This window comes from Sesamum indicum, unplaced genomic scaffold (genome assembly GCF_000512975.1).
Source record: "Sesamum indicum cultivar Zhongzhi No. 13 unplaced genomic scaffold, S_indicum_v1.0 scaffold00231, whole genome shotgun sequence".
NCBI classification, from domain to species: Eukaryota; Viridiplantae; Streptophyta; class Magnoliopsida; order Lamiales; family Pedaliaceae; genus Sesamum; species Sesamum indicum.
Genome location: NW_011628125.1, coordinates 10,569 through 82,657, shown reverse-complemented (window position 1 = coordinate 82,657; position 72,089 = coordinate 10,569). Strand labels below are relative to the sequence as shown.

The 72,089-nt window shown below is 42.0% G+C and overlaps 2 protein-coding genes across 2 annotated transcripts; one reads left to right on the top strand and one right to left on the bottom strand.

The window, feature by feature from the left end:
- Positions 1-22,105: 22,105 nt before the first annotated feature.
- LOC105179888 lies at positions 22,106-25,849 on the top strand. The gene is made up of 7 exons (XM_011103542.1): positions 22,106-22,271; positions 22,529-22,611; positions 22,671-22,868; positions 22,959-23,155; positions 23,445-24,310; positions 24,893-25,231; positions 25,707-25,849. Exons 1-7 carry the CDS (start codon positions 22,106-22,108, stop codon positions 25,847-25,849), a joined length of 1,992 nt encoding a protein of 663 aa, XP_011101844.1.
- A 10,083-nt stretch (positions 25,850-35,932) lies between these two features.
- Positions 35,933-37,030, bottom strand: LOC105179887. Its single transcript, XM_011103540.1, has one exon. It carries the CDS (start codon positions 37,028-37,030, stop codon positions 35,933-35,935), a length of 1,098 nt encoding a protein of 365 aa, XP_011101842.1.
- Positions 37,031-72,089: the final 35,059 nt, after the last annotated feature.

The window sequence follows — 72,089 nt, the reverse complement described above, 5'->3', positions numbered from 1 at the left end:
TTTCGCAATAATTTTGTATAACACATTACAGCATGAAATTGGCCTAAAATCACCAACAGTCATAGGAGTGTGTACCTTTGGGATTAGTGCCAAAAGTGTGGAGTTGACTTGTTTGAGTAGTTTACCGGTACTAAAGAATTCCAGTACCGCCTTTGTCACTTCCTGTCCCACCACTGGCCAGGCTGCATTAAAGAATCCTGATGAATAACCATCAGGTCCCGAGGCCTTGTCCTCTTCAATGTCAAATACTGCTTGCTTCACATCATCCGGTGTAAATGCCAATATCAGATGGGCAGCCTCCTCATTAGAAAGAATGTGTCTTGCCCACGGTCTGAGAAAACCAATATATAACGTTATCTATCCTCTTTTACCGCCCAAGAGATTTTGATAGTAGCAGACAAATTCGTTGATAATCTCTTCTGGTTCAGTGTGGATGGTCTCGTTGTCATCATTTATCTGTAGTATCCTCCTTGCCACCCTTCTTTGGGCAATTTTACGAAAAAAAATTCGGGAGCATTGGTCACCCCCCTTCATCCACTGCATCTTGGCTCGCTGTTGCAGCATGATTTGTTCCAGTTTTGTCGCTTTTGCATAAACCAGGTGGCAGCAGTGTTCTAGTAGTAGAAAGGCCTCATTTTGTCTATCTGAGCTCACTAGCTGTTGTGCCTCATCTAGAAATCCTTTAGCTAATTGAACGTTTAGAGTCAAATCCCCCTTCTTCCTCCTTTGCTCCCTGAAGACCGGCTTCAATGCTTTAAGTTTACGTGTTACCGCAAACATAGGGACCCCAACGATTGTATTCTACCAGATATTCTGCACACTGGGGATAAATTCAGGTGAGTGTGTTAGGTAGTTGTCAAATCGAAACATAACTCCTGTTTGACTTTGCCTGTCCCCATGCAGTACAAGCGCCAAGTGGTCAGAAGTCCGCGGTATAAGGCAATGATAACATGAGGAAGGGAACCTCGCAAGCCATCTATCATTAATAAGCATTCGATCCAATCTCTTCCATAGACTCCAGCGCAGAAATTCTTTACGGGATATAACCAGACTCGTGTACCTCCTAGATGTGCTCTGAAAGTTGACATCCGGAAGGCATATCACACAGTGGATTGGGATTTCTTAATAGCAGCTAGATGTTTGGGTTCCCTAGTACTTTTGTGAAGTGGATTGAGGAGTGTGTGTCAATACCTTCATTCTCTGTTGGACTAAATGGGAAGGCCCATGGATTCTTTCGAGGAGCCACAGGACTTCGGCAGGGTGACCCTTTATCACCCTACCTATTTGTGCTTGTGATGGAAGTCCTACACTTGGGTTTCCTGCAGTTGATTGATCAGGAGGAGATATTTTCCTATCGTTGGAAATGCGAGGCAGCCAGGATCTTTCAGTTGGGGTTTGCTGATGATGTGATATTATTTTGCCGTGCTGATATGGACTCTCTAAGAATCTTTAAAGCAGGTCTGGTCGGGTCTTAGACTGAACGTACAGAAAAGCCACTTGATTATATCACGCTCAGCGCAAGCATTGCGTGAGGAGATGTTCGCACTACTCGGATTTCAGGAAGGGGTTCTTCCAATGAGGTATTTGGGGTTACCACTTATATCGTCTCGACTAACTATTGCAGATTGCCATCCACTATTACTGAAGATTGACAAACGGATCGCTGGATGGGAAGGTACCACTATGTCTTATGCTGGTAGAGTACAAATTATTAAATCTGTACTTATATCACTGAGTCTTTACTGCGCATCGGCATTTATATTACCAAAGAAAGTTATTAATGAAATTGAGAAAAGGTTGCGAGCTTTCTTGTGGAACAAAGAAAGTTATTAATGAAATTGAGAAAAGGTTGCGAGCTTTCTTGTGGAAGGGAACGACGAATAGTGGACGATTACGGACCATGGCGGCTCATGGGGATGGAAGAAAATCCTTCGATTATGGATGTTTCTCCGAACCATGGTAGACTACCGGATTGGAGATGGAAGGAATTTCTTCTTGTGGCAGAATCCATGGCACCACCATGGCCCTCTTTGCGACACCTTCCCACGAGGACTGAGGATTCTTGGACTAGATGAGTCATCCAGACTAAGCACGGTGATTCATGAAGGAGTATGGCAGTGGCCCCTTATCACGGATATTGAGTGTTTGGAGATCACACATGTACTACCCACTATTTTTGGAGGGGAAGACCGTATAATTTGGAGATTTGAGAATGATCGACCAACAAGACAGGCTATCTATAAGTTATTTGACCCACCAGGACCGAAAGTAGACTGGTCTTCACTACTTTCGGGATCACTCAAAATCCCACGTCACATATTTATTCTATGGCTTGCCATCCAAGAAAAGTTGGCTACGACAGACAAACCATGACTTGCTCACCTTGGCCCATGTATCCTATGCAATGAAGGACTGACAGAGACACATGCACATTTATTCTTCCAATTCAGATTTAGTCGAAGATGTCTCACGGAAATTCAAAGGACGACACGATTCTTATGGCCTAATAGAGAGTGGAAAGATGACATTACATGGGCTTCACAGAGATGGAGGGGTAAACACATAATCAACATGTCTTATAGAGCACTACTTGCAGTATGTGTATACCACATTTGGAAGGAAAGAAACCTGAGACGATTCGATCACACCGAGAGGACGCCTACTACCATAGCATTACTGATCATTCAGGACATTAGACAGCGAATCCATAGCATCTCACTTGCTAGATCAGTCAGTACACGTGCTTTATTTCGATATGGCGAATCCCTTGGCCTGTCGAGGGATAAACTATTTGGGGACCATATTGTTGTACTGTACCATTTTTACTCAATGAAACTTACTTTTACCAAAAAAAAAAAAAGTTATTATTAGGTTTAGCAAATTTACCACACAAAAGAATTGGTCTAGACCAACGTTTGGGTCAAGTTTCGTGGAATTTTGAGAACGTTCAAAATTTAGCTGTTTGGCACGGTTCTATATAAGCATGTTTGTTTCCCATTTCTACTAATTTATAGTTAGTATTATACTTAGCAAATTTTTGACACATATGCATGGGTCTAGACCAACCTCTATATGGATGATTACGGACCAAAGCGGCTAATGGGGATGGAGGAAAATCCTCGGTGGACTACCGGATTTGAGATGGGAGGCATTTCTTCCTGTGGTAGGATCCATGGAACCACCTAGGCCCTCTTTGTGACCTTTCCCACGAGGACCGAGGCTACTTGGACTGCATGAGTGATCTAGACTCAGCACGGTGATTCATGAAGGAGTATGGCAGTTGCCCCTTATCACAGATCTTGAGTGTTTGGAGATCACACATGTGCTCCCCACTATTTTTGGAGGGGAAGACCGTATAATTTCGAGATTTGAGAATGATCGACCAACAACACAGGCTATTTATGAGTTATTTGACCCACCAGGACTGAAAGTAGGCTGGTCTTCACTACTTTTGGGATCACTTAAAATTCCACATCACAACTTTATTCTATAGCTTGCCATCCAAAGCAAGTTGGCTACGACAGATAAACCATGGCTTGCTCACCTTGGCCCACGTATCCTATGCAATGAAGGAATGACAGAGACACATGCACATTTATTCTTCCAATGCAGATTTAGTCAAAGATGCCTCACGAAAATTTGAAGAACGATACGATTCTTGTGGCCCAATAGAGAGTGGAAATATGACATTAGATGGGCTTCACGGAGATGGAGGGGTAAACACATCATCAACATGTCTTATAGAGCACTACTTGCATCATGTCTTTACCACGTTTGGAAGGAAAGAAACCTGAGACGATTCGATCACACCGAGAGGACGCCTACTACCATATCATTACTGATCATTGAGGACATTAGACAGCGAATCCATAGCATCACACTATCTACATCAGTCAGTACACATTCTTTATTTCGATTATGGCGAATACCTTGGCCTATCGAGGGAAAAACCATTTGGGGACCATATAGTTGTACTGTACCAATTTTACTTAATGAAACTTACTTTTACCGAAAAAAAAAAGTTTCGTAGAATTCTGAGAATGTTCAAAGTTTAGCTGTTTTGCACGGTTTTATTAAAACAAGTTTGTTTCCCTTTTATACTAATTTGTAGTTATTATTACATTTAACAAATTTACTACACAAATCCAAGGGTCAAACCAATGTTTGGGTCAAGTTTCATGGAATTCTCATAACGTAAAAAATTTAGCTGTTTTGCACGATTTTATTAAAATAAGTTTGTTTCCCTTTTCTACTAACTTGTAGTTATTATTAGATTTAGCAAATTCACCACACAAAAGAATTGGTCAGGACCAACATTCGGGTCAAGTTTCGTGGAATTTTGACAACGTTCAAAATTTTGCTGTTTGGCACGATTTTATATAAGCAAGTTTGTTTTCCATTTCTACTAATTTGTAGTTATTATTACACTTAGCAAATTTACCACATAAATGCATGGGTCTAGACCAACGTTTGGGTCAAGTTTCGTAGAATTCTGAGAACGTTCAAAATTTAGCTGTTTTGCACGGTTTAATTAAAACATGTTTGTTTCCCTTTTGTACTAATTTATAGTTATTATTACATTTAACAAATTTACTACACAAATCCAAGGGTCAAACCAACGTTTGGGTCAAGTTTCATGAAATTCTCAGAACGTAAAAAAATTAGCTGTTTTGCACGATTTTATTAAAACAAGTTTGTTTCCCTTTTCTACTAACTTGTAGTTATTATTAGGTTTAGCAAATTAACCACACAAAAAATTGGTCTAGACCAACGTTTGGGTCATGTTTCGTGGAATTTTGACAACGTTCAAAATTTAGGTGTTTGGCACGGTTTTATATAAGCAAGTTTGTTTCCCTTTTATAGTAATTTGTAGTTATTATTACGCTTACCAAATTTACCACACAAATGCATGTGTCTAAACCACCATTTGGGTCATGTTTCATGAAATTCTGAGAACGTTCCAAATTTAACTGTTTTGCCCGATTTGATTAAGGCAAGTTTGTTTCCCTTTTTTACTATTTTCTAGTTATTATTATGTTTAACAAATTTACTACACAAATGCAAGGGTCTAAACCAACGTTTGGGTCAAGTTTCATGGAATTCTCAGAACGTACAAAACTTAGCTGTTTTGCACGGTTTTATTAAAACCAGTTTGTTTCCCTTTTCTACTAATTTCTAGTAATTATTATGCTTAGCAAATTTACCACACAAAAGAATGGGTCTAGACCTACGTTTGGGTCATATTTTGTGGAATTCTGAGAACGATCAAAATTTAGAAGTTTGTCACGGTTATTTTAGCGCAAGTTTGTTTCCCTTTTCTACTAATTTGTAGTTATTATTACGCTTAGCAAATTTACCACACAAAAGAATGGTTCTAGACCTACGTTTGGGTCAAGTTTCGTGGAATTCTGAGAACGTTCAAAATTTAGCTGTTTGTCACGGTTTTATTAAAAACAAGTTTGTTTCCCTTTTCTACTAACTTGTAGTTATTATTAGGTTCCGTAAATTTACCACACAAAAGAATTGGTCTAGACCAACGTTTCAGTCAAGTTTCGTGGAATTTTGAGAACGTTCAAAATTTAGCTGTTTGGTACGGTTTTATATAAGCAAGTTTGTCTCCCATTTCTACTAATTTATAGTTAGGATTACACTTAGCAAATTTATGACAAATATGCATGGGTCTAGACCAACGTTTGGGTCAAGTTTCGGAGAATTCTGAGAACGTTCAAAGTTTAGCTGTTTTGCACGGTTTTATTAAAACAAGTTTATTTCCCTTTTATACTAATTTTTAGTTATTATTTCATTTAAAAAATTTACTACACAAATCCATGGGTCAAGCCAACGTTTGACTCAAGTTTCATGGAATTCTCAGAACGTAAAAAATTTTGTTTCGCATGGTTTTATTAAAACAAGTTTGTTTCCCTTTTCTACTAACTTGTAGCAATTATTAGGTTGAGCAAATTTACCACACAAAAGAATTGGTCTAGACCAACGTTTGGTCAAGTTTCGTGGAATTTTGAGAACGTTCAAAATTTAGCTATTTGGCACGGTTTTATATAAGTATGTTTGTTTCCCATTTCTACTAATTTGTAGTTGTTATTACACTTAGCAAATTTACCACACAAATGCATGGGCCTAGACCAGCGTTTGGGTCAAGTTTTGTAGAACCATACAAAAGAATGGGTCTAGACCTACATTCAGATCAAGTTTTGTGAAAATCTGAGAACGATCAAAATTTAGCAGTTTGTCACGGTTATTTTAAAGCAGGTTTGTTTCCCTTTTCTACTAATTGGTAGTTATTATTACGCTTAGCAAATTTCCCACACAAAATAATGGGTCTAGACCTACGTTTGGGTCAAGTTTCGTGGAATTATGAAAACGTTCAAAATTTAGCTGTTTGTCACATTCTTATGGCGAATACCTTGGCCTATCGAGGGAAAACCATTTGGGGACCATATAGTTGTACTGTACCAATTTTACTTAATGAAACTTACTTTTACCGAAAAAAAAAAGTTTCGTAGAATTCTGAGAATGTTCAAAGTTTAGCTGTTTTGCACGGTTTTATTAAAACTAGTTTGTTTCCCTTTTATACTAATTTGTAGTTATTATTACATTTAACAAATTTACTACACAAATCCAAGGGTCAAACCAATGTTTGGGTCAAGTTTCATGGAATTCTCATAACGTAAAAAATTTAGCTGTTTTGCACGATTTTATTAAAACAAGTTTGTTTCCCTTTTCTACTAACTTGTAGTTATAATTAGGTTTAGCAAATTTACCACACAAAAGAATTGGTCTAGACCAATGTTTGGGTCAAGTTTCGTGGAATTTTGAGAAGGTTCAAAATTTAGCTGTTTGGCACGATTTTATTTATACAAGCAAGTTTGTTTCCCATTTCTACTAATTTATAATTAATATTACACTTAGCAAATTTACGACACATATGCATGGGTCTAGACCAAAGTTTGGGTTAAGTTTCGTAGAATTCTGAAAACGTTCAAAGTTTAGCTATTTTGCACGATTTTATTATTACATTTTGTAGTTATTATTACATTTAAAAAATTTTGTAGTTATTATTACATTTTGTAGTTATTATTACATTTTATTATTACATTTAAAAGTTTGTTTCCCTTTTATACAAATTTGTAGTTATTATTACATTTAAAAAATTTATTACACAAATCCATGGGTCAAACCAACATTTGGGTCAAGTTTCCTGGAATTCTCAGAATGTAAAAAATTTAGCTGTTTTGCACGGTTTTATTAATGCCAGTTTGTTTTCCTTTTCTACTAATTTTTAGTTATTATTATGCTTAGCAAATTTACCTCACAAAAGAATGGGTCTAGACCTACGTTTGGGTCATGTTTTGATGAATTCTGAGAACGATCAAAATTTAGCAGTTTGTCACGGTTAGTTTAAAGCACGTTTGTTTCCCTTTTCTACTAATTTGTAATTATTATTATGCTTAGCAAATTTACCACACAAAAGAATGGGTCTAGACCTACGTTTGGGTCAAGTTTCGTGGAATTTTGAGAACGTTCAAAATTTAGCTGTTTGTCACGGTTTTATTAAAACAAGTTTGTTTCCCTTTTTTACTATTTTGTAGTTATTATTACGTTTAACAAACTTACTACACAAATGCATGGGTCTAAACCAACGTTTGGGTCAAGTTTCATGGAATTCTCAGAACGTACAAAATTTAGCTGTTTCACACGGTTTTATTAAAGCCAGTTTGTTTCCCTTTTCTACTAATATCTAGTTATTATTACGCTTAGCAAATGTACCACACAAAAGAATGGGTCCAGACCTACATTTGGGTCAAGTTTTGTGGAATTATGAGAACTATCAAAATTTAGCAGTTTGTCACGGTTACTTTAACGCAAGTTTGTTTCCCTTTTCTACTAATTTGTAGTTATTATTACGCTTAGCAAATTTCCCACACAAAAGAATGGGTCGACCTACGTTTGGGTCAAGTTTCGTGGAATTATGAGAACGTTCAAAATTTAGTTGTTTCGCACGGTTTTATGTAAGCAAGTTTTGTTTCCCATTTCTTCTAAATTGTAGTTATTATTACACTTTGCAAATTTACAATACAAATGCATGGGTCTAGACCAACGTTTGGGTCAAGTTTCGTAGAATTCTCAGAACGTACAAAATTTAGCTATTTCGCACGGTTTTTATTAAAGCCAGTTTGTTTCCCTTTTCTACTAATTTTAGTTATTATTATGCTTAGAAAATTTACCTCACAGAAGAATGGGTCTAGAGCTACATTTGGGTCTTGTTTTGTGGAATTTTGAGAACGATCAAAATTTAGCAGTTTGTCACGGTTATTTTAAAGCAAGTCTGTTTCCCTTTTCTACTAATTCGTAGTTAGCAAATTTACCACACAAAAGAATGGGTCTAGACCTACGTTTGGGTCAAGTTTCATGGAATTCTGCGAACGTTCAAAATTTAGCTGTTTGTCATTGTTTTATTAAAACAAGTTTGTTTCCCTTTTCTACTAATTTTAGTTATTATTATGCTTAGAAAATTTACCTCACAGAAGAATGGGTCTAGAGCTACATTTGGGTCTTGTTTTGTGGAATTCTGAGAACGATCAAAATTTAGCAGTTTGTCACGGTTATTTTAAAGCAAGTCTGTTTCCCTTTTCTACTAATTTGGAATTCTGCGAACGTTCAAAATTTAGCTGTTTGTCATTGTTTTATTAAAACAAGTTTGTTTCCCTTTTCAACTAACTTGTAGTTATTATTACACTTAGCAAATTTGACCCAAACATTGGTTTAGATCCATGCATTTGTGTGGTGAATTTGCTAAGTGTAATAATAACTACAAGTTAGTAGAAAAGGAAACAAACTTGTTTTAATAAAACCGTGTCAAACAGCTAAATTTTGAACTTTCTCAAAATTCAACGAAACTTGACCTATACGATGGTCAGGACCATGCATTTGTGTGCTAAATTTGCTAACCGTAATAATAACTACAAATTAGTATAAAAGGCAAAAAAACTTGCTTTAATAAAATAATGTCAAACAGCTAAATTTTGAATATTCTCATAATTTCACGAAACTTGACCCAAACGTTGGTTTGGACCCATGTGTTTGTTTGGTAAATTTGCTAAGCATAATAATAACTACAAGTTAGTAGAAAAGAGAAGCAAACTTGTTTTAATAAAATCGTGCCAAACAGCTAAATTTTGAACGTTCTCAAAATTCCACGATACTTGACCCACACGTTCGTCTGGACCCATGCATTTTTGTGAAAATTTGCTAAAGGTAATAATTACTACAAGTTACTATAAAAGGAAAACAAACTTGCTTTAGAAAAAGCATACAAAACAGCTAAATTTAGAACGTTCTCAGAATTCAAAATTACAAACGTCTGATTTATGAATGATTCGGCCGGTTGTTCATTATCAAGAAGGTTTGCTTAGCTAGTTGAACTTTATAAATCCGTGTAATTGTTTATTTAGTTCAATACTTAGTGGCAACGTAGCATGATTAGTTATGTCACAGTATTTAATTATGTTATGGGGAATGCATGATCTAGTTTAAACGAATTGTCCTCGTAGGAGTTTGTTGATTAGAATCAGGCCTTTCTAATTCTTAATACTGTTAATAGATTAAATCTTGTGGACGTTCCCAAGGTTGTCTGTTAATTAGAGATCTAGCCAACGGTCGTACCTTGGCTAACGAAAAGGTAAGGAAAGGTGAGGTTGTTAGGTCGTACCAACGACAATAACTGGTTTATTTGTCCATACATGTGTTATTCTTGCATCAATGATCAACTCACAAGAATCAAGCTTGATCCCAGCCTTAACCGGAAAATCTCTCTCTCATACTTTTACCAGATATTTTTAATTATTTAATTTTCGATCACCTCTTTTTTATCAACAACCTTCCCCATTATTTTCTATTTTTCCAAAAGAAATTAACTTAAAACCAATCCCTGTGGACCGACCCTACTCCCACTTTCACAAGTGTAGTAGGAATTATTTTTGCCATGAGTACAGATTTAATAATTTGTACTCTACCAGCATATGACAATGCAATACCCTCCCAACCAGCAATACGTTTATCAATTTTCATCAATAATGGGCGACAATCAGCAATTGTTAAGCGAGAGGATAAGAGAGGTAGTCCCAAGTACCTCATCGGGAGGACACCCTCCTGAAACCCGAGTGCTGTCAGCATCTCATCGCGAAGTCCTTGGGCTGACCGTGAGATAATAAGATGGCTTTTCTGCACGTTTAGCCTTAGCCTCGACCATACAGCAAATCTATCCAATCCTGTTTTAAAGACTCCAATAGAGTCCATATCAGCATGACAGAATAACAACAAATCATCAGCAAAACCCAACTGAAAAACTCTGGATGAATCACATTTCCAGTGGAAGGAAAATAATTCATCCTGATCAATCAACTGTAGGAAACTCAAGTGTAGTACTTCCATTACAAGCACGAACAAGTATGGCGAAAGAGGATCTCCCTGTCGAAGCCCTCTGGCCCCCTTAAAGAAACCATGAGGTTTCCCATTCAGCCCAACAGAAAATGAAGTTGTAGTGACACACATCTCAATCCACTTCACGAAATTAGGGGGGAACCCAAATAACTCCATTACCGCGATCATAAAATCCCACTCCACCGTGTCATATGCCTTTCGAATGTCCACTTTCAAAGCACACCGGGGTGGTAGACGGGCCTGGTTGTAGCCTGTAAATAGCTCCTGTGCCAACATAATATTGTCTCCAATGCTTCGTCCGGGCACAAATGCCGCTTGGCATGGACTAATTAGTTTGTCTAATATCACACTCAGCCGTTGAACAAGGAGTTTGGCAATGATTTTATATAACACATTACAGCAAGATATAGGACGAAAATCACCAACTGTCATAGGTGTATGTACCTTGGGAATAAGCGCCAGAAGTGTAGTATTTATCTGCTTCAGAAGTCGTCCCGTATTAAAGAAATCCAGAACTGCCGAAGTCACTTCCTGCCCCACTATAGGCCATGCAGCTTTGAAAAAGCCCGATGAATATCCGTCCGGCCCCGGTGCCTTATCCTCAGCAATGTCAAAAACTGCTTGTTTAACATCCGCTGGTGTGAATGGCAAGAGTAAAGAGTTAACATCCTCTTCACTCAAAAGGTGTCTGACCCACGGTTGAAGGAATCGTAGATCAATCACGTCTCTCCTTTGTTCCTCACCAAGCAAGTTTTGATAGTACATGACAAATTCATTGACTACCTCTTCACGCCGACCTCCGTTGAGCGATCTTACGAAAGAATACCCGGGAGCACTGGTCACCCCCCTTCATCCACTGCATTTTTGCTCGTTGTTGGAGCATACTTTGTTCAAGTTTGGCTGCTTTAGCCAGTATGAATCGGCAGCAATGTTCCAACTGTAACAATAATTCATCCTGCCTGTTCGAACTGACAAGTAATTGCGCCATCTCAAGAAACCCTTTTGCCAGCTGCACATTATGTGATAAGTCTCCTTTATTCCTCCTCTGCTCTCTAAACACTGGTTTAAGTGCTTTGAGTTTCCTCGTTACCGCATACATAGGCGCCCTAATAATGTTATGTTGCCAAATCTGCTGCACACTGGGAATAAACTCTGGTGATAGGGTGAGATAATTGTCGAATCGAAACATACCTCCTTAGTTGGCTATCCTGTCCCCGTATAGCACCAGCGGTGAGTGATCTGAAGTACGTGGAGTGAGGCTAGTGTAAAAAGATGTTGGGAATTGAGCCATCCATCTATCATTAATCATCATTCGATCCAACCTTTTCCAAAGATTCCGTGGACTTGCACTGCAGTTATGCCACGTGTACCATTCCCCCTGCATGGGTAGTGGTAGTAGACCTGCATTCTGAATGCAGTCATTAAACTCTTCCATTGCCATCCGAACATCTCCTGATGCTCCACATATTTCACTAATGTCTCGTACTGCATTGAAATCCCCTCCAATAAGCCAAGGGATATCACCAGTCTGCATGGCAATAGTCTCTAGGGAAGCCCATAACTCCCTCCTATCTGCCACCTCCGTAGCTCCATAAATCATAGTGATGGCAATTGACTCACGTATTGACCATATATAAACAAGGCAGTGGATGAATTGTGTACCACATTCAACGACATCAACATCAATAAAATTATCATCGCACGCAATCCAAATCCGATTACCAACCATTCCATAATCCACAAACCATTTCCAATTAGGTAATAAGAACGATTGAATAATTGCTATATTATTAATACGAACACGGGTTTCAAGAAGACCAAGAAGTTGTAACCTGAACTCAGCAACGATGTCCTGCACTGCTAGCTGATGGTCTCTTTTATTCAGGCCACGAACATTCCATATAGCTGTGTTCAACATGGATCACCAAGTATGGGGCTGCTTTGGTTAGGACCCCGTGCTATATCATCTGCATCGTCAATTAAGTGTAGAGCAGCAAATGTATTATATACTACAATCTCCTTACCATTCTCTGCTCGATTTGTCCTCATTCCCCCTCGACGAGGAGATTCACGACCATCTCTCTGCTTTTCCACCCCTCGAGGTGGTGGTGTTATCTCCTGATCATGCACCATAGTCGGCTCTGCAGGTCCCTTTTTTGGAACGTAAATGGCTACCGGTGGTTTAATTGATTTGGATGGTTTATTGAGCACACAATCCTTAGCCGAGTGGCCTAATGTCATACAACTGGTACATTTGGAAGGTAACCATTCATATTCCACGTCAATTTTGCACGGTGTCTCTCCTCCTTCCTCGTCAGGAGTCATAATGATAATATGTTTAGGTAAGTTGGAGCTCACATCCAACATGACGCATACACGAGCGAAGTCCAGTCTCGTGCATGCCCTCGTAATAGCATCCGGATATAGGGGTTTGCCTATACCGCTGGCCACCGTGCTGAGGCCCTCTTCAGTCCACAATTCAACCGGTAAGTGTCTCATTTTTATCCAAACTGGGACCTGTGTATGTTTTAATTTCCTCATCGCCATCCCTGGTTCCCACTTCTGCAGTACAATTGGTTGTCCTTGGAACAACCACGGTCCGCCTTCAATTGCTTCTTCCATGTATGCAACTGTCTTAAACTGGAAAAAGAAAAAACCGTTTGACGTGGCCTTAACCTCCTGTAATCCAGGCCAAACTGAGAAGGCAAAGTCTTTAACGTGATAAAAGTACGGTCGTTTTCCAAGTAAATAACCGATCGCGGTGGTCTTCCACTTAGTTGATCCATTGCGAATAGTTTCCATTGTAGGTCTCACAACCACTTCTCCATTTTGTATTGTAGGGGGTATGTATGTAAGAGTCCTCCGAGATGAATTATTAAAAGCGTCGGCAATTTTATCATCCACGTTCACATTCAAATTTGCATTTAGCGGAATATTACCCACAAACAAACCCGTAGGAAATGAACGCACTTGTGTAGGGAGAGGACTAATTTTTTCCATTGTATTGCTAATGTCATGTAATACATCAGCAGCTGCATCAGCGCCTGTGTCATCACCTACATCATCATATAGGTCAGCGCCTGCATCAGCTTCCACATCATCTGTTGCGTCATCACACATGTCAGCGGTTACATCATCGAACATGTCATCACCTCCTTCATGGTGCTGCTGTTTTTTCGCCGGAAAAGCTGTAGCAGCCGTCCCTGCTGTTCGTCGCCGATCAGTCGCCGTCGCCTGAATCTGGGCAGCATCCAAAGTCGCCGGAGTTTGCTGCATAACCGGAGTAGCAACAAGACATGTTGTCTTCTTCCCCAAAACCGTTTCAGATTTCTTGTACGGCACCGGTGGCGCTATTCCGTGCGCCAACGCCCTTTCAACCATTGTACCCCGGCGAGCCCGAAGAGGAAGACGTCCAAACGTCAGTGTGTTTCCAGTCCCCGTTTGTTGTCTCAGATTTTCGCCATGGCCGAATTTGGCCTCCCAACGAGCTTTAAGTTTCGCTAAAGCTTCTATTGAATCTGTATCACCAACATCCACAATTCTGTTCGCAAGATTCAAGAATTCAGTAATATTAAAATCGCGGGGAGAAGGAATAGCAGTCCGTCCGCCATTGATGGATGGAGCCGAAGCTTCACTAAACCCTAGTTTTTGCGGCGCATTGAAACTCATATTATCCGTAGCCGATTTCTCATCTTGATCGTTCGAAATCCTTCCTCTCATCGTCATGGTGTCCAATCCACTCCTATTTACCAGAAAAGTATCAGTATCTATCGTCTCCAATGAACCCGACGTTTCGTCTTCCATGGCAGAAAACCCTAGATCCGGCGGCGCTTGGTTGATCGTCGATTTCCCAGCCAAGATCCCACCTTTCAGAGTCTGGAGTGGAGATCTTCCCCCCATTGATGTCTGTTCAACCTCCGTTTCCAGATTGGCGCTATTTGCCGGCGATTTCTCGAAACCCGACTCTTCACATTCTCGTCGGTTTTATATTTTTCCGGCTTCCAAGCGGTTGCCGGTAGTCAGACCACCCCCAGTTGGTTCCCCATCGTCAGCCGTCCCCCCTGCTCCGGCCTGTGAGGCAGCTCCGTCATTTCCGCCTCCATCCATGCTAGTGTGTGTTTTTGAGTGTGTGCGAGTGTGTGAGAGAGAAGAGAGGGTAGTTGGGAGAGAGTTTTTTAGTGAGAGAATTTTTTAGTGAGAGAGAAGAGAGAATTTACACCACATTGGCAGTGAACGTGGAGTGTAACATGGCGAAGGAAAAATCATTTGTTGCTCCAGTCCAAACAGGATTTACGTGGGTAATATTCCGTTGAATGCATACCCCGAATCAATTATTAACGATAAAATTGCGCATGCATTTAAACATTCATCGCGAAAGACCCTCAAGTTCATTGCTCCAACACTACAAAATGGAGAGGTGATTGTGAGACCGACATTAGACACTATCCAAAACGGGTCTAAGCACTGGAAAACTACCGCAGTTGGATATTTTTTGGGAAACCCCGTACTTTCACCATTTGAAAGAATACGCATTATCAGTTTGGCCGGGGTTAAGAGAGATAACTGGTACTACTAACGGATTCTTTTTCTTCCAGTTTAAGTCAGTTGGAGATATGGAAGATATTATTGAAGGAGGGCCATGGCTGTTTCAGGAACAGTCTATTGTTCTTCAAAAATGGGAGCCGGGAATGGTTCTGAGGAAACTCAAACATACTCAGGTTCCTGTCTGGATCAAATTGCGCCACCTTCCGGTGGAGTTGTGGACGGAGGAGGGACTCAGCATAGTGGCCAGTGGAGTGGGTAAACCTTTATACCCGGATGCGATAACGAGAGCATGCACGAGACTGGATTTCGCTCGTGTATGTGTTATACTGGATGTGAATTCTAAAATACCAAAGCACATTATTGTTTTTGGGTAAATGTAAGTTTCATTAATAACACTGTAGTAAAGTACAACATGGAAGTTCATCAGTTGGTGTCTCCCTCGACAGGCCAAGGGATACGCCAAAGTCTAAATAAAGATCGTGTACTGACTGAACTAGGTAATGTAATGCTATGTATTCGCTGCTTGATATCCTCGATAATAACTACTGCCATGGTGCTGGGAGTCCTTTCAGTTTGCTCAAATCGTCTCAAATTTCTCTCCTTCCAAATGTGGTAAACACATGATGCTAATAGTGCTCGGTAAGACATGTTAATAATGTGCTTACCTCTCCATCTCCGGGACGCCCATATAATATCCGTCATCCAGTCTCTAATGGGCCACGAGAATCGTACTATTTTCTGAATTTCTGTTATACACTGACGACTAAATCTGCATTGGAAAAATAAGTGGCCGTGTGTCTCCATCGCTCCCTCGTTGCATAAAATGCACGGGCCAAGGTGGGCTAGCCATGGTTTATCCGTCGTAGCCAACTTTCTAAGAATAGCAAGCCAGAGGATGAATAAGTGACGTGGAATTTTGAGTGATCCAGAAAGTAGCGAGGACCAGTCTACTTTCGGTCCAGTCGGATCAAAAAGCCTATAAAGAGTCTGAGTAGTGGGAATCCCATGGTCGAACCTCCAAATAATGTGGTCCTCTCCTCCATAGATTGTGGGTAGTGCATGTGTGATTTCCAAACACTCAAAATCTGTGATAGGGGGCCACTGCCACTCTCCTCCACTAATTACCGTACAGAGTTTTGTTGACTCCTCCAATCTAAGTAACCTCGGTCCACGTGGGAATGTATCACGAAGAGGTCCTAGATGATGCCATGGGTCCTGCCATAGGTAGAATCTTCTCCCATCTCCTATTTTATAATCCACCATAGATCGGAGGAAGATCTGTAAACGGAGGAGTTTCCGCCATCCCCATGATCCTCCATGCTCTCTAATCGTCCAGATGGAAGTATCTCGTAATCGACCTTGGTAGAGCCATGTAACCCATATCGAGGTCCTATCGCACCTCGAGATATCACATAGTTTCTTAGCCATTAATGCACGATTCAAGAGAGTGATGTCCTTGAATCCTAAGCCTCCCTCCTCCTTCGGCCGGCACAGGTCTTTCCAGGTAACCTTGGCATATCCACTGGTTGATGTCCCTTTCCACAAGAAAGTTCTCAGCCTCTTCTCAATTTCATTGTTAACTTGCTTTGGCAGTATGAACGCTGAAGCCCAGTATAAACTCAACGCCATGAGTACAGATTTAATAATTTGTACTCTACCAGCATATGACAATGCAATACCCTCCCAACCAGCAATACGTTTATCAATTTTCATCAATAATGGGAGACAATCAGCAATTGTTAAGCGAGAGGATAAGAGAGGTAGTCCCAAGTACCTCATCGGGAAGACACCCTCCTGAAACCCGAGTACTGTCAGCATCAGTCCTTGGGCTGAACGTGAGATAATAAGATGGCTTTTCTGCAAGTTTAGCCTGAGCCCCGACCATAGAGCAAATCGATCCAATCTTGTTTTAAAGACTCCAATAGAGTCCATATCAGCATGACAGAATAACAACAAATCATCAGCAAAACCCAACTGAAAAACTCTGGATGAATCACATTTCTAGTGGAAGGAAAATATTTCATCCTGATCAATCAACTATAGAAAACTCAAGTGTAGTACTTCCATTACAAGCACGAACAAGTATGGCGAAAGAGGATCTCCCTGTCGAAGCCATCTGGCCCCCTTAAAGAAACCATGAGGTTTCCCATTCAGCCCAACAGAAAATGAAGTTGTATAGGTTAATCGATCCCCCAGGACCGAAAGTAGGCTGGTCTTCACTACTTTCGGGATCACTGAAGATCCCACGTCACTTATTCATCCTATGGCTTGCTTGCCCACGATCCATGGAGGGGAAGACCGTATCATCTGGAGATTTGAGCAGGGGTATCCCACATCTCAGGCTCTGTATAGGTTAATTGATCCCCCAGGATCGAAAGTAGGCTGGTCTTTACTACTTTCGGGATCACTGAAGATCCCACGTCACTTATTCATCCTATGGCTTGCTATTCTTGGCAAGTTGGCCACGATGGACAAACCGTGGTTAGCCCACCTTGGCCCTTATATTCTATGTACCGAGGGAGCGATGGAGACACATGGACACCTATTTTTCAGTGCAGATTCAGTCGACAGTGTCTTGCAGCAATACGAAGAATGGTACGATTTTCCTGGCCCAATAGAGACTAGCAAACGGATGTTGACTGGGCTTCCCAGAAATGGAGAGGTAAACACATTGTTAACATGTCTTATCGAGCACTATTAGCAGCATGTGTTTACCACATTTGGAGGGAGAGAAACTTGAGACGATTTGAGCACACCGAGAGGATAACGAGCACCATGGCATTATTGATAGTTGAGGATATTAGACAGCAAATCCTTAGCATTAGCTTACCTACATCAGTCAGTACATGAGCTTTATATAGACTATGGCGTATCCCTTGGCTTGACGAGGGAGAAACCAACTGATGATCACATTGTTGTACTGTACTACTTTTTTTACTTAATGAAACTTACATTTACCAAAAAAAAAAATGAAGTTGTAGTGACACACATCTCAATCCACTTCACGAAATTAGGGGGGAACCCAAATAACTCCATTACCGCGATCATAAAATCCCACTCCACTGTGTCATATGCCTTTCCAATGTCCACTTAGCACACCGGGGTGGTAGACGGGCCTGGTTGTAGCCTGTAAATAGCTCCTGTGCCAACATAATATTGTCTCCAATGCTTCGTCCGGGCACAAATGCCGCTTGGCATGGACTAATTAGTTTGTCTAATATCACACTCAACCGTTGGACGAGTTTGGCAATAATCTTATATAACACAGCAAGATAAGATATAGGACGAAAATCACCAACGGTCATAGGTGTATGTACCTTGGGAATAAGCGCCAGAAGTGTAGTATTTATCTGCTTCAGAAGTCGTCCCGTATTAAAGAAATCCAGAACTGCCGAAGTCACTTCCTGCCCCACTATTGGCCATGCAGCTTTGAAAAAGCCCGATGAATACCCGTCCGGCCCCGGTGCCTTATCCTCAGCAATGTCAAAAACTGCTTGCTTAACATCTGCTGGTGTGAATGGCAAGAGTAAAGAGTTAACATCCTTTTCACTCAATAGGTGTCTGACCCACGGTCGAAGGAATCGTAGATCAATCACATCTCTCCTTTGTTCCCTACCAAGCAAGTTTTGATAGTACATGACAAACTCATTGACTACCTCTTATGGTTCTGTGTGAGTGGCTCCATGATCATGATTAATTCGTAAGATTCTTCGCGCCGACCTCCGTTGAGCGATCTTACGAAAGAATACCCAGGAGCACTGGTCACCCCCCTTCATCCACTGCATTTTTGCTCATTGTTGGAGCATACTTTGTTCAAGTTTGGCTACTTTAGCCAGTATGAATCGACAACAATGTTCCAACTGTAATAATAATTCATCCTGCCTGTTCGAACTAACAAGTAATTGCGCCATCTCAAGAAACCCTTTTGCCAGCTGGACATTATGTGATAAGTCACCTTTATTCCTCCTTTGCTCTCTAAACACCGGTTTAAGTGCTTTGGGTTTCCTCGTTACCACATACATAGGTACCCCAATAATGTTATGTTGCCAAACCTGCTGCACACTGGGAATAAACTCTGGTGATAGGGTGTGATAATTGTCGAATCGAAACATACCTCCATATTGTTGTTGACTATCCCCGTATAGCACCAGCGGTGAGTGATCTGAAGTACGTGGAGTGAGGCTAGTGTAAAAAGATGTTGGGAATCGAGCCATCCATCTATCATTAATCATCATTTGATCCAACCTTTTCCAAAGATTCCGTGGACTTGCACTGCAGTTATGCCACGTGTACCATTCTCCCTGCTTGGGTAATGTTAGTAGACCTGCATTCTGAATGCAGTCATTAAACTCTTCCATTGCCATTCGAACATCTCCCGATGCTCTACATATTTCACTAATGTCTCGTACCGCATTGAAATCCCCTCCAATAAGCCAAGGGATATCACCAGTCTGCACACTAATGTCTCGTACCGCATTGAAATCCCCTCCAATAAGCCAAGGGATATCACCAGTCTGCATGGCAATATTCTCTAGGGAACCCCATAACTCCCTCCTATCTGCCACCTCGATAGCTCCATAAATCATAGTGATGGCAATTGACTCACGTAGTGACTGTATATAAACAAGGCAGTGGATGAATTGTGTACCACATTCAACGACATCAACATCAATAAAATTATCATCCCACGCAATCCAAATCCGATTACCAACCATTCCATAATCCACAAACCATTTCCAATTAGGTAATAAGAACGATTGAATAGCTGCTACATTATTAATACGAACACGGGTTTCAAGAAGACCAAGAAGTTATAACCTCAACTCAGCAACGATGTCCTACACTGCTAGCTGATGGTCTCTTTTATTCAGGCTACGAACATTCCATATAGCTGTGTTCAACATGGATCACCAAGTATGGGGCTGCTTTGATTAGGACCCGTGCTATATCATCTGCATCGTCAATTAAGTGTAGAGCATCAAATGTATTATATACTACAATCGCCTTACCATTCTCTGCTCGATTTGTCCTCATTCCACCTCGACGAGGAGATTCACGCCCATCTCTCTGCTTTTCCACCCCTCGAGGTGGTGGTGTTATCTCCTGATCATGCAGCATAGTCGGCTCTGCAGGTCCCTTTTTTGGAACGTAAATAGCTACCGGTGGTTTAATTGGTTTGGATGGTTTATTGAGCACACAATCCTTAGCCGAGTGGCCTAATGCCATACAACTGGTACATTTGGAAGGTAACCATTCATATTCCACGTCAATTTTGCACGGTATCTCTCCTCCTTCCTCGTCTGGAGTCATAATGATAATATGTTTAGGTAAGTTGGAGCTCACATCCAACATGACGCATACACGAGCGAAGTCCAGTCTCGTGCATGCCCTCGTAATAGCATCCGAATATAGGGGTTTGCCTATACCGCTGCCCACCATGCTTAGGCCCTCTTCAGTCCATAATTCAACCGGTAAGTGTCTCATTTTTATCCAAACTGGGACCTGTGTATGTTTTAATTTCCTCATCGCCATCCCTGGTTCCCATTTCTGCAGTACAATTGGTTGTCCTTGGAACAACCACGGTCCGCCTTCAATTGCTTCTTCCATGTATGCAACTGTCTTAAACTGGAAAAAGAAAAAACTGTTTGACGTGGCCTTAACCTCCTGCAATCCAGGCCAAACTGAGAAGGTAAAGTCTTTGACGTGATAAAAGTACGGTCGTTTTCCAAGTAAATAACCGATCGCGGTGGTCTTCCACTTAGTTGATCCATTGCGAATAGTTTCCATTGTAGGTCTCACAACCACTTCTCCATTTTGTATTGTAGGGGGTATGTATGAAAGAGTCCTCCGAGATGAATTATTAAAAGCGTCGGCAATTTTATCATCCACGTTCACATTCAAATTTGCATTTAGCGGAATATTACCCACAAACAAACCCGTAGGAAATGAATGCACTTGTGTAGGGAGAGGACTAATTTTTTCCATTGTATTGCTAATGTCATGTAATACATCAGCAGCTGCATCAGCGCTTGTGTCATCACCTACATCATCATATAGGTTAGCGCCTGCATCAGCTTCCACATCATCTGCTGCGTCATCACACATGTCAGCGCTTACATCATCGCACAAGTCATCACCTCCTTCATCTTGCTGCTGTTTTTTCGCCTGAAAAGCTGTAGCAGCCGTCCTGCTGTTCGTCGCCGGTCAGTCGTCGTCGCCTGAATCTGGGCAGCATCCAAAGTCGCCGGAGTTTGCTGCATAACCGGATTATCAACAAGACATGTTGTCTTCTTCCCCAAAACCGTCCTTCCACCATTTTCAGATTTCTTGTACGGCACCGGTGGCGCTATTCCGTGCGCCAACGCCCTTTCAACCATTATACCCCGTCGAGCCCGAATTCTGTATCACCAACATCCACAATTCTGTTCGCAAGATTCAAGAATTCAGTAATATTAAAATCCTGGGGAGAAGGAATAGCAGTCCGTCCGTCATTGATGGATGGAGCCGAAGCTTCACCAAACCCTAGTTTTTGCGGCGCATTGAAACTCATATTATCCGTAGCCGATTTCTCATCTTTATCGTTCGAAATCCTTCCTGTCATCGTCATGATGTCCAATCCACTCCTATTTACCAGAAAAGTATCAGTATCTATCGTCTCCAATGATCCCGACGTTTCATCTTCCATGGCAGAAAACCCTAGATCTGGCGGCGCTTGGTTTTTGAGTGTAGATCTTCCCCCCATTGATGTCTGTTCATCCTCCATTTCCAGATTGGCGTTGTTTGCCGGCGTTTTTCCGGCTTCTAAGCGGTCGCCGGAAGTCAGACCACCCCCGGTTGGTTCCCCATCGTCGGCCGTCCCCCCTGCCCCGGCCGGTGAGGCAGTTCCGCCATCTCCACCTCCATCCATGCTAGTGTGTGTTTTTGAGTGTGTGAGAGAGAAGAGAGGGTAGTTGGAGAGTTTTTTTTTTCATTAGTATTTCATTTTGCACGACTACCAAAGCACATTATTATTATGACACCGGATGAGGAAGGAGCAGAAGTACCGTGCAAAATTGATGTGGAGTATGAATGGCTACCCCCGAGGTGCACAAGCTGTACGACAATGGGACACTCAACCAAGGAGTGCACTATCAACAAACCCAAATCTATCAAGCCACCGGTTAATGTATATGTACCCAAAGTGGGAGCACTGCGAGGCCCAGTGGTGACTGAAAGAACTAGAGACCAACCAACACCTCACACTGTGAAGCAGCAGACAGAAGACCGTGGTACTCGACCAAATGCAGCGAAACCTAGTCGAGAGTAAAGGGGTAAAGATATCATTACTTATAACTCTTTCGATGCACTACAATTACTTGATAGTGCAAGAGATTCATCAAGGGGTCCTAATCGAAGCAACCCCATACCTGGGGACTCATGTTAAACCTTGCCATATGGAATGTACGTGGCCTGAACAAGAGGGATCATCAACTGGCGGTCAAGGATATCATTGTTGAGTTCAGGTTACACTTTATTGATTTCTTAGAAACACGTGTTCGCATTAATAACTGTGCTAATATCCAATCATTCTTGATGCCTCATTGGAAATGGTTTATGGATTATGACAATGTTGGAATCGGATATGGATTGCATGGGATTATAATTATGTTGATGTGGATATTATTTAGGTGGGAAACCAGTTTATACACTGTCGTGCCAATATTAGAGCATTACTAGAATTTGTTGATATTACTATTGTGTATGGTGCTACTGAGATCGCTGACAGGCGAGAATTATGGGCCTCTCTAGAATGCTTAGCTTTACAATGCATTAATACTCCCTGGCTGGTTGGAGGTGACTTCAATGCAGTCAGGGATCTCAGTGAGGTCTGTGGTACGTCGGGAGATATAAGGGTGGCGATGGAGGAATTTAATACGTGCCTACAGAATACTGCGCTTTTACCATTACCGATGCAGGGTGAATGGTATACATGGCATAATCGAAGTGTTGGTCCTCGCAACTTGTGGAAGCGACTTGATCGTATGCTAACCAATGATACATGGACTGTGCGGTTTCCATCAGTCTTCTATCAATGCCTCACACCACGGACATCGGATCACTCGCCGATGTTAATTAATGGGGATAATCAGCAGCGATTTGAAGCTATGTTCCGGTTTGACAACTTCCTTACTCTCTAACCAGATTTTATTCCTACCGTGCAGAGTATATGGCAGCATCAAATAGTGGGAGTGCCTATGTTCTCAGTCACAAATAGTGGGAGTGCCTATGTTCTCAGTCACCCGCAAGCTCAAGGCACTCAAACCTCTTTTTCGAGAATAGAGGAGAAAAAAAGGGGATATCTCTCACAATGTTGAGTTGGCAAGGGGGTTCCTGGAGCAAGCCCAAGTATTGGTAAGCTCGCACAGACAGGATGAGCTATTTCTTCTGTTGGAGCACTGCAGTCGGCTTGTGTATGCAAAGGCGGCCGAATTGGAGAGGATCATGCTGCAGCAGAGGGCAAAGATGGAATGGATGAAGGGTGGTGACCAGTGTTCCAGAGTGTTCTTTTGTAAAATTGCCCAAAGACGGACAACTAGACGAATCTTGCAAATTAATGATGCCCAAGGAATTACAATTACGGAACCAAATGCAGTCATACATGAATTTATCTCCTACTATCAGTCCTTGCTAGGGGGAGACAGGCGTCAGAGGGTGATGGACCTTCGGTTTCTTCGGCCTTGGACGAGGCATATCATAACAACTGAGGAGGAAGGCCACCTACTGGAACCGTTCAGTGCAGAGGATATAAAAAAAGCTGTTTTTGACATCGGCGAGGATAAAGCACCTGGACCTGATGGGTATTCATCAGGATTCTATAAAAACGCCTGGCCGATGGTGGGACAGGAGGTAACGAAGGCAGTACTGGAGTTCTTTTCTACGGGGAAGCTTCTTAAGCAGATTAATAGCACAATATTGACGGTTATCCCCAAGGTACACTTTCCCACGTCTGTCACAGATTTTTGCCCTATCTCCTGCTGTAACGTACTTTATAAAATCATTGCTAAACTTATTGTCCAAAAACTGAGTGTGGTTTTGGACAAGATTATCAGCCCCTGCCAAGCAGCGTTTGTCCCTAGCCGGAGCATAGGGGACAATGTTATGTTAGCACAGGAACTCTTCACTGGTTATAATCAGGCCCGACTCCCACCGAGATGTGCTTTGAAAGTTGATATTCGGAAGGCGTATGACACTGTCGAGTGGGATTTCTTGCTATCGGTGCTTCAGCTATTCGGCTTCCCAGAGATATTCAGTCGATGGATTAAGGAGTGTATTAGTCACCCTCCTTTTCGGTGGGGATGAACGAAAAGTCACATGGATATTTTGCGGGTGCCAGAGGGCTTCGACAGGGCGACCCCTTCTCGCCATATCTCTTCGTCCTTGTGATGGAGGTTCTACACATGGGAATACTACAGCTGATTGAGCAGGACATGAACTTCGCATTCCATTGGAAGTGTGCCAATCTTAGACTCTTCCAACTGGGGTTCGCTGATGACTTACTCCTACTCTGTCTTCAAATCCGGATTGGATAGATTTGCTGATTGGTCGGGGCTACGACTCAATGTTGAAAAAAGCCATATCATCATATCCCGATCAGCCCAGAATATACGAGAGGAGCTGCTTGTGGTGTTAGGGCTTCAGGAAGGCCACTTACCGATGAGGTATTTGGGTCTACCATTGATCTCTTCTCAATTAACTATCGCCGACTGCCAACCATTACTGAGTAAGATCGATGCACGTATCAACGGTTGGGAGGGATTGGCACTGTCATATGCGGGCAGGGTACAAATCATTAAGACTGTCCTTGTGGCTCTGGGTGTCTATTGAGCTTCGGCATTTATTTTGCCAAAAGGGGTTATTAAAGACATTGAGAAGAGATTGCGAGTTTTCTTATGGAGAGGTACAGGAAATAGTGGATACTCTAAAGTTGCATGGAAGGAGATTTGCAAACCAAAGGAGGAGGGAGGCCTTGGCCTTAAGGATATGAGTACTCTTAATCGAGCATTGATGTGCAAAAAGCTCTGTGAAGTCATCCGATGTGATAGGACTTCTATTTGGGTCGAGTGGTTGCGGCATGGCCGCCTACGAGATGATTTGATATGGACTATCCCGGAGAATCGTGGGCCATGGGGATGGAGAAAAATTTTGCGATTGAGAGGCTCGTTACGCTCAGTGGTGGAATATCGTATTGGTAATGGGAATGATTTTTTATTATGGAAGGATCCCTGGCATCACCTTGGGCCCCTCCTCGACAGATTTCCGCGGGGACCCAACAGTCTGGGATTGCATGAGTCTACCATGTTGAGCTCGATTATCTATGAGGGCCATTGGCACTGGCCATTGATTACGGACATGGAATGCGTGAAGATTACACACGTGCTACCTCGAATCCATGGGGGTACAGATCGTATTATATGGAAGGGTTAGAGTGGGAAACGCACTACCCAGGAGTTCTATCGGGCTATGATACCAGCAGGACCGAAAGTAGGTTGGATTTCACTACTTTCGGGTTCTTTGAAGATCCCGCGACATTTGTTTATCCTTTGGCTAGCTATCCTGGAGAAGCTAGCAACGACGGATAAACCATGGCTTTCCCATCTTGGGTGCTGCGTGCTGTGCAATGAAGACATGGTGGAGTCACATAACCTTCTGTTTTTCCACTGCAGATTTAGTAGAAGATGCCTCAGTAGTATTCGGCGCATTGTACGATTCCAGTGGCCTAATAGGGATTGGGTCACAGATGTTGAATGGGGTGCAAGAAAATAGCGTGGGAAGCACATCATCAATATATCCTACCGATGCCTGCTAGGATCGTGTGTATACCATATTTGGAGGGAGAGGAACCTGAGACGTTTTGAGCACGAGGAGAGGCCCCCGAGTGTAGTGGCCAACTTAATAGTAGAAGATGTTCGGCAGCGTATACTCAATATCAAGCTACCTAGCTCTATTAGCACATGTGCCTTGTATAGACTGTGGCGTATCCCTTGGCCTGTCGAGAGAAGCGCCTAATGAGGGACATTGTTGTACTATACTTCTCTCTTTTTTTAATGAAAATTACACTTACCCCAAAAAAAAAAGAAAAGAGCTCGTCCTGGTCAATCAACTGTAATAAACCCAGGTGTAAGACCTCCATCAAAGCACAAAGTGTCATATGCCTTCCGAATGTCAACTTTTAAGGCACATCGAGGAGGTAAACGGGCCTGGTTATATCCCATGAAAAGTTCCTGTGCCGACATAATGTTGTCTCCTATGCTTCTGCCGGGGACGAATGCCGCTTGGCACGAACTAATAAGCTTGTCCAGTATCTCACTCAACCTTTGGACAAGGAGCTTGGCAATTATCTTATACAATACATTGCAGCAGGAAATAGGACGGAAATCACTAACAGACATTGGGGAATGTACCTTTGGTATGAGCGCCAACAATGTGGTATTGATCTGTTTTAGAATTCGGCCAGTGGTAAAGAAATCCAACACTACCGAAGTAACCTCATGACCCACTATTCGCCATGCAGCTTTGAAAAAACCCGAGGAGTAACCGTCCGGTCCCAGCGCTTTATCCTTAGCTATGTCAAAAACAGCCTGCTTAACATCAGTTGGGGTGAATGGCAATAATAGAGAGCTAGTGTCCTCCTCATTTAGTATATGTCTGGCCCACGGTCGTAGGAACCGAATATCTATCACATCTCGTCGTCTTTCCCCTCCTAGGAGATTTTGGTAGTAGGAGACAAATTCATTGGTTACCTCTCCCGGGTCCATGTGGGTTACTCCTTGCTCATCTATAATTTGTAAAATTCTCCTCGCTTCATCCACTGCATTTTCGCTTGTTGTCTGAGCATGACCTGTTCAAGTTTGGCCGCTTTAGCCAACACTATCCGACAGTAGTGTTCCAGCTGTAAGAATAACTCATCTCGTCTGTTTGAGCTAACAAGTGTTTGCGCCATCTCAAGAAACCCTTTTGCCAATCGTACATTATGTGTTAGGTCCCCCTTTTTCCTCCTTTGCTCTCGGAAAACCGCTTTCAATGCTTTGAGTTTCCGTGTTACCACATACATAGGCACGCCAATAATGTTGTGTTGCCAAACACGCTGCACACCGGGGATAAAATCTGGTGAGAGAGTGAGGTAATTATCGAAACGAAACATACCTCCGAGCTGTTGTTGTCTATCCCCGTAAAGCACCAACGGTGAGTGATCTGAAGTGCGTGGGGTGAGGCTAGAGTAAAATGAGTTTGGGAACCGTGCCATCCATCTATCATTAATCAACATTCGATCCAGTCTTTTTCAAAGATTCCGTGGGCTCGCATTACAGTTATGTCACGTGTACCATTCGCCCTGCATGGGTAATGGTAGTAATCTTGCATTCTGGATACAAATATTAAACTCCTCCATTGCCATTCGAATGTCACCTGATGCACCACATATTTCGCTAATATCTCGCACTGCATTGAAATCCCCTCCAACCAGCCACGGTACGTCAACGCAGTGCAAGGAAATTGTCTCCAGGGACCTCCATAACTCCCTCCTGTCGGCCATCTCAGTAGCCCCATAAATGACAGTAATAGCAACTGACTCATGAAGTGCATGGATATTAATAAGACAATGCATAAATTGTGTACCGCTTTCAATCACAACAACATCAATGAAATTAGCATCCCAAGCAATCCATACCCGAGTACCAGAAGATCCATAATCCACAAACCATTTCTAATGGGGTAGTAAAAATGATTGAATTTGAGCTACATTATTGATACGAACACGAGTTTCAAGGAGACCGAGAAAATGTAACCTGAACTCAACAACGATGTCTTTTACTGCCAGCTGATGATCTCTTTTGTTCAGGCCACGAACATTCCATATTGCTGTGTTCAACATGGATCACCGGGTATAGGGCTGCTAGACTTTTTTTTTTCGGTAAAAGTAAGTTTCATTGAGTAAAATTGGTACAGTACAACAATGTGGTCACCAAATGGTTTATCCCTCGACAGGCCAAGGGATTCGCCATAATCGAAATAAAGCACGTGTACTGACTGATCTAGATAGTGGGATGCTATGGATTCGCTGTCTAATGTCCTCAATGATCAGTAATGCTATGTTAGTAGGCGTCCTCTCGGTGTCATCGAATCAGCTCAGGTTTCTTTCCTTCCAAATGTGGTATACACATGCTGCAAGCAGTGCTCTATAAGACATGTTGATGATGTGTTCACCACTCCATCTCTGTGAAGCCCATGTAATGTCATCTAGTAGGTGTAGTGCATCAAAAGTATTATATATAACAAGTGCCTTGCCCCTCTCCTCACGATTTGGGCGCGTGTCAGCTCTAGGAGACTCCTGGCCCTCTCTTTGCTTTTCTACCACTCGAGTTGGTGATGGTCTACGCATCTCCCGATCAAGTGTAGGTGGTAGCCGAGGTGGTATAGAAGTAGTATCACGAGTCACTGTCTGCTCCTCCCTCATGTGATCTGTTGGATGGTTCCTACTCCGTTCATGCACTGCTAGACGCGGTGCCCCTACTTTTGGAACATATATAGCGATCGGTGACTTAGCTTGCTTTGTTTTGTTAAGGGCACACTCTTTAGCGGAGTACCCCAAAGTCATGCAACTAGTGCACTTCGGGGGTAACCATTCGTACTCAACATCAACTTTGTAAGGTGATTCTCCCCCGTCCTCATGTGGAGTCATAATACTAATATGCTTCGGTAAATTCGAGGTTACATCCAACATAACACAAACACGAGCGAAGTCCAGTCTCGTGTATGCTCTCGTAATCGCATCCGTGTATAAAGGTTTACCTACACCACTGGCTACCGTCCTTAGGCCCTCTTCTGTCCATAACTCCATTGGAAGGTGGCGTAGTTTGATCCAAATAGGAACCTGGGTATGTCGCAGTTTCCTCAAAACCATTCCCGGTTTCCATTTTTGAAGAACAATAGATTGTCCCTGGAACAGCCACGACCCTCCTTCAATAATATCTTCCATAGCAGCAATTGATTTAAATTGAAAGAAAAATAAACCATTAGTAGTACCAGTCACCTCTCTTAACCCCAGCCATACCGACAGGGCGTATTCCTTCAAATGGTGGAAATACGGACGTTTCCCAAGAAGATATCCTACTGCGGTAGCTTTCCAACCTTTAGCCCCATTACGAATGACATCTAACGTCGGTCTGACAATCACCTCTTCATTCTGTAATGTCGGCGCAACGTACGAGAGGGTCTTTCTAGATGAATGGTTAAATGCATGCGCAATTTTATCATCAATAATAGGTTTCGGGCATGCATGCAATGGGATATTACCCACGTACAATCCCGTTTGACCTCAGCCCTGGTGCTACTGACATAAGCCTTGGTGTTGCTGATGTCATCAGGAATACCAACCATCACTTGTGCCATCTTATCCTCAGCCATCTCATCTGCTGAAAAAGTATCCACGTCATCTTCCATGTCACAAAAAGTGTGCGCCACCTCACTGATGGCCGCCACGTCATTTTCCGATGGACCAGCCACCATCTTCCACGGCGAGTTCATCTCATTCGCCGGCGAAAACTCGTTATTCAACAAGACAGCAGCTGAAGCCTGTTGTGAGCTCTTCGGTCGTCCCGTTTCGTGCTCTAGGGACGTCGTCCGGCCAGCCAAAAGCCCCAAATCTCCAGTTGACGATGGAGGAAGATGACTCGTCTCGTCAATGGATTTCATCAGCGGTGGAGTGTCTTTCAACGAAGAACACGTGGATGACGAAACTTCTACCCCTCTGGTCGGAATTGCGTCTTCACAGCCCTGCCTCCCGCTGTCACCGGCCTGAATCTCAAGCGTCACCGGTGGAAGGCCAAACGTGACACGCCTGTCAAATCTGCATCATTTTCGCCCGATTTGTCTATCGCCGGCTTCAGAATACCCCAGCGAGCCTTGATAGTTACATGAGGAATGCCCTGAAATCCTCCCCTCAAAGATGGTGCTTGAAACCGATAGCTTCCGCCATGGCCAAATCTCGATTTTTTAGCGCTTGAATTCTCATAACGTTCAAAATTTAGCGGTTTGTCACGGTTTTAATAAAACAAGTTTGTTTCCCTTTTCTACTAACTTGTAGTTATTATTAGGTTTAGCAAATTTACCACACAAAAAAATGGGTCTAGACCAACGTTTGGGTCAAGTTTCGTAGAATTCTGAGAACGTTCAAAATTTAGCTGTTTTGCACGGTTTTATTAAAGCAAGTTTGTTTCCCTTTTATATTATTTTGTATTTATTATTACATTTAACAAATTTACTACACAAATGCATGGGTCTAAACCAACGTTTGGGTCAAGTTTCATGGAATTTTCAAAATATACAAAATTTAACTGTTTTGCATGGTTTTATTCAAGTCAGTTTGTTTCCCTTTTCCACTAATTTCTAGTTATTATTACGCTTAGCAAATTTACCACACAAAAGAATGGGTCTAGACCTACGTTTGGGTCAAGTTTTGTGGAATTCTGAAAACGATCAAAATTTAGCAGTTTGTCACGGTTATTTTAACGCAAGTTTGTTTCCATTTTCTACTAATTTGTAGTTATTATTACGCTTAGCAAATTTGCCACACAAAAGAATGGGTCTAGGCCTACGTTTGGGTCAAGTTCTGTGGAATCCTGAGAACGTTCAAAATTTAGCTGTTTGTCACGGTTTTATTAAAACAAATTTGTTTCCCTTTTCTACTAACTTGTAGTTATTATTAGGTTTAGCAAATTTACCACACAAAAGAATTGATCTAAACCAATGTTTGGGTCAAATTTCGTGAAATTTTGAGAACATTCAAAATTTAGTTGTTTGGCAGGGTTTTATATAACCAAGTTTGTTTCCCATTTCTACTAATTTGTAGTTATTATTACACTTAGCAAATTTACCACACAAATGCATGGGTCTAGACCAACGTTTGGGTCAAGTTTCGTAGAATTCTGAGAACGTTCAAAATTTAGTTGTTCTGCACGGTTTTATTAAAACAAGTTTGTTTCCCTTTTATACTATTTTGTAGTTATTATTACGGTTACCAAATTTACCACACAAATGCATGTGTCCAAACCAACATTTGGGTCAACTTTCATGGAATTCTGAGAACGTTCCAAATTTAACTGTTTTGCACAATTTTATTAAAGCAAGTTTGTTTCCCTTTTTTACTATTTTGTAGTTATTGTTACGTTTAACAAATTTACTACACAAATGCATGTGTCTAAACCAACGTTTGGGTCAAGTTTCGTGGAATTCTCAGAACGTACAAAATTTAGCTGTTTTGCACGGTTTTATTAAAGCTAGTTTGTTTCCCTTTTCTACTAATTTCTAGTTATTATTACGCTTAGCAAATTTACCACACAAATGCATGGGTCTAGACCTACGTTTGGGTCAAGTTTTGTGGAATTCTGAGAACGATCAAAATTTAGCAGTTTGTCACGGTTATTTTAACGCAAGTTTGTTTCCATTTTCTACTAATTTGTAGTTATTATTACGCTTAGCAAATTTGCCACACAAAAGAATGGGTCTAGGCCTACGTTTGGGTCATGTTTTGTGGAATTCTGAGAACGTTCAAAATTTAGCTGTTTTTCACGGTTTTATTAAAACAAATTTGTTTCCCTTTTCTACTAACTTGTAGTTGTTATTAGGTTTAGCAAATTTACCACACAAAAGAATTGACCTACGTTTGGGTCAAGTTTTGTGGAATTCTGAGAACGATCAAAATTTAGCAGTTTGTCACGGTTATTTTAACGCAAGTTTGTTTCCATTTTCTACTAATTTGTAGTTATTATTACACTTAGCAAATTTACCACACAAATGCATGGGTCTAGACCAACGTTTGGGTCAAGTTTCGTAGAATTCTGAGAACGTTCAAAATTTAGTTGTTCTGCACGGTTTTATTAAAACAAGTTTGTTTCCCTTTTATACTATTTTGTAGTTATTATTACGGTTACCAAATTTACCACACAAATGCATGTGTCCAAACCAACATTTGGGTCAACTTTCATGGAATTCTGAGAACGTTCCAAATTTAACTGTTTTGCACAATTTTATTAAAGCAAATTTGTTTCCCTTTTTTACTATTTTGTAGTTATTGTTACGTTTAACAAATTTACTACACAAATGCATGGGTCTAGACCTACGTTTGGGTCAAGTTTTGTGGAATTCTGAGAACGATCAAAATTTAGCAGATTGTCACGGTTATTTTAACGCAAGTTTGTTTCCATTTTCTACTAATTTGTAGTTATTATTACGCTTAGCAAATTTGCCACACAAAAGAATGGGTCTAAGCCTACGTTTGGGTCATGTTTTGTGGAATTATGAGAACGTTCAAAATTTAGCTGTTTGTCACGGTTTTATTAAAACAAATTTGTTTCCCTTTTCTACTAACTTCCATTTTCTACTAATTTGTAGTTATTATTACGCTTAGCAAATTTGCCACACAAAAGAATGGGTCTAGGCCAACGTTTGGGTCATGTTTTGTGGAATTCTGAGAACGTTCAAAATTTAGCTGTTTGTCACGGTTTTATTAAAACAAATTTGTTTCCCTTTTCTACTAACTTGTAGTTGTTATTAGGTTTAGCAAATTTACCACACAAAAGAATTGACCTAAACCAACGTTTGGGTCAAATTTCGTGGAATTTTGAGAACATTCAAAATTTAGTTGTTTGGCACGGTTTTATATAACCAAGTTTGTTTCCCATTTGTACTAATTTATAGTTAGTATCACACATGCAAATTTACGACACATATGCATGGGTCTAGACCAAAGTTTGGTTCATGTTTCGTAGAATTATGAGAACGTCCAAAGTTTAGCTGTTTTGCACGGTTTTATTAAAACAAGTTTGTTTCCCTTTTATACTAATTTGTAGTTATTATTATGCTTAGCAAATTTACCACACAAATGTATGTGTCAAACCAACATTTGGGTCAAATTTCATGAAATTCTGAGAACGTTCCAAATTTAGCTGTTTTGCATGGTTTTATTAAAGCTAGTTTGTTTCCCTTTTCTACTAACTTGTAGTTATTATTAGGTTTAGCAAATTTACCACACAAATGCATGGGTCTAGACCAACGTTTGGGTCAAGTTTCGTGGAATTTTGAGAAAGTACAAAATGTAGCTGTTTTGCACGGTTTTATTAAAGCCAGTTTGTTTTCCATTTCTACTAATTTGTAGTTATTATTACACTTAGCAAATTTACCATACAAATGCATGGGTCTAGACCAACGTTTGGGTCAAGTTTCATGGAATTCACAAAACGTACAAAATTTAGCTGTTTTGCACGGTTTTATTAAACCCAATTTGTTTTCCTTTTCTATTAATTTCTAGTTATTATTACGCTTAGCAAATTACCACACAAAAGAATGGGGCTAGACCTACGTTTGGTTCAAGTTTCGTGGAATTATGAGAACATTCAACATTTAGCTGTTTGTCACGATTTTATTAAAAACAAGTTTGTTTCCCTTTTCTACTAACTTGTAGTTATTATTAGGTTTAGCAAATTTACCACACAAAAGAATTGATCTAGTCCAACGTTTGGGTCAAGTTTCGTGGAATTTTGAGAACGTTCCAAATTTATTTTTTTGGGTAATTGTAATTTTCATTAAGATAAAAAAAAAATACAGTACAACAAACTGGCAATCAGTTGGTTTCTCCCTCGATAGGCCAAGGGATACGCCAAAGTCTATATAAAGCTCGTGTACTGACGGAGGTAGCGAATGTGATACTAAGAATCCGTTGCCTGACGTCATCAACTTTCAATTTAGCCATGATGTTTGGTGTCCTTTCAACGTGCTCGAATCGTCTCAAGTTCCTTTCTCTCCAAATGTGGTAAACACATGATGCTAGTAGTGCTCGATAAGCAATGTTAATGATGTGCTTTCCCCTACATCTCCGAGAAGCCCACTCAATATCTCTTGTTCAGTCTGTATTGGGCCAATGGAATCGTAACACCCTCCGGATTGTTGTGAGACACTGTCGACTAAATTTGCACTGGAAGAATAAGTGGGCGTGCGTTTCTATTGCCCCCTCATTACACAAAATGCATGTGCGAAGATGAGATAGCCATGGTTTGTCTGTCGTGGGTAGCTTGCCAAGGATGGCAAGCCATAAGATGAATAAGTGACGAGGAATCTTAAGAGAGCCCGAAAGTAGTGAAAACCAGCCTACCTTCGGCCCAGGGGGATCGAACAACCTATAAAGAGCCTGAGTTGTGGGTTGTCCCTGATCAAATCTCCATACTACCCGGTCATCTCCTCCGCGGATTGCCGGTAGTGTGTGTGTGATCTCCAAGCACTCGAAATCTGTGATCATCGGCCACTGCCATTCTCCTCCACTAATCACCGTGCTGAGTTTTGCTGATTTGTCAAGTCTGAGTAGCCTCGGCCCCTGTGGAAATGTCTCTATAAGAGGACCAAGAGAATCCCAAGGGTCCTGCCATAGGTGAAATCATCTCCCATCACCGATCTGATAGTCCACCATAGGGCGGAGAAAAGCCAGTAGTTGTAAGATTTTCCTCCAACCCCAAGAACCTCCGTGTTCTTGGATCGTCCATATACAGGTGTCACGTAATCGGCCTTGATATAGCCACTCAACCCAAATAGAAGTCCTATCACATCGAATGATATCACAAAGTTTCTTGGTCATTAAGGCGCGATTCAAGGTGGTAATGTCCTTGAATCCTAGGCCTCCCTCCTCCACCGGCCGACATAATTCTTTCCATGCTACATTTGCGTAGCCACTGTTTGTTGTGCCCTTCTATAAGAAATTTCGCATCCTCTTTTCAATTTTGTATGTAACTTTCTTTGGTAAAATGAAAGCCGGAGTCCAGTATAAGCTCACCGACATCAGTACAGATTTTATAATTTGTACTCTACCAGCATATGAGAGTGCCAAACCCTCCCAACCAAAAATACGTTTATCAATTTTCAACAATAATGGACGACAATCAGCAATCGATAATCTGGAGGATAATAGAGGAACAATCAGCAATCGATAATCTGGAGGATAATAGAGGAAGTCCCAAATATCTCATTGGCAGAAGTCCTTCCTAGAATCTAAGTACTGTCAGTATTTCCTCCCGTAAACCCTATGCTGACCTCGAAATAATGAGGTGACTTTTCTGAATGTTAAGACTGAGGCCCGACCACTCGGCAAATCGGTCCAATCCTGTCTTAAGGACTCCAATAGAGTCCATATCAGCACGACAGAATAACAACAAGTCGTCAGCAAACCCCAGCTGAAAAATCCGAGCTGTATCACATTTCCAATGGAAAGAAAAGAGCTCATCCTGGTCAATCAACTGTAATAAACCCAGGTGTAAGACCTCCATCACAAGCACAAATAAGTATGGTGATAAAGGGTCCCCTTGACGAAGCCCTCTCGCACCCATAAAGAAACCATGGGGCTTCCCATTCAGTCCAACAGAAAAAGAGGGCGTTGTGACACATGCCTCGATCCAACTTTTGAAAGTAGTTGGAAAACCAAATAACTCTAGAACTCGATCCAACTTTTGAAAGTAGTTGGAAAACCAAATAACTCTAGAACAGCGAGTAGGAAGTCCCATTCCACAGTGTCATATGCCTTCCGTATGTCAACTTTTAAGGCACATCGAGGAGAACGAGCCTGGTTATATCCCGTGAAAAGTTCCTGTGCCAACATAATGTTGTCTCCTATGCTTCTGTCGGGGACAAATGCCGCTTGGCACGGACTAATAAGCTTGTCCAGTACCTCACTCAACCTTTCGACAAGGAGCTTGGCAATTATTTTATACAATACATTGCAGCAGGAAATAGGACAAAAATCACTAACAGACATTGGGGAATGTACCTTTGGTATGAGCGCCAACAATGTGGTATTGATCTATTTTAGAATTCGGCCAGTGGTAAAGAAATCCAACACTACCGAAGTAACCTCCTAACCCACTATTGGCCATGCAGCTTTGAAAAAACCCGAGGAGTAACCGTCCGGTCCCGGCGCTTTATCCTCAGCTATATCAAAAACAGCCTGCTTAACATCAGCTGGGGTGAATGGCAATAATAGAGAGCTAGTGTCCTCCTCATTTAGTAGATGTCTGGCCTTAGGTCGTAGGAACCGAATATCTATCACATCTCGTCGTCTTTCCCCTCCTAGGAGATTTTGGTAGTAGGAGACAAATTCATTGGTTACCTCTCCCGGGTCCATGTGGGTTACTCCTTGATCATCTGTAATTTCTAAAATTCTCCTCGCCGATGTCCTTTGAGCAATCTTATGAAAAAACACCCGGGAACACTGATCACCCCCCTTCATCCACTGCATTTTCGCTCGTTGTCTGAGCATGACCTGTTCAAGTTTGGCCGCTTTAGCGAACACTATCCGACAGCAGTGTTCCAGCTGTAAGAATAACTCATCTCCTTTGTTTGAGCTAACAAGTGTTTGCGCCATCTCAAGAAACCCTTTTGCTAGTTGTACATTGTGTGTTAGGTCCCCCTTTTTCCTCCTTTGCTCTCGGAAAACCGCATTCAATGCTTTGAGTTTTCGTGTTACCACATACATAGGCACCCCAATAATGTTGTGTTGCCAAACACGCTGCACACCGGGGATAAAATTTGGTGAGAGAGTGAGGTAATTATCGAAACGAAACATACCTCCAAGCTGCTGTTGTCTATCCCCGTAAAGCACCAACGGTGAGTGATCTGAAGTGCGTGTGGTGAGGCTAGAGTAAAATGAGTTTGGGAACCGTTCCATCCATCTATCATTAATCAACATTCGATCCAGTCTTTTCCAAAGATTCCGTGGGCTCACACTGCAGTTATGCCATGTGTACCATTCGCCCTGCATGGGTAAGGGTAGTAATCCTGCATTCTGGATACAAATATTAAACTCCTCCATTGCCATTCGAATGTCACCTGATGCACCACATATTTCGCTAATATATCGCACTGCATTGAAATCCCCTCGAACCAGCCACGGTACATCAACGCAGTGCAAGGAAATTGTCTCCAGGGATCGCCATAGCTCCCTCCTGTCGGCCATCTGAGTAGCCCCATAAATAACTGTAATAGCAACTGACTCATGAAGTGCATGGATATCAATAAGACAATGCGTAAATTGTGTACCGCTTTCAATCACAACAACATCGATGAAATTAGCATCCCAAGCGATCCATACCCGAGTACCAGAAGATCCATAATCCACAAACCATTTCCAATGGGGTAATAAAAATGATTTAATTTGAGCTACATTATTGATACGAACACGAGTTTCAAGGAGACCGAGAAAATGTAACCTGAACTCAACAACAATGTCTTTTACTGCCAGCTGATGATCTCTTTTGTTCAGGCCACGAACATTCCATATTGCTGCGTTCAACATGGATCATCGGGTTTGGGGCTGCTAGACTTAGGACCCCGAGACAACTCATCTGTATCATCTAGTAGGTGTAGTGCATCAAAAGTATTATATATAACAAGTGCCTTGCCCCTCTCCTCACGATTTGGGCGCGTGTCAGCTCTAGGAGACTCCTGGCCCTCTCTTTGCTTTTCTACCACTCGGGTTGGTGATGGTCTACGCATCTCCCGATCAAGTGTAGGTGGTAGCCGAGGTGGTATAGAAGTAGTATCACGAGTCACTGTCTGCTCCTCCCTCATGTGATCTGTTGGATGGTTCCTACTCCGTTCATGCACTGCTGGACGCGGTGCCCCTACTTTTGGAACATATATAGCGATCGGTGGCTTAGCTGGCTTTGTTTTGTTAAGAGCACACTCTTTAGCGGAGTGCCCCAAAGTCATACAACTAGTGCACTTCGGGGGTAACCATTCGAACTCAACATCAATTTTGTATGGTGATTCTCCCCCGTCCTCATGTGGAGTCATAATAATAATATGCTTCGGTAAATTCGAGGTTATATCCACATAACGCAAACACGAGCGAAGTCCAGTCTCGTGCATGCTCTCGTAATCGCATCCGGGTATAAAGGTTTACCCACACCACTGGCTACCGTACTTAGGCCCTCTTCTGTCCATAACTCCACCGGAAGGTGGCGTAGTTTGATCCAAACAGGAACCTGCGTATGTTGCAGTTTCCTCAAAACCATTCCCGGTTCCCATTTTTTAAGAACAATAGGTTGTCTCTGGAATAGCCACGGCCCTCCTTCAATAATATCTTCCATAGCAGCAATTGATTTAAACTGAAAGAAAAAGAAACCATTAGTAGTACCAGTCACCTCTCTTAACCACAGCCATACCGACACCGCGTATTCCTTCAGATGGTGGAAATACGGACGTTTCCCAAAAAAATATCCTACCGCGGTAGCTTTCCAACGTTTAGCCCCGTTACGAATGGCATCTAACGTCGGTCTGACAATCACCTCTCCATTCTGTAATGTCGGTGCAACGTACGAGAGGGTCTTTCTAGATGAATGATTAAATGCATGCGCAATTTTATCATCAATAATAGGTTTCGGGCATGCATGGAATGGGATATTACCCACGTACAATCCCGTTTGGACTATTGTTTGAAAATGAGGCTATTTTTTTGTCACATCATTGCTGACATCAGCAGGAGCATCACTACTGACCTCAGCCCTGGCGCTGCTGACCTCAGCCCTGGATCTGCTGACCTCAGCCCTGGCACTACTGACATTAGCCCTGGTGCTACTAATTTGTTTCCCTTTTCTACTAATTTGTAGTTATTATTACGCTTAGCAAATTTACCACACAAAAGAATGGGTCTAGACCTATGTTTGGGTCAAGTTTCGTGGAATTATGAGAATGTTCAAAATTTAGCTGTTTGTCACGGCTTTACTAAAAACAAGTTTGTTTCCCTTTTCTACTAACTTGTAGTTATTATTAGGTTTAGCAAATTTACCACAAAAAAGAATTGGTGTAGACCAACGTTTGGGTCAAGTTTCGTGGAATTTTGAGAACGTTCAAAATTTAGCTGTTTGGCACGGTTTTATATAAGCAAGTTTTTTTCCCATTTCTTCTAATTTGTAGTTATTATTACACTTAGCAAATTTACAACACAAATGCATGGGTTTAGACCAACGTTTGGGTCAAGTTTCGTAGAATATAGACAACGTTCAAAATTTAGCTGTTTTGCATGGTTCTATTAAAACAAGTTTGTTTCCCTTTTATACTAATTTGTAGTTATTATTACGGTTACCAAATTTACCACACAAATGCATGTGCCTAAACCAACGTTTGGGTCAAGTTTCATGGAATTCTGAGAACGTTCCAAATTTAACTGTTTTACACGGTTTTATTAAAACAAGTTTGTTTCCCTTTTTTACTATTTTGTAGTTATTATTACGTTTAACAAACTTACTACACAAATACATGGGTTTAAACCAACGTTTGGGTCAAGTTTCATGGAATTCTCAGAACGTACAAAATTTAGCTCTTTTGCACTGTTTTATTAAAGCCAGTTTGTTTCTCTTTTCTTCTAATTTCTAGTTATTATTACGCTTAGCAAATTTACCACACAAAAGAATGGGTCTAGACCTACGTTTGGGTCAAGTTTTGTGGATCTCTGAGAAGGATCAAAATTTAGCAGTTTGTCACGGTTATTTTAACGCAAGTTACTTTCTCTTTTCTACTAATTTGTAGTTATTATTATGCTTAGCAAATTTACCACACAAAAGAATGGGTCTAGACCTATGTTTGGGTCAAGTTTCGTGGAATTATGAGAACGTTCAAAATTTAGCTGTTTGTCATGGTTTTATTAAAAACAAGTTTGTTTCCCTTTTCTACTAACTTGTAGTTATTATTAGGTTTAGCAAATTTACCACACAAAAGAATTGGTGTAGAACAACGTTTGGGTCAAGTTTCGTGGAATTTTGAGAACGTTCAAAATTTAGCTGTTTGGCACGGTTTTATATAAGCAAGTTTGTTTCCCATTTCTACTTATAATTAGTATTGCATTTAGCAAATTTACAACACATATGCATGGGTCTCGGTGTGCTCGAATCGTCTCATGTTTCTCTCCATCCAAATGTGGTAAACACATGATTCTAATAATGCTCGATAAGATATGTTAACAATGTGCTTACCTCTCCATCTTTGGGGAGCCCATTCAATATCCGTTATCCAGTCTCTGTTGGGCCAAGAATATCGTACCATTCTCCGGATTACTGAAGAGACTATATCTGCACTGAAAGAATAAGTGGCCATGTGTCTCTGTCGCTCCCTCATTACATAGAATACATGGGCCAAGGTGTGCTAACCATGGTTTGTCCGTCGTAGCCAATTTGCCTAGAATAGCAAGCCATAGGATGAACGAATGACGTGGAATCTTCAGTGATCCCGAAAGTAGTGAAAACCAGCCTACTTTCGGTCCTGGGGGATCAAAAAGCCTGTATAGAGCCTGAGTTGTGGGTTTTCCCTAATCAAATCTCCAAATAATGTGGTCCTCCCCTCCATGGATGGGGGTAAACCATGTGTGATCTCCAGACACTCAAAATTTGTGATAGGAGGCCACTGTCACTCTCCTTCACTAATCACCGTGCTCAGTCTGGTTGATTCTTCCAATCCGAGTAGCCTCGGTCCCCGTGGAAATGTAACACTAAGAGGTCCGAGATAATGCCACGGGACCTGCCAAAGGTAAAATGTTCTCCCGTCGCCGATTTGATAGTCCACCATAGGGCGGAGGAAAACCCGTAGACGTAGAATTTTCCGCCAACCCCATGAGCCTCCATGCTCTCTAATCGTCTAAATGGAGGTGTCTCGTAACTGATCCTGGTAAAGCCATTCAACCCAAATTGCGCTCCTATCGCACCCGATGATATCACAGAGTTTCTTTGTCATTAATGCACGATTAAAGATAGCAATATCCTTGAATCCTAGTCCTCCCTCATCCTTTGGTTGGCATAGATCTTTCCATGCTACCTTCGCATAACCACTGTTTGTTGTCCCCTTCCACAAGAAAGTTCGTAGTCTCTTCTCAATTTCGTTAGTAACTTTCTTTGGCAGGATGAACGCTGATGACCAATATAAACTCAGCGACAAGAGTACAGATTTAATAATCTGCACCCTACCAGTATAAGAAAGAGCCATACCCTCCCATCCCACAATGCGTTTATCAATTTTCAACAATAATGGGTTACAATCAGCAATTGTTAATCGAGAAGATAAAAGAGGTAGCCTCAGATACCTCATCGATAAGACTCCCTCTTGAAACCCGAGTACTCCCAACATCTCCTCTCGTAATCCTTGTGCTGAACGTGAGATAATGAGGTGGCTTTTCTGCACTTTCAGCTTGAGCCCAGACCATTCAGCAAAGCGGTCCAATCCTGTCTTAAAGACTCCAATAGAGTTCATATCGGCACGACAGAATAACAGCAAATCATCGGCAAATCCCAACTGAAAAATCCTGGCTGCATCACACTTCCAATGAAAGGAAAATAATTCATCCTGGTCAATTACCTGTAGGAAACCCAATTGTAGGACTTCCACCACAAGCACGAACAAGTACGGTGATAGAGGATCACCCTGCCGAAGCCCTCTAGCCCCCGTAAAGAAGCCATAAGGTTTCCCATTAAGCCCAACAGAAAACGAGGGTGTTGTGACACATTCCTCAATCCATTTCACGAATGTACGAGGGAACCCAAATAACTCCATCACAGCAATCAGGAAGTCCCACTCCACCGTATCATATACCTTCCGAATGTCCACTTTTAAAGCACACTGGGGTGTTAGACGGGTCTGGTTATATCTCGTAAACAGTTCCTACGCCAACATAATATTGTCTCCTATGCTTCTTCCGGGCACAAACTTATTAGTCTTTGCCAAGCGGTCTTTGTGCCCGGAAGAAGCATAGGAGAACGTTCAAAATTTAGCGGTTTGGCACGGTTTTATATAAGCAAGTTTGTTTCCCATTTCTACTAATTTATAGTTAGTATCACACATAGCAAATTTACGACATATATGCATGGGTCTAGACCAATATTTGGGTCAAGTTTCGTAGAATTATGAGAACGTTCAAAATTTAGCTGTTTCACACGGTTTTATTAAAGCCAGTTTGTTTTCCTTTTCTACTAATATCTAGTTATTATTACGCTTAGCAAATTTACCATACAAATGCATGTGTCTAAACCAACGTTTGGGTCAAGTTTCATGGAATTCTGAGAATGTTCCAAATTTAACTGTTTTGCACAGTTTTATTAAAGCAAGTTTGTTTCCCTTTTATATTATTTTTTAGTTATTATTACGTTTAACAAACTTACTACACAAATGCATGGGTCTAAACCAACATTTGGGTCAAGTTTCATGGAATTCTCAGAACGTACAAAATTTAGCTATTTTGCACGGTTTTATTAAAGCATGTTTGTTTTTCTTTTTTACTATTTTGTAGTTATTATTACGTTTAACAAACTTACTACACAAATGCATGGGTCTAAACCAACGTTTGGGTCAAGTTTCAGGGAATTCTCAGAACGTACAAAATTTAGCTGTTTTGCACGGTTTTATTAAAGCCAGTTTGTTTCCCTTTTCTACTAATTTCTAGTTATTATTATGCTTAGCAAATTTACCAAACAAAATAATGGGTCTAGACCTACGTTTGGGTCAAGTTTTATGGAATTCTGAGAACGATCAAAATTTAGCAGTTTGTCACGGTTATTTTAACGTAAGTTTGTTTCCCTTTTCTACTAATTTGTAGTTATTATTACACTTAGCAAATTTACCACACAAAATAATGGGTCTAGACTTACGTTTGGGTCAAATTTCGTGGAATTCTGAGAACGTTCAAAATTTAGTTGTTTGTCACGGTTTTATTAAAAACAAGTTTGTTTCCCTTTTCTACTAATTTGTAGTTATTATTAGGTTTAGCAAATTTACCACACAAAAGAATTGGTCAAGACCAATGTTTGGGTCAAGTTTCGTGGAATTTTGAGAACGTTCAAAATTTAGCTGTTTGACACGGTTTTATATAAGCAAGTTTGTTTCCCATTTCAACTAATTATTATAGTTAGTATTACACTTAGCAAATTTACCACACAAATGCATGGGCTAGACATATATTGAGTGAAGATGATGTCAGATCCTTAGTCTTGCCATTCACACCTACGGATGTCAAGCAGGCAGTTTTTGACAATGCTGAAGATAAGGCACCTGGGCCAGATGGGTATTCATCGGGCTTCTTCAAAGCTGCATGGCCCATAGTGGGGCAGGAGGTGTCTTCGGTAGTATTGGATTTCTTTAATACGGGCCGATTTCTGAAGTAGATAAATACTACACTCTTGGCGCTCATACCAAAGGTACATTCCCCTATGACTGTTGGTGACTTTCGTCCTATATCTTGCTGCAATGTATTGTACAAGATTGTTGCCAAGCTCCTTGTCCAACGGTTGAGTGTGATACTGGACAAACTTATTAGTCCGTGCCAAGCGGCGTTTGTACCCGGACGAAGCATAGGAGACAATATTATGTTGGCGTGGGAACTTTTTACGGGATATAACCAGACCCGTCTACCACTCCGGTGTGCTTTAAAAGTGGACATTTGGAAGGCATATGACACGGTGGAGTGGGACTTCCTGATTGCTGTGATGGAGTTATTTGGGTTCCCTTATACATTCGTGAACTGGATTGAGGCGTGTGTCACAACACCCTCGTTTTCTGTGGGGCTGAATGGGAAACCTCACGGCTTCTTTAGGGGGTCCAGGGGGCTTCGGCAGGGTGATTCTTTATCACCGTACCTGTTCGTGCTTGTGATGGAAGTCCTACACTTGGGTTTCCTGCAGTTGATTAACCAGGATGAATTATTTTCCTTTCATTGGAAGTGTGATGCAGCCAGGATTTTTCAGTTGGGATTTGCTGATGATTTGTTGTTATTCTGTCGTGCTGATATGGACTCTATTCGAGTTTAAGACAGGATTAGATCGCTTTGCTGAATGGTCGGGGCTCAGGCTGAATGTGCAGAAAAGCCATCTTATTATCTCACGTTCGGCACAAGGATTACGAGAGGAGATGATGGGAGCACTCGGGTTTCAAGAGAGAGTTTCACCGATGAGGTATTTGGGGCTACCTCTTTTATCTTCTCGATTAACAGTTGCTGATTGTAGTCCGTTATTGTTGAAAATTGATAAACGCATTGCGGGATGGGAGGGTATGGCTCTTTCTTATGCTGGTAGGGTGCAGATTATTAGATCTATACTCCTTTCGCTGAGTTTATATTGGGCATCGGCGTTCTTCCTGCCAAAGAATGTTACTAACGCAATTGAGAAGAGACTGCGAACTTTCTTATGGAAGGGGAGAACAAACAATGGTTATGCGAAGGTAGCATGGAAAGATCTATGTCGGCCAAAGGATGAGGGAGGACTAGGATTCAAGGATATTTCTATCTTGGATCGTGCATTAATGACGAAGAAACTCTGTGATATCATCAGGTGCGATAGGACCTCAGTTTGGGTTGAATGGCTTTACCAGGGTCGGTTACGAGATACCTCCATTTGGACGATTAGGGAACATGGAGGCTCATGGGGTTGGCAGAAAGTTCTACGTCTACGGGTTTTCCTCTGCCCTTTGGTTGACTATCAGATCGAAGACGGGAGGAAATTCTACCTTTGGCAGGACCCGTGGCATTATCTCGGCCCTCTTAGTGTCATATTTCCACGAGGACCGAGGCTACTCGGAATGGAGGAATCAACCAGACTGAGCACGGTGATTAGTGAAGGAGAGTGGCAATGGCCTCCTATCACAGATTTTGAGTGTCTGGAGATCACACTAATTTACCCACCATCCATGGAGGGGAGGACCGCATTATTTCGAGATTTGATCAGTAACAACCCACAGTTCAGGTTCTATACAGGCTTTTTGACCCCCCAGGACCGAAAGTAGGCAGGTCTTCACTACTTTTGGGATCACTGAAGATTCCACGTCATTTGTTCATCCTATGGCTTACTATTCTAGGCAAGTTGGCTACGACGGACAAACCATGGTTCGCCCACCTTGGCCCATATATTCTATGTAACAAGGGAGTGATAGAGGCACATGGCCACTTATTCTTTCACTGCAGATTTATTCGATAGTGTCTTACAGCGATCCGGAGAATGGTACGATATTCTTGGACCAATAGAGATTGGATCATGGATATTGAATGGGCTTCCCAGAGATGGAGAGGTAAGCACATTGTTAACGTATCTTATCGAGCAGTATTAGCATCATGTGTTTACCACATTTATAGGAGAGAAACTTGAGACGATTCGAGCACACCGAGAGGACACCTAGCACCATCACTTATTGATTGTTGAGGATATCAGGCAGCGGATCCTTAGTATCACTCTACCTAGATCAGTCAGTACACTAGCTTTATATAGACTGTGGCGTATCCCTTGGCCTGTCGAGGGAGAAACCAACTGATAACCACATTGTTGTACTGTACTATTATTTTACTTAATTAAACTTACATTTACCGAAAAAAAGTTTGTTTCCCTTTTCTACTAACTTGTAGTTATTATTAGGTTTAGCAAATATACCACACAAAAGAAATGGTCTAGACCAACGTTTGGGTCAAGTTTCGTGGAATTTTGAGAACGTTCAAAATTTAGCTGTTTGGCATGGTTTTATATAAGCAAGTTTGTTTCCCATTTCTACTCATTTTTAGTTATTATTATACTTAGCAAATTTACCACACATATGCATGGGTCTAGACCAACATTTGGGTCAAGTTTCGTAGAATTCTGAGAACGTTCTTAGCTGTTTTGCACAGTTCTAATAAAACAAGTTTGTTTCCCTTTTATACTAATTTATAGTTATTATTACGCTTACCAAATTTACCACACAAATGCATGTGTCTAAACCAACGTTTGGGTCAAGTTTCATGAAATTCTGAGAATGTTCAAAATTTAACTGTTTTGCACGATTTTATTAAAGCAAGTTTGTTTCCCTTTTATACTATTTTGTAGTTATTATTACGTTTAACAAATTTACTATACAAATGCATGGGTCTAAACCAACGTTTGGCTCAAGTTTCATGGAATTCTCAGAATGTACAAAATTTAGCTGTTTTCCACGGTTTTATTAAAGCAAGTTTGTTTCCCTTTTCTACGTAGCTATTATTACGCTAAGCAAATTTACCACACAAAAGAATGGGTCTAGACCTACGTTTGGGTCAAGTTTTGTAGAATTCTGAGAACGATCAAAATTTAGCAGTTTGTCACAGTTATTTTAACGCAAGTTTGTTTCCCATTTCTAGTAATTTGTAGTTATTATTACGCATATTATTACGGTTATTTCTAGTTATTATTATGGTTATTTTAGCACACAAAAGAATGGGTCTAGACCTACGATGGGGTCAAGTTTCATGGAATTTGGAGAACGTTCAAAATTTAGCTGTTTGTCACGGTTTTATTAAAACAAGTTTCTTTTCCTTTTTTGCTAACTTGTAGTTATTATTAGGTTTAGCAAATTTACCACACAAAAGAATGGGTCTAGACCAACGTTTGGGTCAAGTTTCGTGGAATTTTGAGAACGTTCAAAATTTAGCTGTTTGTTTTTTACCACCAAGTTTGTTTTTTTTTTGGGTAAATATCAAAACTAGTTTGTTTCTTTTTATTTGGGTAAAGGTAAGTTTCATTAAGTAAAATAGTACAGTGCAACAGTCAATTGTGTTATCCCTCGACAGGCCAAGGGATACGCCATAGTTTATAAAGGGAACATGTACTAATGGAACTAGAGAGATTAATACTCAAAATCCTCTGTCTAATGTCGTCAACAATAAAGAAAGCCAATACATTTTCCGGGTGCTCAATCTGTTGGAATCGTCTCGAGTTTCTTTCTCACCATATATGGTAAACGAATGCTCCAAGTAACGCTCGATATGCTACATTGATGATATGCTTGCCTCTCCATTTCATCGTTGCCCATTCCACATCCATCGCCCAATCTCTGTTGGGCCAAGCGAATCGAGTAATTTGCCGTATGGCTGCAAGGCATCGTCTACTAAAACGGCATCGGAAGAACAAGTGGGAGTGTGTCTGTCTGCGTCCTCATCACAAAGAATACATCCTCCAAGGTGTGTGAGCCATGGTTTGTCCGTCGTCGGTAATGTTTCCTGGATAGCCATCCATAAGATAAATGAATGCCTTGGTATCTTCAACGAACTCGAAAGTAGTGAAGTCCAGCCTACTTTCGGTCCAGGTGGGCGAATAAGTTAGTATATAGCTTGGGCGGTTGGTCGCCCTTTCGGGAATCGCCAAATGATTCTATCCTCTCCACCATGAATCGGGTGTAAATGTATAGGTATATCAAAAGGCATTCCAAATCCGTGATGAGGGGCCAATGCCATTGGCCCTCATCCAAAACCAAATGGAGTTTGGTAGATTCATCAAGTCCAAGTAAACTCGGTCCTCGTGGAAATCTAGTAATCAGGGATCCAAGGTGAAGCCATGGATCCTTCCAAAGATAGAAGGTCCATCCATCTCTAATATGCAGCTCCACCATTAGTTGGATTAGGCTGCGTAGTTGCATTAGTTTTCTCCAACTCCACGATCCTCCCTTCTCATCGACTGTCCAAATGGATTTATTTCGAAGTCATCCAAGCTGCAACCATTCAACCCATATAGACGTTCGGTCACATCTAATGACATCACACAATTTCTTTGTCATTAGGGCTCGGTTGAGTATCCCAATATCTTTAATACCTTGGCCCCCTTCCACCTCCGGTTTGCAAACATCTTTCCACGTGACTTTTGCATATCCTCTATCTGAAGTGCCTTTCCAGAGGAATGTTCGAAGGCGTTTCTCCACTTTCTTAATAATTGCCTTCGGTAATATGAATGCAGAAGCCCAATACAAGCTTAATGCTGAAAGTACAGATTTTATGATTTGTACCCGACCAGCATATGATATTGACATTCCCTCCCATCCAGCTATACGAGCATCAATTTTAGATAAAAGTGGCTGACAATCTAGATAATCTAGATAAGATTAGAAGAAGGCCCAAGTACCTCATTGGGAGTTGTCCCTCCTGGAAGCCCATGATCGATAACAACTGTTCTTTCCTTTCTAATGCAGACCGGGAGATAATTAGGTAACTCTTTTGGATTTTAAGTCGGAGGCCCGACCATTCCGCAAACTGGTCCAGTCCCACCTTTAGGACTCTAACAGAGTCTATGTCAGCTCTACAGAAGAGGAGGAGATCATCCGCAAATCCCAACTGGAATATTCTCGCTGGCTCACACTTCCAGTGATACGTGAATTGCATATGTAGTTATTATTACACTTAGAAATTTACCACACAAATGCATGTGTCTAGACTAATGTTTTGGTCAAATTTCGTGGAATTCTGATAACGTTCAAAATATAGCTGTTTGGCACGGTTTTATTAAAAACAAGTTGGTTTTCTTTTTCTACTAATTTGTAGTCATTATTACGCTTAGCAAATTTACCACACAAAAGAATGACCCACATTTGGGTCAAGTTTCGTGGAATTCTAAGAACGTTCCAAATTTAGTTCTTTTGTACGCTTTTATTAAAGCATGTTTGTTTCTCTTATATAGTAACTTGTAGTTATTATTACGCTTAGCAAATTTACCACACAAATGCATGGGTCTAGACCAACGTATGGGTCAAGTTTCGTGGAATTTTAAGTAATTTCGCAATAATTTTGTTTCAATAAAGTCGTGCCAAATGGACTCTAAAAATTCTCTGTCTTCTCTCTCACACACTAGTACACACTCAAAAACACACACTAGCATTCAATGCATGGATGGAGATGGAGATGGAGATGGTGGTGGTGGGGCTGCCTCGCCGGCCGAAGTAGGGGAAGGGACGACCGATGATGGGGAACCGTCTGGTGGTGGTCAGACTTCCGGCGACGACCTAGAAGCCGAAAAATTGCGAATCCAGCGAGAAGCAGTTGAAGAGTCGGGAATTGAGAAGTCGACGGAGAATAGCATTTTTTCGGCAACAGGTGAAGAATCAAGGGTCGTGGAGATGACTGGAATGGTTCTGGTCGGAAAAGATCGAAGATTGGCCATGGAAACCGGCGCTAGGGTTCAGCCGCCAAAATTTGGGTTTCGTGAAGACGAAACGACGGGTACAAGAAATACGATGGTAACCGGTTTATTTCCGGCAACTGAAGGTAGATTTGACATCCTGGAGATGCGGGGAACCATCTTGAACAAAAAAGGAGGAAACTTAGAAGATTTGATGCTGGAATCGTCGGAAAATAGGGCACCGCCATTCTTAGGTTTTGTGGAAGACGAACCAACGCGCACTGAAAAACCGATGAAAGAGGGATCCTATTCGACCAAAGATTGCTACAACAACGTCGTAGGGATGGGAGGAGTAATTCCAATGGCAAAAGACGCGTCCTTGGTGTCGATACAAGGAAACCCAAAATTAGGGTTTGGAGCTTCAAAGGACGTCAATGGCGGACGCTCTGCAGTTTACTCACCGGCAGCCTTCAATCTTGATGAGTTCTTGGGGCTTGCAAACAAAGTCTTGGATGGAGATGAATCTGCTAGGGCTGCGCTCCTAAATCTGAAAAACAGATGGGAGAATAAATTTGGGCGAAGCTATTGGAAGCGAACATGGGCAGCGCCGGCGACGGCTGGGCTTCTAAAGCCAAGGTGACACCTGTTACCGGCGAAGGGGATGGAAACCGATGGAGAAAAAACGGGAGAAAGCGTGAGATTGGGTGCAGCGATGGAAAACGATGCTGTTTCTTCTTCTTCGTCGGAACAGCTGCGGATTCCGGCGATTTCGCACCAGTTTTCGACGACTGACGATCGGCTACTGGCGGGAACTGTTAGTACACCGGAGGAACAGACGGCTGAAGGCTCTCCGGCGAAAAATTTGCAGCAACAGATTGATGACGCAAGCACTGACTTGGATAATGACGTAAGCACTGATGTGTGTGCTGACACAGACGCTGATGTGGAGGATGATGCAGACAATGACATATGCGATGATGCAGGTGATGACACAGGCAATGATGCAGCTGCTGAGGTAATACATGACATCACCAATACTAAGGAAAAAAACAGCTTCACTCCTACACAAAAGCGCTCCTTTCCTATGGGTTTGTTTGTGGGAAACATTCCATTGAATCCAAATTCAAATGTGGACGTGGATGATAAAATTGCAGACACTTTTAATAATTCATCTCGGAGAACCATGTCTTGCATACCTCTTACAATACAAAATGGTGAAGTGGTTGTAAGACCTACGATGGAAGCTATTCGCAATGGATCAACCAAGTGGAAGACCACTGCGGTCGGGTATTTTCTGGGGAAACGACCGTACTTTTACCATGTAAAAGATTTTGCATTTTCTGTATGGCCTGGATTGCGGGAGGTGAAGGCCACAACGAACGGGTTTTTCTTCTTCCAGTTCAAGACTGTTGCATTTATGGAAGAAGCAATTGAAGGTGGACCGTGGTTGTTTCAAGGGCAACCAATTGTACTGCAGAAATGGGAGCCAGGGATGGCAATGCGAAAATTAAAACATACACAGGTCCCTGTTTGGATAAAATTGAGACACTTGCCAGTAGAATTATGGACCGAGGAGGGCCTTAGTATAGTGGCCAGCGGCATAGGTAAACCCCTATATCCGGATGCGATTACAAGGACATGCACGAGACTGGACTTCGCTCGTGTATGCGTGATACTGGATGTAAGCTCAAGCCTACCCAAACATATTATCATTATGACGCCTGGCGAGGAAGGAGGAGAGACACCATGCAAAATTGACGTTGAATATGAGTGGATACCTCCCAAATGTACCAATTGTATGACGTTAGGCCACTCGGCCAAGGACTGTGCCCTCAATAAACCACCCAGACCAACTAATCCACCGGTTGCCATCTATATTCCTAAATTGGGGCCTCCGAGGCCACCAACTGAGCGTGATCAGGAGATAATTCCACCAAATCGAGGAGTGGCAAAGAAGATGGATAGGCAAGAATCCCCTCGTGGTGATGTAAGGTTGAGTCACGAAGAGAAGGGTAAGGAAGTTGTTGTGTATAATACGTTCAATGCTCTACACTTAATAGATGATGCAGAGGATATGTCACGGGGTCCTAATCATAGCAGTCCCAAACTCGGTGATCCATGTTAAATGCAGCCATGTGGAACGTTCGTGGCCTGAACAAGAGAGACCATCAGTTAGCTATGAAGGACATTGTTGCTGAGTTCAGGTTACAGTTTCTTGGTCTTATTGAAACTCGTGTTCGTATTCATAATGTTACCGCTATTCAATCTTTCATATTACCCCATTGAAAATAGTTTGTGGATTATGGATCGGTTGGTAATCGGGTTTGGATTGCGTGGGATGAAAATTTCATAGAAGTTGAAGTGATTAAATGTGGAACACAATTTATCCACTGCATTGTTTATCTACGATCACTGCAGGAATCAGTGGCCATTACTGTGATTTATGGAGCTACGGACGTGGCAGATAGGAGGGAGTTATGGTCTTCTTTAGAGAATATTGCCGTGCAGAGTGTTGATGTCCCGTGGCTTAGTGGAGGAGATTTCAATGCGGTGCGAGATCTCAGTGAAATATGTGGAGCTTCGGGAGACATTCGAATGGCAATGGAAGAATTCAATGGTTGTATTCAAAATGCGGGCTTGTTGCCACTACCCATGCAGGGAGAATGGTATACGTGGCACAATTGCAGTGCAAGTCCACGAAATCTTTGGAAAAGACTAGACCGAATGCTTATTAAGGATAGATGGATGGCTAGATACCCGACATCTTTTTATACTACCCTTACCCCACGTACTTCAGACCACTCACCGATAGTATTAAACGGGGATAATCAACAACAATATGGAGGTATGTTTCGTTTCGATAATTACCTCACATTATCACCAGAGTTTATTTCCAGTGTGCAGCAGATTTGGCAGCACCACATCATAGGGGTGCCTATGTATGCGGTGACAAGGAAACTGAAAGCACTAAAATCGGTGTTTAGAGAGCAGAGGAGGAAAAAAGGGGACACAATGTCCAGCTGGCTAAAGGATTTCTTGAGATGGCGCAACTGCTGGTTAGTTCAAACAGACAAGAGAAGCTATTCTTACAATTGGAACACTACTGCCGGATTGTTCTAGCTAAAGCAGCCAAACTTGAACAAATTATGCTTCAACAACGTGCAAAGATACAGTGGATGAAAGGGGGCGACCAATGCTCCTGGGTGTTCTTTCGTAAGATATCTCAAAAAAGATCGGCAAGGAGAATCTTACAAATCAAAGATGATCATGGAACTACTCAAACAGAACCAGGAGCAGTTATCAATGAGTTTGTCACGTATTATCAGAACCTTCTTGGGGGGGAAAGACGAAGAGATGCGATTGATCTTCGTTTCCTTCGACCGTGGGCTAGACACATATTGAGTAACGAGGACGCTAATTCTTTACTCGTGCCATTCACACCAGAGGATGTCAAGCATGCAGTTTTTGACATTGCGGAGGACAAGGCACCAGGACCGGACGGGTTTTCATCGGGTTTTTTCAAAGCCACATGGACTATAGTGGGGCAGGAGGTGTCTTCGGCTGTGTTGGATTTCTTTAATACAGGCCGAATACTGAAGCAGATAAATACTATACTTTTGGCACTCATACCAAAGGTACATTCCCCTACGACTGTTGGTGACTTTCGTCCTATTTCCTGCTGTAATGTGTTGTATAAGATTATTGCAAAGCTCATTGTCTAAAGGTTGAGTGTGATACTGGACAAACTAATTAGTCCGTGTCAAGCGGCGTTTGTGCCTAGAAGGAGCATCGGAGATAATATCATGTTGGCACAAGAGCTTTTTATGGGATATAATCAGGCACACCGTCCACCCCGGTGTGCTTTAAAAGTGGACATTCGAAAAGCATACGACATGGTGGAATGGGACTTCATGATTGCGGTGATGGAGTTATTTGGATTTCCTGATACTTTCGTGAAGTGGATTGAGGCATGTGTTACCACACCCTCATTTTCTATAGGGCTGAATGAAAAACCCCATGGTTTTTTCAAGGGAGCGAGAGGACTTCAGCAGGGTGACCCTCTGTCACCATACTTGTTCGTGCTTATGATGGAAGTCCTACACTTAGGTCTCCTGCAATTGATTGACCAGGCTGAATTATTCTCATTCCATTGGAAGTGTGATACTGCCAGGATTTTTAAGTTGGGATTTGCTGACGATTTGCTATTATTCTGCCGAGCTGATATGAATTCTATTGGAATCTTTAAAACTGGATTGGATCGCTTTGCTGAATGGTCGAGGCTCAGACTGAACGTGCAGAAAAGTCACCTTATAATCTCACGTTCAGCACAAGGATTACGTGAGGAGATGCTAGCAGCACTCGGATTTCAAGAAGCGGTCTTACCAATGAAGTATTTGGGGCTACCTCTTTTATCTTCGCGATTAACGATTACTGATTGTCGCCCATTATTGTTGAAAATTGATAAACGTATTGCTGGTTGGGAAGGTATGGCTATTTCATATGCTGGTAGAGTACAAATTATTAAATCTGTACTTATGTCACTCAGTTTATATTGGGCTTCGGCGTTCATATTACCTAAGAAAGTTACTAATGAAATTGAGAAGAAGCTGAGAACTTTCTTGTGGAAAGGGACAACAACCAGTGGCTACGCCAAGGTAGCCTGGAAAGATCTTTGCCGGCCAAAGGATGAGGGAGGATTAGGATTTAAGGATATTTCCATCTTGAATCGTGCATTGATGACGAAGAAGCTTTGTGATATTATCAGGTGTGATAGGACTTCGATTTGGGTTGAATGGCTTTACCAGGGATGGCTACGAGACACCTCCATTTGGATGATTAAGGAGCGGGAGGCTCATGGGGATGGAGAAAAATTCTCCGCTTACGGGCTTTCCTTCGCCCTATGGTGGACTATCATATTGGAGACGGGGATGAGGTTTTATTTGTGGCAAGACCCGTGGCACTATCTAGGCCCACTTAGTGACACATTCCCACGGGGACTGAGGCTACTAGGATTGGAGGAGTCAGCCAAACTCAGCATGGTGATTATTGAATGAGAGTGGCAGTGGCTACCCATTACAGATTTCGAGTGTATGGAGATCACGCATGCATTACCCTCAATTCATGGAGGCGAGGATCGCATTCTGTGGCGATTTGATCATGGACATCCGACAGCTCAGGCTCTTTACAGACTATTTAATTCACCAGGACCGAAAGTAGGCTGGTCTTCACTACTTTCGGGATCAGTTAAGATTCCTTGTCATTCATTCATCTTATGGCTTGCCATTCTTGGCAAGTTGGCTACGACGGACAAACCATGGCTAGCTCACCTTGGCCCTTGTATCTTGTATAACGAAGGAGCAACGGAGACACATGGCCACTTATTCTTTCAATGTAGATTCAGTAAACAATGTCTAGCAGAGATACGACGAATGGTAAGCTATTCTTGGCCAAATAGAGAATGGACAACAGATATTGCATGGGCTTCCCAGAGATGGAGGGGTAAGCACATTGTTAACATGTCTTATCGAGCACTGTTAGCATCATGTGTATACCACATTTGGAGGGAAAGAAACTTGAGACGATTTGAGCACACCGGGAGGACACCTAGCACTGTGGCTTTATTGATTATTGAGGATATCAGACAGCGAATACATAGCATTACTTTACCCAGATCAGTTAGTACACGAGCATTATATAGACTATGGCGTATCCCTTGGCCTATCGAGGGAGAACCCAATTGATGATCACGTTGTTGTACTGTACTACTATTTTACTTAATGAAACTTACATTTACCTAAAAAAAAAGTTTCGTGGAATTTTGAGAACGTTCAAAATGTAGTTGTTTGTCACTGTTTTATAAAAACAAGTTTGTTTCCCTTTTTTACTAACTTATAGTTATTATTACGTTTAGCAAATTTACCACACAAATGCATGGATCCAGACCAATGTTTAGGTCAAGTTTCGTAGATTTTGAGAACACTCAAAATTTAGCTGTTCGGCACGGTTTTAGTAGAATTCTGAGAACGTTCAAAATTTAACTGTGTGGCACAGTTTTATTAAAATGAAGTACCAAAACAACTGTTTACGATAAAATTGCCCAAGCATTCAACAACTCATCCCAGAAAACACTTTCATATATTGCCCCAACGATGCAGAATGGGGAAGTTGTGGTTCGCCCTACATTACACACAGTACGACTTAGGTCCAGATGGTGGAAATCTACGGTAGTTGGATACTTTCTGTGGAAATGGCCATATTATCATCACTTAAAGGAATTTGCCCATTCGATTTGGCCAACACTTCGTGAGGTTACAGTGACTACTAATGATTTTTTCTTCTTTCAGTTCAAAACTGTCATTGATATGGAAGAGGTGATCGAAGGGGGACCATGGCTATTCCAAGGACAGCCAATTGTACTCCAAAGATGGGAACCGGGAATGGCTATGAGAAAATTGCAGCATACACAAGTGCCTATCTCGATTAAATTGAGGCACCTACGCTTGATACTATTCGGAACGGATCCACTAGATGGAAAACTACTGCGGTTGGTTATTTTCTTGGGAAACGACCATATTTTCACCATGTAAAAGAGTATGCCTTATCAGTATGGTCAGGTCTACGAGATGTCACTGCCACAATGAACGGCTTTTTCTTCTTCCAATTCAAGACAGTTGCATACATGGAAGAAGTCATAGAAGGAGGACCATGGTTGTTCCAAGAGCAACCGAAATGGGAACCGGGGATGGAGATGAGGAAACTAAACCACACACAGATTCCCGTATGGATCAAGTTGAGGCACTTACTAGTTGAGTTATGGACAGAGGAGGGACTCAGTATTGTAGCAAGTGGTATTGGTAAACCATTATATCCGGATGCAATTACAAGAGCATGCATGAGACTTGACTTCGCTCGTGTATGAGTGATGATCGATGTGAACTCAACCGTAGGTCATGACGCCTGACGAGGAGGGAGGCGAAACACCGTGCAAAATAGATGTGGAATATCAATGGTTACCACCCAAATGCACCAGTTGCAAGACATTAGGAAATGCGGCCAAAGAATGTGCTCTAAACAAGCCATCCAAACCTATTAAACCTTCAGTCTCAGTCTACATACCTAAAACAGGGCCATCCCGACCAACTCCTGTGCCTGACCGGAATACACCACGACCACCACCAGCTAGAGAGGTGGAAAAACAACGAAAGGATCGTGATTATCCCATAGCTGCTGCTGGTCCAAGTCGTGAGGAGCGGGGTAAGGCAATTATCATTTATAACGCTTTTGATGCCTTACATCAAATTGAAGATACAGATGACTTGTCTCGGGGTCCTAAGCAAAGCAGCCCCACACCTGGTGACCTATGTTGAATGCAGCAATATGGAATGTACGTGGCCTGAACAAACGTGATCATCAGCTTGCAATTAAAGACATCGTTAATGAGTTCAGGTTACACTTTCTTGGCCTCCTTGAAACTCGCGTTCGTATTAATAACATACCTCATATTCAGGCTTTTTTACTACCTCATTGAAAATGGTTTGTGGATTATGAATCATCTGGTAATCGTGTTTGGTTAGCCTGGGATGAAAATTTTATTGATGTTGATGTGGTTGAATGTGGGACACAATTTATTCACTGTCGTATTAATATCCGTGCACTTCATGAGATCATTGCTATCACAGTTATTTATGGGGCTAATGAGACTACCGAAAGGCGGGAGTTATAGGTTTCTATGGAGACTATTGCTATACAGTGTAATGATATCCCGTGGCTTGTTGGAGGGGATTTCAATGCAATACGCGACATTAGTGAAATCTGTGGTACAGCGGGGGATAATCGAATGGCTATGGAAGAGTTTAATACTTGCATCCAGAACACATGATTATTACCTTTATCTATGCATAACCGCAGTGCGAACCCACGAAATCTATGAAAAAGATTGGACCGCATGCTGATAAATGATAGATGGATGGCGCGATTCCCGACATCATATTATACGTGTCTCACACCACGCACGTCGGACCACTCTCCAATGGTGCTATGCGGGGATAGACAACAACAACTTGGAGGTATGTTTCGATTCAACAACTACCTCACCCTATCTTCAGCATTTATCCCCAGTGTGCAGCGGGTTTGGCAGCACAGCATCATAGGGACGCCAATGTATGCCGTAACAAGGAAACTCAAAGCACTTAAACCGGTGTTTAGGGAGCAGAGGAGGAATAAGGGGGACTTATCACACAATGTCCAACTAGATACAGGGTTTCTTGAGATGGCGCAATCACCTGTTAGTTCAAACAGACAGGATGAACTATACCTACGGTTGGAACACTGCTGCCGGTTAGTACTAGCTAAAGCAGCCAAACTTGAACAGGTTATGCTTCAACAGCGAGCAAAAATGCAGTGGATGAAAGGAGGTGACCAGTGTTCCCGAGTGTTCTTTCGTAGGATTGCCCAAAGGAGATCGGCGAGGAGAATCTTACAAATAAATGATGATCATGGAACCACTCAAACAGAACCAGAAGCAGTTACCAGTGAGTTTGTAACATACAAACCTACTTACCGACGACGGGCTGTGGTAAACATTCGATACCTGCGACCTTGGGCTAGACATACTTTGAGTGAAGAGGACGTCAATTCTTTACTTCTGCCATTCAAAACAGCAGACGTCAAGCAGGCAGTTTTTGATATTGCTGAGGATAAAGCACCGGGACCAGACGGGTATTCATCGGGCTTTTTCAAAGCTGCTTGGCATATTGTGGGGCAAGAGGTGTCTTCCGAAGTGCTGGAATTCTTTAATACGGGCCGATTTCTGAAGCAGATTAATACTACACTTTTGGCACTCATACCAAAGGTACAATCCCCTATGACTGTCGGTGATTTTCGTCCTATATCTTGCTACAATGTATTGTATAAGATTATCGCCAAACTCATTGTTCAACGGTTGAGTGTGGTACTGGACAAACTTATTAGTCCGTGCCAAGCAGCGTTTGTGCCCGGAAGAAGCATTGGAGACAATATTATGTTGGCGCAGGAACTGTTTACGGGATATAACCAGGCCCGTCTACCACCTAGGTGTGCTTTAAAAGTTGACATTAGGAAGTCATATGACACGGTGGAGTGGGACTTCCTGATTGTTGTTATGGAGTTATTTGGGTTCCCTGCTACATTCGTGAGTTGGATTGAGGCGTGTATCACAACACCTTCGTTTTATGTTAGCCTAAATGGGAAACCTCATGGTTTCTTTAGAGGGGCTAGAGGGCTTAGACAGGGTGACCCTCTATCGCCGTACCTGTTTGTGCTTGTGATGGAAGTCCTACATTTGGGTTTCCTACAATTGATTGATCAGGATAACTTATTCACCTTCCACTGGAAGTGTGATGCAGCCAGGGTTTTCTAGTTAGGCTTTGCAGATGATTTATTACTATTTTGTCGAGCTGATATGGACTCTATTGGTGTCTTCAAAGCTGGATTGGATCGGTTTGCTGAATGGTCAGGGCTCAGACTGAATGTGCAGAAAAGCCATCTCATTATTTCACGTTCAGCACAAGTGTTACGCGAGGAGATGCTGGCAGCACTCGGATTTCAAGAAGGGATCCTACCGATGAGGTACTTGGGAGTACCACTTTTATCTTCTCGATTAACGATTGCTGATTGTCGCCCATTATTGTAGAAAATTGATAAACGTATTGCTGTTGGGAGGGAATGAATATCTCATATGCCGGTAGGGTGCAAATTATAAAATCTGTACTCATATCACTGAGTCTACATTGGGCATCGACCTTCATATTGCCAAAGAAAGTTACTAATGAAATTGAAAAGAGGCTGCGTAATTTCTTGTGGAAGGGGACAACAACTAGTGGATATGCTAAGGTAGCATGGAAGGATCTATGTGGGCCGAAAGATGAGGGAGGATTAGGATTCAAGGATATTTCAATCTTGAATCAGGCATTAATGTTAAAGAAACTATGCGATATCATCAGGTGCGATAGAACATCAATATGGGTTGAATGGCTTTACCATGGTCGGTTACGAGACACCTCCATTTGGTCAATTCGGGAGCATGGAGGCTCATGGGGTTGGAGGAAAAATCTACGCCTACGAGTTTTCCTCCGCTCTATGGTCGACTATCAGATCGGAGACGGGAGGAGATTCTACCTTTGGCAGGACCCATGGCATTACCTTGGACCTCTTAGAGACACATTTCCACAGGGACCGAGGTTACTCGAAATAGAAGAATCAGCAAGACTCAGTATGGTGATTAGTGGAGGAGAGTGGCAATGGCCTCTTATCACAGATTTTGAGTGTTTGGAGATCACACATGTATTACCCACGATCCACGGAGGGGAAGACCGGATTATTTGGAGATTTGAGCAGGGACACACCACAGCTCAGGCTCTTTATAGATTATTTCACCCCCCAGTACTGAAAGTAGGCTGGTATTCACTACTTTCGGGATCATTAAAGATTCCTCGCCATTTATTCATCCTATGGCTTGCTATCCTTGGCAAGTTGGCCACGACGGATAAACCATGGTTAGCCCATCTTGGCCCTTGTGTCCTGTGTAACGAGGGAGCAATGGAGACACATGGACACTTATTCTTTCAATGTAGATTTAGTCGACAGTGTCTTGCAGCAATACGAAGAGTGGTACGATTTACTTGGCCTAATAGAAACTGGCAAACAGATGTTGACTGGGCTTCCCAGAGATGGAGGGGTAAGGATATTGTCAACATGTCTTATCGAGCACTACTAGCAGCATGTGTTTACCACATTTGGAGGGAGAGGAACTTGAGAAGATTCGAGCACCGAGAGGACAGCTAGCACCATGGCTTTATTGATAGTTGAGGATATTAGACAGCGGATTCTTAGCATTACTCTATCTACATCAGTCAGTACACGAGCTCTATATAGACTATGGCGTATCCCTTGGCCTGTCGAGGGAGAAACCAATAGATGATCACATTGTTGTACTGTACTACTGTTTTTACTTAATGAAAATTACATTTACCCAAAAAAATAAATTGAGGCACCTTCCAATGAATACTGGACATCGGAAGGATTGAGCACAGTGGCAAGTGGTGTGGGTAAACCCCTTTACCCAGACGCGATTATGAGAGCAGGCACGAGACTAGACTTCGCTCGTTTATGCATGGTGATTGACGTTAATCAGAAACTGACAAAACATATTCTTATCATGACATCGGATGAAGATGGTGGGGAGACACCTTGCAAAGTAGATGTGGAATACCAATGGCTCCCCCAAAAATGCGCAACTTGCATGACATTGAGACATACGGCAAAGGAGTGTGCCACAAACAAACCAAAGAAACCAACAAAACCACCGGTCAATATGTATGTACCAAATGTAAACGCCCCCCCACCGCCTCCACCTGAAAAAAAATGAAAGACACCAACAGTTGTTGCTCAGAATACTGATACGGGTGATGTGCATGTGGAACGAAATGTCTCCAACCATGATGACAAGGGTAAGGCAATTATTATTTAAAATGCCTTTGATGCTTTGCATGAACTTGATGATGCAGACGAGAATTAAAGGGGTTCTAACACATGCAGCCCCATCAGAGGTGATCCATGTTGAATTATGTCGTGTGGAACGTCCGTGGGCTGAACAAACGGGACCACCAGCTCGCATTAAAGAACCTGGTCTCCCAATACAGGTTACATCTCCTAGGCATTCTTGAAACCCGTGTTCGATTGAATAATATCATTCATATTTAATCTTTTATATTGCCTTAATGGAAATGGTTTGTTGACTATGATTCTGTGGGAAATCGTATTTGGTTGGCTTGGGATGAAAATTTTATTGATGTCCATATTCTTGACGTGGGAGAACAGTTCGTGCATTGTCGTGTCACATATAGGGCTATCGATGAACTAGTCTTTATCACTGTTGCTTATGGTGCTTCTGAGGTGGTCGCCCGTAGGGCTCTTTGGACTACTTTAAAGATATTAGCTCAGCAGTGCTCGAACGACCTGTGGCTGGTGGGAATGGATTTCAATGCTGTCCGAGATCTTAATGAGGTATGTGGCATATAAGGTGACATTCGGATGGCTATGGATGAATTTAATGCTGGAATACAAGAGGCTGGACTGATGCCACTACCTATGCAAGGCGAATGGTACAATGGCACAACTGTAGCTCGAGCACCAGGAGTTTATGAAAGCGATTGGATAGGCTCCTTATTAATGATCAATGACTGGCAAGGTTTCCTATGTCATCCTATCACAGCCTTACTCCGCGCACATCTGACCACTTACCTTTAGTCATTCATGGGGACACACAACAACAATACGGAGGTATGTTTCGATTTGATAACTACCTAGTATTATCATCTGACTTTGTCCCTAGCGTGCAGAGTATTGGCAACATGAGGTGGTGGGGGTGCCTATGTTTGCGGTGAAGCACAAACTGAAAGCCCTAAAATCGGTCTTCCGAGCGCAGAAAAAGAACAAGGGGGACTTAACACTTAATGTACAATTGGCCAAAGGATTTCTGGAGGAGGCACAAAACTTGGTAAGCTCCGATAGACAGAATGAACTCTACTTATACTTGGAACAATGTTGTTGGGTTGTTTTTGCAAAAGCGGCCAAGTCGGAACAAATTATGCTGCAGCAGAGGGGGAAAATGCAGTAGATGAAGGATGGAGACCAATGCTCTAAGGTCTTCTTTTGTAAGATTGCTCAAAGACGGGTGATGAGGAAAATCTTGCAGATTAATGATGAGAATGGCAACACCCACACAGAACAAGGGGAAATTGTTCATGAATTTATCTCATACTATCAGAACCTCTTAAGAGGTACCAGAACACGTGTTCCAGTGGATATTCGATACCTTAGACCGTGGGCAAGGCATATTCTTACGGATGAGGAAACTCGTCTCCTCCTCTTGCCATTTTCACCAGATGATGTTAAGCAGGCAGTTTTTGACATCGCCTAGGATAAGGCACCGGGACCTGATGGCTTCTCACAAGATTCTTTAAAGCAGCATGGCCAGTGGTGGGGGATGAAGTTACAAGGGCGGTGCTGGACTTCTTTGATATGGGAAAACTCCTTAAGCAGATCAATTGCACGCTCTTGGCATTGAATCCTAAGGTACACACACCTATGTCTATTGGTGATTTTAGACCCATCTCATGCTGCAATGTTTTATACAAAATTATTGCTAAACTCCTTGTCGAACGACTAGTGGGCTACTGGACAAGATCATTAGTCCCTGTCAGGCACCATTTATTCTAGGAAGAAGCATTGGATATAACATAATGTTAGCTCAAGAACTATTCACGGACTACAACCAGATACGTCTCCCACCAAGATGTACAATGAAAGTAGATATCAGGAAAGCCTATGACACGGTGGAGTGGGACTTCCTATTAGCGGTTTTACAGATGTTTGGGTTTCCACCAATATTCATCAGATGGACTGAGGAGTGTGTCACCACGGCCTCATTTTCGATAGGACTCAATGAAAAACCACACGGGTTGTTTTCTAGAGCAAGAGGACTACGACAGGGTGATCCTCTATCTCCATACCTTTTTGTGCTCGTTATGGAAGTTTTGCACTTCGGATTCTTACAACTTATTGAACAACATATTCAGTTCACCTTTCATTGGAAGTGTGAGCCTGCAAGGGTCTTTCAGTTGGGATTTGCGGACGACCTCCTTCTTTTCTGCAGAGCTGATATGGACTCAATCAGAGTTTTTAAAGTGGGACTTGATCGTTTCGCGTATTGGTCGGTCCTCCGGTTGAATGTACAAAAAGGTTACTTAATTATCTCCCGATTCGCCCAATAATGGAAAGAATAGATGTTGGCGGTCTTGGGCTTTCAAGAAGGGCATCTCCCGATAATGTACCTTGGTCTTCCTCTAATTTCATCTAGATTGACTATTTATGACTATCAACCACTTTTATCAAAAATAGATGCATGCATTATGGGATGGGAAGGACGCTCAGTATCTTATGCTGAATCGTCAAATCCATACTTTCATCTTTGAGTTTATATCGGGCTTCTGCTTTTATACTACTTAAGAAAATTAACAAGCAAATTGAGAAGAGGATGAGAAATTTCCTATGGAAAGGGACTACGACTAGTGGCTACGCCAAGGTAGCATGGATTGATGTGTGCAGGCCAATGGAAGAGGGGGGAGTTGGATTCAAGAACATTACAAGCTTGAACAGGGCATTAATGAGTAAAAAGCTTTTTTTTTTTATTTTGGTAAATGTAATTTTCATTAAGTAAAAAAAATGGTACAATACCACAAAGTGATCATCTTGTGGTTTCTCTCTCGACAAGCCAAGGGATACGTCATAGTCTATACAAAGCTCGTGTACTGACAGAACTAGCTAATGAATACTAATGATTCGCTGCCTGACATCATCAACTATCAATAACGCCATGGTGCTCGGAGTCCTCTCTCTTTGCTCAAAACGTCTTATGTTTCTCTCCCTCCAAATGTGGTAAACAGAAGATGCCAGTAGTGCTCGATAAGCTATGTTAACGATGTGCTTACCCCTCCATCTATGAGAAGCCCACTCAATGTCGTTCACCCAGTCTCTATTGGGCCAATGAAATTGTACCTTTCTCCGGATTGTTGTGAGACACTGTCGGCTAAATCTGCACTGGAAAAAAAGGTGTGAATGTGTCTCTGTTGCCCCCTCGTTACAAAGTATGCAATCACCAAAGTGAGATAACCATGGTTTGTCTGTCGTAGGCAGCTTGCCAAGAATAGCAAGCCATAGGATGAATAAGTGACGTGGAATCTTTAGCGAGCTTGAAAGTAGCGAAGCCCAACCTACTTTCGGTCTTGGGGGATCAAATAAACTGTAGAGAGACTGTGTTGTGGGTCGACCCTGATCAAATCTCCATACGATCCGGTCATCTGCTCCACGGATTGTGGGTAATACATGTGTGATCTCCAAGCACTCGAAATCCGTGATAAGCGGCCACTGCCATTCTCCTCCACTAATCACCATGCTGAGTTTTGCTGACTCCTCAAGTCTAAGGAGCCTCGGTCCACGTGGAAATATCTCAATAAGAGGTTCGAGGTAATGCCACGGGTCCTGCCAAAGGTGAAACTTCCGCCCATCTCCGATTTGGTAGTCCACCATAGGACGGAGAAAAATCCATAGACGCAGGAGTTTCCTCCAACTCCATGAACCTCCATGATCTCGGATTGTCCATATGGAAGTGTCTCGTAACCGGTCATGGTATAGCCATTCAACCCAAATAGAGGTTCGATCACACTGAATGATATCACAGAGTTTCTTAGTCATTAAGGCTCGATTTAAGGTAGTAATGTCCTTGATCCCAAGACCTCCCTCGTCCACCGGCCTACACAATTCTTTCCATGCTACCTTAGCATAGCCACTATTTGTTGGGCCCTTCCATAAGATGTTTCTCAGCCTCTTCTCAATTTCGTTCGTAACTCTCTTTGGTAAAATGAACGCTGAAGCCAAATAAAAGCTCAACGACATGAGTACAGATTTAATAATTTGTACCCTACCGGCATATGAAAGTGTCATTCCCTCCCAACCAGCAATACATTTATCGATTTTCACCAATAATGGTTGACAATCAGCAATATCTGGAGGAGAGGATAATAGAGGTAGACCTAAATACCTCAGTGGAAGGAGTCCCTCCTGAAATCCAAGTGCTTCCAGCATCTCCTCACGTAAACCTTGTGCTGACCGCGAAATAATAAGATGACTTTTCTGTACGTTCAGTCGGAGGCCCGACCAAACGGCAAATCGATCCAGCCCTCTCTTATGGACATCAATAGAGTCCATATCCGCATGGTAGAATAACAACAAGTCATCAGCAAATCCCAACTGAAAAATCCGAGCTGAATGACACATCCAATGAAAAGAAAAGAGCCTATCCTGGTCAATCATCTGTAGGTATCCCAAGTGTAATACCTCCATGACGAGGACAAAAAGGTACGGCGATAGAGGATCTCCCTGTCGAAGTCCTCTTGCACCCGAAAAGAATCCATGTGGCTTTCCATTCAATCCTACTGAGAAGGATGGTGTAGTGACACATTCCTCAATCCACTTGACAAATGTGGGTGGAAACCCAAAAAGTTCCAAAACCGCAACTAGGATGTCCCATTCAACTGAGTCATACGCCTTTCTAATGTCAACTTTTAACGTGCATCTGGGAGGTAGGGGCGTGACTGATTGTATCCCGAGAAAAGTTCTTGAGCTAGCATGATATTGTCTCCGATACTTCTGCCAGGAACGAATGCTGCTTGGCATGGGCTAATGACTTTGTCCAATACCACACTCAGTCTTTTGACAATAAGTTTGGCAATAATCTTGTAGAGGACATTGCAGCAAGAAATAGGTCGAAAATCACCAACGGACATAGGGGAATGTACCTTCGGATAAGCGCCAATATTGTGGTATTGATTTGTTTCAAGAGCCTCCCGGTAGTGAAGAAATCTAACACTGCCCTCGTAACCTCGCCTCCCACAATCGGGCAGGCAGCTTTGAAGAAGCCTGACGAGTACCCATCAGGACCCGGTGCCTTATCCTCTGCAATATCGAACACTGCCTCTTTGACATCTGAGGGGGTGAATGGTGATAAAAGAGAATTGGTTTCACCCTCAGTCACCAGATGTCTAGCCCACGGCCTGAGGAACCAAATATCAATCATGTCCCATCGTCTTTGTCCTCCCAAAAGGATACGATAATAAGATAAAAATTCATTGATAACAGCCTCCTGCTCCGTGTGAGTGATCCCGTGCTCATCATTAATTTGTAAAATTCTCCTTGTTGCCCGTCTCTGTGCAATCTTGCGAAAAAACACCCTAGAGCATTGATCACCATCTTTCATCCACTCGATTTTTTGCTCTCTGATGTAACATGGTTTGTTCGAGCTTCGCTGCTTTGGCCAAAACCATCCGAGAACAGTGCTCGAAGAATTAGAATACTTCCTCTTGCCTGTTTGCACTAACCAGGTTTTGTGCCGCCTCAAGAAATCCCTTTGCCAACTGTGCATTGTGCGATAAATCTCCCTTATTTCTCCTTTGTTCCCGGAAGTTTCCGAGTTACCGCTTACATCGGCACACCAACTACATCATGTTTCCAAACATTCTGCACACTGGGAATAAATTTTGGTGAGAGGGTAAGATAATTGTCAAAACGGAACATACCTCCCAACTGCTGCTGTCTATCCCCACATAACACTAGTGGTGACTGATCTGAGGTACGCGGGGTGAGGCTGAAATATGCGGATGTGGGGAATCGGGTAATCCATGTATCATTAATGAGCATCCTATCAAGTCGCTTCCATAGATTACGTGGACTTGCACTACAATTGTGCCACGTGTACCATTCTCCTTGCATGGGTAGAGGTAACAATCCGGCATTCTTGATACAATAATTGAATTCCTCCATTGCAGGCCGTATGTCACCAGAAGCTCCACAGACTTCACTGAGATCACGTACTGCATTAAAATCACCTCCGACTAGCCACGGAGTATCCACGCACTGGATGGCAATTGTACTAAGTGAATCCCTAAGTGAGCGTCTGTCCGCTAGCTCTGTAGCCCCATAAATGACAGTAATATCAACTGATTCCTGAAGAGCTCAGATAGTGACATGACTGTGTAAAAATTGTGTACTCAACTCAACCACAGTAACATCAAGAAAATTTTCATCCTAGCCAATCCAGATACAATTACCCGTCAACGCATAATTCATAAACCATTTCCAATAAGGTAATAAAAAAGACTGAGTATGAGAAGCATTATTAACTCATACTCGAGTTTCAAGGAGACCAATGAAATTTAACCTGAACTCAGCCACAAGATCCTTTACTGCAAGCTGATGGTCCCTCTTGTTCAGGCCACGCACATTCCAAATTGCCATATTCAACATAGATCACCATACTTGGGGCTGCTTGCCTTAGGACCCCTATTAGCGTCATCTGCATCTTCAAGCATCTGTAAGGCGTCAAAAGTATTATAAATGACTAACGCCTTACCCTTATCCTCACGTCTCTTTCCACGATGAGTGGGAGACGCATGTATGTCTGACTGTGGTGAAGTACCTTCCAACGGCGATAAAGAAGAACTCCGAGAAGGAACTGCAAGTGCATCCCCCGACGTTTCATCGCGTTTGTTCTGCATTCGAGGTACCCGTGATCCTCTTGACTTGGGTACATAAACGGACACTGGTGGCTTAGTGGGTTTGGCTATTTTATTCAACGAACAATCTTTTATAGAGTGGCCTAAGCTCATGCATCCCGTACACTTCGGGGGAACCCATTCATATTCGACATCAACCCTGCAAGGCGTTTCCCCTCCTTCCTCGTCCGGGGTCATGATGATGATGTGTTTCGGTAGTGTTGAGGTGATATCAAGCATAACGCATACACAAGCAAAATCCAGCCTCGTGCATGCTCTCGTTATGGCATCCGGGTATAGAGGTTTTCCTACTCCACTGGCCACCGTACTAAGGCCCTCTTCTGTCCATAACTCTACTGGAAGGTGTCGTAATCTAATCCAAACAGGTACCTGTGTATGCTTTAGTTTTCTCAAAACCATTCCCGGCTCCCATTTTTGTAATACTATTTGCTGACCCTGAAAAAGCCACGGTCCTCCTTCAATGATATCTCCCATCGCAGTAATTGTTTTGAACTGAAAAAAGAAGAACCCATTATTGGTAGCTGTAACCTCAACTAAATCCGACCAGACCGACATCGCAAACTCCTTCACAAGATGGAAATACGGTCTTTTTCTAAGAAAGTATCCCACTACAGTAGTCCTCCATCGTTTAGAACCATTGCGTATAATATCCAGTGTCGGTCGCACAATAACTTCCCCATTTTGCAAGGTAGGCGCAATAAATGTGAGGGTCTTGCGGGTGGAGTTGTTGAACGTTGGGCAATTTTTATCGTCAACTGTCGCATCCGGATAAGTATGCAAAGGAATATTCCCCATGAACAATCCCGTATGATTAGTACTAAAATTTTAGAATTTAGGGTTTTTTTGCAACACATCAGCAGTGACATCAGCCCTAGCAGTTGCATCATCAGTGATATCAGCCCTAGCAATTACATCATCAGTGACATCAGCCCTAGCAGTTACATCATCAGTGACAGAAGCCCTAGCAGTGACATCAGCAGTGACATAAGCCCTAGCATCAGTGACATCATTAGTGACATCAGCCTCTACCCATCCACACATAGCGCCACATCATCCACACATGGCGCCACATCATCCAAACTCGCTGCCACTTCAGCGCCGCTTGCTCCATGTCCGTTCGCCGGCGAGATGGTCGGAGAACCGTCATCAAGATTTTTTGACCGTTTGCCCATCTCTTCGTCGCCGTCCGGTCACCAGAAATGGAGGAAGAATCCGGCGAAGACATAGCAGCAGGTATCTTCGTGCTTTCTTCAGCACTTTCCGGCGGAAAATGAATCGTCACCCTTTTACCTGTTATTTTTCCGACCAAACAGTTCTTGTTCGCCGGCCAGACGCATCTCATGGGTTTGCGACTAGGTACCGGCACCGTAACCAATTTATTTGCAGCAAATCATCCGAATTTCTTCTCCCATCGAGCTTTGAGATCATTGAGCGCAGCCTTGGATTTGTCATCTCCATCCAATATTCTGTTGGCCAACAAGAGAAACTCCTCGATGTTGAAATAAACCGGCGGAGACGAAGAGTCACCACCTCCATTGACAGCGCGTTTCAGTGCACCGCTTCCAAACCCTACCTCCGAGCACCCTTGAAACGACTGCAAGATTGGATCTTTCCTCATTGGCACGTCTCCTCCATCCCCAACGACGTTAGAATACTCACCAGTGATCGAAAAATCAGCAGTTTCCATCGACTTTTCACCGTGCGTCTTTTCGGCTCCCAAAAACCCTAGATCCGACGGTTCCCTTGTTGCAAGTTGTACAAACCGCATCCTTCCATCCTCCATCACTGAAACATTATCCCCATCTTCAAAAGGTCGAATACGGCCATCTACCGACGAAGATCCGGCCTAAATCGTCGGCTTTTTGGTGTCGTCTTCTTCCTCACGCGTTTCTTCGAATTTCTCCGACGATTCTTCACATGAAATAGCCCCTTCATGCCGTTCACCATCCTCCACGTCATTCTCATCGCCGGCCGCCTCATCGCCGCCGTCCCCTTGGCTGCCAGCCGGAAAATTTTGGGCTAGGGTTTTAGTGTGTGAAATTGAAGGTGTGCTAGTGTGTGTAGGAGAGAGAGAATTTTTTTTTGGTCCATTTTAACATTGGGCTAACATCAATATGGGTGCAGTGGCTCTACCATGATCGTCTACATGACACATCTATTTGGACGATCCGAGACCACGGAGGTTCTTGGGGGTGGAGGAAATTACTACGTGTCCATCCTTTTCTACGCTCTAGTGTAGATTATCAGATCAGAAACGGAGTGAGTTTCTATATTTGGCCGAACACATGGCATCACCTCGGACCACTTATTGAGCGATTTCCACGGGGTCCGAGGTTGGTATTAACGAATCGACCAAGCTCAGCTATGTTATTTCATAGGGAGAGTTGCATTGGCCTCCCATTACCGATTTCGAGTTTTTGGAGATCACACACACCTTGCCACAGATTTCTAGAGGAGCGGACAGTGTTGTATAGAGATTTGACAAAGGACAATCCACAACACAGGCCCTTTACAAGTTATTTGACTCCCCAGGACCAAAAGTAGTCTGGTCTTCACTACTTTCGAGCTCTTTGATGATATCTCGCACGCATTCATCCTTTGGCTCGCAATTCTTGGCAAACTTCCCACCATGGACAAACCATGGCTATCCCATTTGGGAGCCTGCATCTTATGTGATGAAAAAACAACTGAAACCCACTCTCACTTATTCTTCCAATGAAGATTTAGCCGGCAGTGCCTTACAAAAATAGGCATAAGGATTTGGTTCCAATGGCCCAATAGGGATTGGGCAACAGACATTGAATGGGCAACAAAAAAATGGAGAGGCAAGCATATTGTCAACATCGCTTACCGTACACTACTAGCAGCATGTGTCTATCACATTTGGAGGGAGAGGAACCTGACGCGATTTGAACATACTGAATGGACACCGAACATCATTTGTATCCTGATTATCGACAACGTCAGGCAGAGGATCCTTACTATCACGCGATTTCAACATACTGAACAGACACCGAACACCATTGGTATCCTGATTATCGACGACATCAGGCAGAGGATCCTTACTATCAAACTTGCTTTGTCAGTTAGTACACGAGCATTATATAGACTATGGAGTATCCCTTGGCCTGTCGAGGGAGAAACCAATTTGATGATCATCTTGTTCTACTGTACCATTATATTACTTAATAAAAATTACATTTACCCAAAAAAAAAAAAAAGTTTATTTCCCTTTTGTACTAATTTGTAGTTATTATTACACTTAGCAAATTTACCACACAAGTGCATAGGTCTAGACCAATGTTTAGGTCATGTTTCGTTGAATTCTGAAAACGTTTAAAATTTAGCTATTTCGCACGGTTTTATTAAAAATAAGACTAATTTGTAGTTATTATTACGCTTGACAAATTTACCACATAAAAGAATGGTTCTAGACCTATGATTGGGTCAAGTTTCGTGGAATGCTGAAAATGTTCAAAATTTAGCTGTTAGGCATGGTTTTAATAATGCAAGTTTGTTTGCCTTTTATACTAATTTGTAGTTATTACTACGCTTAGAAAATTTACCACACAAATGCATGTGTCTAGAACAACGTATGGGTCATGTTTAGTTGAATTTTGAAAACGTTCAAAGTTTAGCTGTTTGGCACGATTTCATTAAAACAAGTTTGTTTCCCTTTTCTAGTAACTTGTAGTTATTATTACGCTTAGCAAATTTATCACACAAATGCATGAGTCTAAACCAACGTTTGGGTCATGTTTCGTGGAATTCTGAGAACGTTCAAATTTAGATGTTTGGCACGGTATTATTAAAGCAAGTTTGTTTCTCTTTTCTACTAACTTGTAGTTATTATTACGCTTAGCAAAATTTACCACATAAATGCATGGGTCCAAACCAACGTTTGGGTCATGTTTCGTGGATTTCTAAGAACGTTCAAAATTTAGCTGTTTGGCATGGTTTTAGTAAAGCAAGTTTGTTTGCCTTTTACACTAATTTGTAGTTATTAATGCATAGCAAATTTACTACACAAATGCATGGGACCTACATATGGGTCAAGTTTCGTGGAATTCTGAGAACGTTCAAAAAATAACAGTTTGGCACGATTTTATTAAAAACAAGTTTTTTTTCCTTTTCTACTAATTTGTAGTTATTATTACGTTTAGCAAATTTACCACACAAAAGAATAGGTTTAGACCTACATTTGGGTCAAGTTTCGTTACATTCTGAGAACGTTCAAAATTTAGCTGTTTTGTACGCTTTTATTAAAGCAAGTTTGTTTCCCTTTTATAGTAACTTCTAGTTATTATTACGCTTGGCAAATTTACCACACAAATGCACGGGTCTAGACCAACGTATGGTTAATGTTTCGTGGAATTTTGAGAACGATCAAAATTTAGCTGTTTGGCATGATTTTATTAAACCAAGTTTGTTTTCCTTTTCTACTAACTTGTAGTTATTATTACGCTTAGCAAATTTACTACACAAATGCATGGGTCCAAACCAACGTTTGGGTCATGTTTCATGGAATTTTGAGAACGTTCAAAATTTAGCTGTTTGGCGTGGTTTAAGTAAAGCAAGTTTATTTGCCTTTAATAATAATTTATAGTGATTATTACGCTTAGCAAATTTGCCACACAAATGCATTGGTCAAGACCAACGTATGGGTCCAGTTTCATTGAATTTTGAGAATGTTCAAATTTTAGCTGTTTTGCACGGTTTTATTAAAACACGTTTGTTTCCCTTTTCAACTAACTTATCGTTATTATTACGCTTATGAAATTTACAACAAAACTGCATGGGTCTAAACTAATGTTTGGGTCAAGTTTCGTGGTGTTCTGAGAACGTTCATAATTTAGCTATTTTGTTCGGTTTTAATAAACTAAGTTTGTTTTCCTTTTATACTAACTTGTAGTTATCATTACGCTTAGCAAATTTCCCACACAAATGCATGGGTCTAGTCTAACGTTTGGGTCATGTTTCGTGGAATTGTGAG

Coding starts and splice junctions, on each gene's coding strand:
- LOC105179887 (XM_011103540.1), bottom strand. CDS start 37,030: ATGGCCGACAGGAGGGAGCTATGGCGATCCCTGGAGACAATTTCCTTG.
- LOC105179888 (XM_011103542.1), top strand. CDS start 22,106: ATGGGACACTCAACCAAGGAGTGCACTATCAACAAACCCAAATCTATC. Junction 22,272..22,528: donor GCAGCAGACAGAAGACCGTG/GTACTCGACCAA, acceptor TTGATTTCTTAG/AAACACGTGTTCGCATTAAT. Junction 22,869..22,958: donor CAGTCAGGGATCTCAGTGAG/GTCTGTGGTACG, acceptor TTACCGATGCAG/GGTGAATGGTATACATGGCA.